General features: G+C 44.6%; 1 protein-coding gene across 1 annotated transcript; it reads right to left on the reverse strand.

Annotated features, from left to right (window-relative positions):
• Positions 1-16568: 16568 nt before the first annotated feature.
• On the reverse strand, positions 16569-54535 carry LOC144102511 (putative sodium-dependent multivitamin transporter). The gene is made up of 12 exons (XM_077635768.1): positions 54308-54535; positions 52571-52633; positions 51753-51804; positions 44699-44786; positions 40687-40816; positions 39428-39516; positions 36062-36171; positions 34362-34429; positions 31102-31188; positions 27075-27262; positions 19080-19180; positions 16569-16594 (listed from the first exon to the last, which is right to left on the reverse strand). The coding sequence occupies exons 1-12, from the start codon at positions 54533-54535 to the stop codon at positions 16569-16571; spliced, it is 1230 nt and encodes a 409-aa protein (XP_077491894.1).
• Between the last annotated feature and the right edge of the window lie 17554 nt (positions 54536-72089).

Genomic DNA, 72089 nt, shown 5'->3' on the forward strand with positions numbered 1-72089 from the left:
CGGGCATGGAACAAGTCTAAGGGATTTGGTTGAGATAAGAATCACCGCCGCAAAGTAACAAAGAACTGAAATTGTCATTGGTGTTAATGAATTCAGTTAGATAGATAGATAGATAGATAGATAGATAGATAGATAGATAGATAGATAGATAGATAGATAGATAGATAGATAGATAGATAGATAGATAGATAGATAGATAGATAGATAGATAGATAGATAGATAGATAGATAGATAGATAGATAGATAGATAGATAGATAGATAGATAGATAGATAGATAGATAGATAGATAGATAGATAGATAGATAGATAGATAGATAGATAGATAGATAGATAGATAGATAGATAGATAGATAGATAGATAGATAGATAGATAGATAGATAGATAGATAGATAGATAGATAGATAGATAGATAGATAGATAGAACTTTTATTCATGTCAATTGCCAGACAACATAAATCAGGCCTACCAAAGCCTCAAAGGGCTTGAGTGGCAGCGCCTGGCAGACAGCGAACGTTGGCAAAACAAAGGAAAATAGAGACGTTGCAATGAACTTTGCAAAAAAGAAAAAGGTCACCAAACATAGTGAAACAAATATATAACTATTACAACATCAAGAGAGATTACAGTAATTTGAAATTAATACAGTAAGTAGATGAAATAACTACGGGGCAGGAAGCAGCGCGGAGACATGCCGCAAAGTTTTTTTCAGGGTGTATTTAGTTTTCATGCGGAGTACAGTAGGTGGCAAGCTATTGAAACAGGCAGGCACATAGTAATGGCGTGTGCGCTTTCCGTACCGGGTTGAGGACCGAGGAATGCAATAGCGGTATTTTGGTCTTAAATCCCGAGCAGGAACATATGGAACGGTGAACTGACTGTACCAGAAGTGTTTTAGCACAATAGTTTCTGTTAATAAAGAGTTAAAACTTGGAAGCTTTAGTCTTCTAAAAATATCAATGTCATTACCAATGGACAGGTCGTAATCAATATTCTTTAGAAGCAAACGCAAAAGCAAATTCACCCTGTGTTGCCAGCGAACCGTGCAATGACCATAAACAGTAATTCCGTACCTAAGTACACTATAGGCTAGAGCATGTGCAACACATTTACGGACAGAAAAAGGCATAAAATATCTGATGTTATACAGGACAAACGATACAGCACGAAGCCTTTGGCAAACAAAAGAAAGGTGCGAGTTCCAAGAGATATCGCTGTCGAAGATCAGGCCAAGATATTTGACCGAATGCGCATATTTTACTGGCACACAGTTGCAATTAAAACAAGAGGAAGTATGCAAATAAACAGGGTCAGTCAATTCAACTTGTTTTAATGGGTTATGAAAACAGATCAGTTTTGTTTTAGAAGTATTAACATTAATAAGATTAAACTTAAACCAGTCCATGACTTTAATAGCTGCTGTCTGTAGTGCTGTAACAGCATCAGTGTATTTCTTTGCACATGCAACAATAACAGTGTCATCAGCATACTGAAACAGCGAAGGTGGCACACTGGTAGCAAGGTCGTTAACGTATAGATTGAATAATAAAGGACTCAATATAGAACCCTGCGGGACTCCAGAGGTAATTGCCGTGAAATCGCTATGGAATCTTGAAATCGACACATATTGGCGCCTATCTTGTAAAAAGTTAGTAAGCAGTTCTAAAAACGAACCTCGAAATCCCAGCGCAGAAAGTTTATCAAGCAAAAGAACGTGGCAGATGCTATCAAAAGCCTTGCTTACGTCCAGAAAAAGAGAACATGCGACTTGATTCTTATCAAAAGCTGAATTTAGCACGTCAGAGAATTCTTCAAGAAGAACCGTTGTTCCTTTTCCTGCTATAAAGCCGTACTGACAAGGCGATAGAACACTGTGCGTATTCAAACAATTCATCATGGTGAGTAATAGATGCTTCTCAAAAATTTGGCCAATGCATGGTAGAATAGAGATAGGTCGGTAATTACTCATAATGTTTCTGGAGCCACCCTTGTACAAAGGTATAACTTTAGCAGTTTTCATTGAAGCAGGTATTATACCAGTAGAAATGATAGTGTTAAGGATAACTAGTAGAACACCTTTAATCACTTCAAAGTTTCTGCACAATTCAGAAATCGTGAGGCCGTCATGACCAGGAGATTTGCTACGTTTAAGACTGAAAAGTATACACCTTAAATCACTTTCAGTAAAATCAGGAAGGAAAGCAGATTCCATCACACTGAGAGGCATAGGACAGTCGGTAGGAGGGGTTCGATATGCACCAGAGACCAGAGAAAAAAAATTGTTGAAGTCATTCGCAATGCTCTGTCCATCTTTATGAAAATGCGAGATGAAATATGTATCATTGTAGATAGCAGCGCTCCCTCCTTTCAGACTATTCACCAATGACCATGTTTTCTTGCTGTTAAAACGTGCGTCATTAAACTGAGACCTAAAGTGGTTGCGCTTGGCCAGACGGATCATGGCATTCACACGGTTTCGTTCACGTTTAAACTGCAGTCGTAGCTGAGAACAGTTTGGGGCACGTCTTGATCGAGCCCAGAGCAGATCCTTCTCTTTAATGGCTTCCAGTATTGCGGAAGACATCCACTTATTGTCTAAATTTTGTTGTTTAACTGTCACCATGCGGGAAGATTCTGCTTTGTGTGAACGAAAAACATCGACGAACCTGTCATATAAGTCCGCAGGGGACACACTGTGTATAAAAGAATCCCAATCATGCTTGGCTATTCTTTCATCAAGACGCTTATAATCAAGTACTGATACCTTTTGCTGGCTGTGCGTAGATGCAGGATGGCTGGAACTATCTGTTAACGAGCAGCAAATGAAATAGTGGTCTGCAAGCTTGACCTCAACCACAGCAGACCGCACCGACAGGTTTTGAGAACGCACGTTGATGTGGTCGATGCAAGACGCGACAAGCTGCCCAGCTAAGTATTCCTCACGTGTAGGGCTGTGGATTGTAGTCGCTAGTCCCCACTTTGATAAAATGTCCAGATAATCTGCGACCGTTGACACAGTGGGGCGTAGAATATCGATATTCATATCACCGATAATGCACACGTGTTCTTCGCGGGAGAACGATGATATTGCAAAATCAAGCTCAGACCGTTACAACACGGAGGGCGGTAAATTGTGAGAAGAACCAGCGACAACCAAGGTGTACTTAGGCGGAGCGCAACTACTTCTGCTTGAGTGAAAGGAACACTAATTTCAGAAACGGACCAAGAATCCTTAACAAAAACTGCGATTCCTCCTCCCATTCTTTGTAAACGAGTGTAAGAATATAACTGGTAGCCTGGCAGCGAGAAATGTAGTAACACGTCTGACGAAGCGTTCACTTCCGTGAGAGCAACGACGTCAAAACTTGAGTGAAAAGGGTGAGTTAACGCACAAAAATGGTCCCAGTGTTTCCGTATACTGCGAATATTAACATGAGTAAACTGAAATGAATTGCCTGTTTGATACTGAAAAAACTTCCGGACTTCAGAAAAATCGGAACACTTCACGAAACCTGTATCAGACATGGTTATGTTAGTTTCTCAAGATCCGAAGACTTGTTGATGCGAATGAGAGGTGCGCCTTCGGACCGCTTTGCAAGGACCTTCCCATTTTTGGTCCAGACGAACTCAAAACCCTTTTGTTTGCCCCGAAACCTTGCTAGTCGGAACAGCTCGCGATTAACCCGAGACAGGTTATCGTTAAAAAACAGCCGAGGAGACTGGTCGTCTTGCACCAAATCAGGAAGGCCCTTCCGAGCTCCGAGCCATTTCTGCTTAACAGAAACCGACTGAGTCTGTACTAGGATCGGTGGGATATAGTCGCCTCTGGACGGCAGCCGATGGACTGCCGATATATCTGCTTGTTGAAAATCGGTAAGGTTTAGTTTGCCTGCTAAGGTACTTAAGAAAGTGTGCAAGTTTTCATCAGATTTGACTGGAAGGCCGTGAATCTCGAAGTTACATCGTCTGCTGTATTGTTCGAGATCATTTATCTCTCCACTCATCCTGTCAATCACTTCTGTCTGGGAAACTACTGTTGAAGACAGTGATTGAACTTGTGACCGAAGATCTGCAAGCTCAGCCTGATTAGTGGTCACTGTAGCAAGCACAGAGTCATACCGTGACGAAAGGAAGTCAATAGCTGACTGTATGTCCTCGACTGCTGAAGCAACCTTTTCGCTAGTTTCCTTGACCAACAATAGTTCTTCCATTTTCACCATCAGTGCTGATACAGTGGTAGTCAAAGTATCCAGCTTCACATTCAGAGCAGACAGTTGCTGCGAGAACGAACCACCAGAGGGGTTGGATGCTACGTCAGGTTGCGCCACCAAATCATCCTTGCATGAAGGACACTTCCATGTTTCACGTGTTACCGTACTCATCTTCTTGTAGGCGTTATCAGTAACTGACGAGCAGTTTTTCCCCAAGTGAAATTCGCCCTCACAGGCACAGCAAGTCATAAATTTCCCATCTTTCGGTATGGCTTTTGAGCAAGAAGTACACAAAGAAGACATGGTGCAGTTCGTGAACGCAAAGCGCTCATGAAATAAGGGTCCACATGTATTGCAACAGGATACTTTCTTGAGCTAATCGGTACATATTCATCAGACAAGGCCTCAGCGCGACTGGTACAGCGCTGCGTCGGTCTACTTATTTTGATCCTGTCTCACTCGCGTTGTGTCTTTGTCTGACGGAGTCCACATTGTTAACTCATTCCCATCTGCATCAATCGCATTGTTGGTCTGTGAGTATTTCTTTAATTCTTTCTAATATATTTACTGTTGTCTTTCATCTGCCTCTCAGAATTGCGAGTTTCGCCATCGTAGACGGTGTAACAGCCGGAACCAGATAAGATGTAAACGGCGCCTGAGTACTTTTCTTACGGAGGAACGTTTTTTTCACGTTCACCAGCGCATGTCGCAGATTTCTTCTCGGAGCATGACCGACATGGATGTTGAATGTGTGGAGACTGCGTGTCATTGTTTAGCTCATTCCGGAGGCGTGTGGAACATCAGCATGTTTCACAATATGGACCACAAAAAGAAGACTGAACGGGATAACTGCTCTTCCTCAGATGCCGCAAAAGTAGATGGGTTCTCGTCGCGTGAACGGTCTTGCCCTATATATTTAAATGTCACTTGCCCGCTATTCCTGACAACTGCTAAGGTGTTCTGCTCGATTGAACAAAGTCGCCGCGACTATTTCTTTTAAAGAGATAGGATGTAGGTAGTCGTCATTTAAAAAGATTTCCGGTTTGTCCCTAACAAAGTTCTGAGATTGGTCGAGAGGTTCGCAATGTTATGGCACCGCCAAACTTGAAAATCTTAGGACTGAATGAGTACGTTCCACGCGATTATCATATTGGAAGTATACTAACCCGACCCGCTAATCCACCGTAGTACACCAACTAAGCCCAATTAGTTCACCTTAGTTCCACCTATAAGCGCCGTTAAAGCACCTTAACCCGCCACCAAATTCTCACTTATCTACCTTAATCTCCCACTAATCCTCTTTACCCTTTTAACCAAAATTCTTTTTCAGGAAAACGTAGCAAAATCGCAAAATATTTTAAAATAGTCATAATTTTTCGTGTAATTCAGACTCTCAAAATATATTGATTGGTGTTTGTTATAATTAACCCCGAAATTAAAAAGAGGTGCTCTTGGGGGTGGCTGTCTCCCACAGCGTGCCATAACAATTGGTAACCACGTGCAAAAATCAGCCCTTTTAATGCGATTCGATATGCTGTAACACACTGCATAGTGCTTAGACGTCGCTTCATCTTAAAACAAAGAAGGTTTCATCATTAGTAGTTAAAGTGTACTGCCCAGCGCAACTTGAATTCTAGATCGCAGCAAGATGCTGCAGGAACTGCTTCAAGAAGCAGGTCTTCTTCTCGCAACATACCCCCCCCCGCACTCATGTGTGGCGCATTATTAAAAGACTATGTCGTCATGCTTAAAACACGCGTTATTTTCGCGAACAACTAACGCCAATTAGTGTTGAAAATTGCACGCAACTTAACTGGCAATCGTAAGTCATCATTGGCGGTAGGAGCAGGGCAACATCGGGCCAGGAGAGTGCCACTCGTCATTGGCGATACACGTGCGATCTCCCACTGCGCGTATAGCTCGCGGTTTATGAGCTGTAGGTTATTCTATTTCGTGGGGTGTACCTACTTGCAAGCTCTCAGGGGTAATTTAGACTTTTAGGCGAGTGGGCCAACTTTCGAATGCCTCCGTATTTTCTTCATTAGGAATTAAGAAGCCTTTGTGTGGCCGGGTGAACAGAGTGAAAGTTTAAGTATCTTCGATTTGAGACGGTTTTTATAGAGGCTGAACGAAAAGTTTGCGATACAGCCGAAAGCTTGCCGAGAACATTCCGGAACCATGTAAGCAGTTTGGCTAAAAAGTACCAAAGAAAGCGGGACTGGTAAAAGATGCTGAGGGAAGCTGTTTAGAGGAGGATGACGCTGTGTAAGACATCTTTTACGACTGAGTTTTTAGAGGCGGCGATAGTGTAATCACCCAGAATTGAGCAGCAACACAGGACAGCATGACGGAAAGAAGTTTAGCATTGGAGAATCTTAACTGAAGAATGACGGGGCAAAATATTTATGAATTTATAACCGCAGGAATGAAAGAATTCAGATCAAGCTAATAATGAACTTGGCCCCCACAGAAAGGAAATGATAAAAACACAAAAAAACAGACATGAAAGAAGGAAATTCTCGGGGAGTGGCGACAAAGTAGAAGGAATTGATCTTCAAAGGAAAAGGAGATAGAACCAACATAAAATCCTTCAGACCAATTACGATAATTTCTGTTAGGTACAAGCTAGTAATTCAGGCAGCGAAATTAAAAATCCAGACATAGGTAGAAAGCAATAAGTTACTGGGAGAACTTCAGAACGAGTTCAGAAGCGGTAGGCATTTATATGGTCGCTCGTTATTGCTTACCCACTGCAGGGAAATAGCCAGGGCGGAAAATAGGCCTCCGTATTTAGCCATTTCCTGGACGTAAGTAGCGTGCTAGACAACATGAATAGGTAGCTTCTGTGGAGCATACTCTAAGATGAAGGCCTCTCTAATGATGTAATAGAACTGACAAAGCTTAAATCGACTAAAATATTAAGGTTGGATTTGCATGAACGAGGAGTGCGACAAAAGTCGAGGTACAAGCAGGATTGAGGAAGGGTTATCTCAGTGACCGCTGCAGCTCATGATTCGTATGCTAAACACGGAAAGATGGTCAAAAGCCAGTTAGTTAAGTAAATATTTCTCGTACAAATTAGGTGGAATGATCCATGAGCAGCGGCTACAGGGGTTAATGTATGCTAGAGTTATATTAGTAGTAACTGTAAACCAGGAAGATTTAGAAACTCTATATAGTGCTTGTTGAGATAAACTAGACGGTCGAGGCTTTACTTTTGCACTGTTGAGTCAATCTGGTGATATCCAACGATCTCACTTATAAGGTGCGAATACATGTCCATGAGATCACCTGGCTGGCAGATCGCAAAGAACCATATTATCGACACACGTCAGTATCGACAAGCGTATTGTTTTCTTATTTTTGTCTCCAAGACTGGCGTAAGTTCGCGCTATCTATATATCAAATGTACTCGGGGAAGCTGTTGTCGGTCAGGAAACACAGCATGATCCAACTCTAGTTGTGCTCTTTCTTTGATCCACGGAAGTGGATTGATGCTCGAAGGTAGTCTTTGAACTTCTTTCACTATTCTTGTCACTTACGCCTTTATCACTGCACGCACGCTCATTAGGTGGGGGATGTCAACCCCATGGCGGTGGCCGCTGAGCATTTCAGACACATGCTGGGCCCGTTGTTCTCTTGAGAACCCTGTCGGCACGTGGCCGATGGGATAAGGAGAGCCCAAGCCTTATTCTGCGATAGACTGAGACACCCATAACCCCGCAGCCACCGCCGGCGGCGCACTTTGTCACCTGCAACGTGGCACCTTAGCGGGTGGGTCTTGCTGCTTGCCAAGAACATGGAATAGCCAGCTGCGTCCTTCCGCGGTTGGCAGGGTGGCAAATTGCAATTTGGAGCGAGGCAACTCCTCCTTGTCTATGCGAAAGGAAGGAGATATTTCACCTGCAACCTGCCATGCCAAGTTTAATGCCCAACAGATCCAACCGCAACCTCGGTGTGGGTGAATGAAGGAATGAAGTGTATATATATATATATATATATATATATATATATATATATATATATATATATATATATATATATATATATATATATATATATATATATGTGTGTGTGTGTGTGTGTGTGTGTGTGTGTGTGTGTGTGTGTGTGTGTGTGTGTGTGTGTGTGTGTGTGTGTGTGTGTGTGTGTGTGAAAGAGCACGAACAGACTGTTACGGCGAAAGGGTGCAGAGATGGCTAGAGTACATTATGGGGGCACAAAGGGTATGCAGTACTGAGATATATTCGGAAAGGAAAAATTGTGCCAGAGGTTACTTTTGTGATGCGATTTTGTGCCTCAGGGTGGAAGTTCAGTCGAGCCTAAGAGTAAATCAGCGCGCTGTGGGTATATAAGTACTATATAAGTTCGCCGATAGAAATAGTTTACGGATTATGAATACCTTCTTCCAAAAACAAAACAACAGGAAGTGGGCCTAGAAGATCCCCAATGGTGCGGCTGAAAACGATATAGACGCCATACTATGCGCTTACCTTGGCATTGTGCAGGATGTGCAGGTCGTCGAAAAGGTGCGGTATAGCGACCACAGTATTGTAAGGTCTCGAATGAGCCTAAATTTGAAGTCGGAACAGAAGAAACTAGTGAAGCGGAAGGCAACTAACAATTTAGCGGTAAGAGAGAAAGTAGGGGAATTCAAGATTTTGCTGCAGAACAGATATTCGGCTTTAACAGCGGAAGACAATATTAATGTTCAAACAATGAGTGATAATCTCACTGCTATCGTTACGGAGTGCGCCCTAGAAGGGGATGGTAGGATGGTTCGACAGGACGCCGGCAAGCTATCTCAGGAGACGAAAGATCGGATAAAAACGCCAAGGCATGATGGCTAGGCCTAGAGACAAAATAAAACTAGCAGGGCTATCGAAGTTAATAAATAACACGAAGGTAGCCGACATAAGGAAGTTTATATAGGAGATAATCAGCATTTTTTTAAAGGACGGAGGTAGCCTCAAAGCGGCGAAGAGTAAGCTAGATATAGGTAAAAACCAGATGCATAGGTTAAGACACAAGGAGGGCAATGTCGTTAGTAATATGGATAAGATAGTTAAAGTAGCCGAATAGTTCTACAGAAATCTATACAGTAGCCAATGTAATCAGAGCTTTAATGAGAGAGACAGTACCGAACAGCAATGCGTCATCCCGTCAGTAACGAAAGATGTAAAGAAAGCCTTAGGAGCAATACAAAGGGGAAAAGCAGCTGGTGAGGATCAGGTAACAGCAGATCTGTTAAATGACGGAAGGGAGACTGTGCTAGCAAAATTAGCCACCCTGTATACGCAATGCCTCAAGACCTCGACCGTAGCAGAAGATTGGGAGAACGCAATTTTCTTAAGTCATAAGAAAGGAGAAGCCAACGACATGAAAAATTGCTTACCGATCAGCTTACGGACCGTTGCCGAGAAGGTACTTACTAACGCCATTGCTAATAAGGTCGGGGCAAACTTAGACTTCTATAAACCAAATGAACAGGCAGGCTTTCGATAACTACATTCCTCAATAGATTATATTCAGACTATCTATATATAATCCCTATATACAGCCTCCTATATATAGCCCCTGTAACATCTATATGTAGCCTTTATTGATTACAAGAAAGCATTTGATTCGTGAAAACCTCGGCAGTCATGAAGGCATTGCGGAATCAGGGTGTAGAAGAGCCTTATGTGAGAATACTGGAAGAGGTGTATAGCGACTGCACAGCTGCCGTAGTCCTCCATAAAGTCAGCAATAAAATTCCAATATGGAAGGGCATCAGGCAGGCATGTATGATCTCCCCAATGCTGTTCACCGCCTGTTTACTGCAGGTATTCCGTGGCTTGAATTGGGAGCAGTTAGGGATAAGAGTTAACAGAGAATACCTAAATAATCTGCCGGCTCACTGATGACATTGCCTTGCTGAGTCACTCAGGAGATGAATTTAAAAGCATGATCAATGTAGCGCAAAAACGACCAGAACTCAGAGTACAGACACGAACAACGCTGTTTTTGCGCTACATTTTCCACCTTTGAAATGAAGAAACAAGCCCAAGCGCCTACCATTCATGATCAATGAGCTAGACAGGCAGAGCAGGAGGGTGGGTCTAAAAATTAACATGCAGGAAACCAAAGTAATGTTCAACAGTCTAGCAAGAGAGCAACGGTTCATATTTGGTAATGAGCTGCTAAAAGTGGTAAAGATGTCTACCTGGGGCAGGTAGTGACCGCTGATCCGGACCATAAGAGGGGAATAGCTAGAAGGATAAGAACGGGGTGGAGCGCATATGTCAGGTTCTCGCTGGTCATGAATAGCAGTTTACCAATATCCCTCAAGAGCAAAGTGTACAACAGCTGTAGCTTTGCAGTACTCACCTACGGGCATAAACGTGGAGGGTAAAGAAAAGGGTTCAGATAAAGTTAAGGGCAACGCAGCGAGCGATGGAAAGGAAAATGATAGGCGTAATGTTAAGAGAACGGAAGTGGGCAGAGCGCATGAGGGCACAAACGCGGGTTAATGACATCCTAGTCGAAATCAAGAGGTAGAAATGCGCTTGGGCAGGGCATTGTATGCGAATACAAGATAACCGCTCGTCCTCAGGAGTAACGGAGTGGATTCCAAGAGAAGGCAAGCGTAGCAGGGGGCGGTAGAAATTTAGGCGGGCGGATGAGATTAAGATGTCTGCGGGCTTAAGGTAGGTGCCGCTGGCAAAGGATTTTGTTAATGGAGAGAGATGAGAGAGGATTTTGATGTTCGGTGGCCGTAGTCAGGCTGATGATGATGATTATGCATCAAAGCAGGTCGGTAACTTAAGGATACGACTTCGGGATTAAAATTGGTCAGAATTGAAGGCAGTAGAATTTCTCGTGAAAGAAAAATGGCGAATTTGTAGATATTACCGGTATCTTTGACAGATATTAGTTTAAGAAATGTAAAAAAAGGAAATAAGTATGGTGGCACCTGTCACCACCCCGTTTCAAAGCGGATGCTTCAACATACATACACACATACATACATACATGCATACATACATACATACATACATACATACATACATACATACATACATACATACATACATACATACATACATACATACATACATACATACATACATACATACATACATACATACATACATACATACATACATACATACATACATACATACATACATACATACATACGTACGTACGTACATACATTCTGCTGGTGACAAAAGTTTCCGCGACGCTAGTTCTAGGAAAAACGTTTCAGCTCCACCTTGCTACCCAGTCGCCTAACAATGGGAAGAGAGGACGGAGCATTTAGGCCTTCAACGCCTTCATGCAATATCAGGCGACTGGGTGGCGAAGTGTAGCTAGAATAAGCAAAGCATTTCTCCCAGAACTCACGTCCTGGAAACTTTTGTCCCCAGTGGTATTCCATACATACATTCATACATGCGTACCTACATACATACGTACGTACATACATACATACATACATACATGCATACATACATACATACAAACATGATATATACACGCATACAAGCATATGCATGCTTAAATACATACGTAAATGATACATACATACATACATTCATGCATAAATACATACATATACATATACATGCGTGCATATGTATGCACATACATGCAAACTTACGTTCATACATACGACATACCTGCATGCATATGTGCATAAGTGCCGCCGTGGTGGCTCAGTGGTTATGGTGCTTGGCTGCTGACCTTAAAGACGTGGGTTCCATCCCGGCCGTGGCGGTCGAATTTTGATGGAGGCGAAATTTAATGTGCCCGTGCACTGTGCGATGACAGTGCACGTTAAAGAACTCCATGGTGATGAAATTATCCGCAGTCCTCCACTCCAGCGTCCTTGATAGCCTGAGTTGCTAGGGGACATTAAACCCCGTAAAACCGAGTACATACATACATACATACATACATACATACATACATACATACATACATACATACATACATACATACATACATACATACATACATACATACATACATACATACATACATACATACATACATACATACATACATACATACATACATACATACATACATACATACATGGATAGGTCAGAGATAATCGAAGACGGTGGCCATCTTACTGAGCCGAAGGGTGCCGACGTCCTCAGGCGTGGTACATTGCTTTATTGCGGCGGGTTGAGTGCCCGAAGCTTGAAGTGCACGATGCCACTCTGCTCGAGAGCAGCGCACCACACTGCGTATATGGAGGATAAAGTTACGACTATATATTTTTCAGCAAACTTTTATGACGGCCAGCAGGACGTGCATACGCGCTAAGTACGTCTTTTCCAACAAATTATGGATCTAATTTTACAGCCGGTACTTCTTCATCCGGCAAAGCACCATTGCATGCACTCAACCGATTGATGTTCGTTAATTTTCCGCTCGGACGCCAGAGAGCTTTCGCGTCTCGAAATTATTCAATTGAAGAAATTGCGGCTGCGAATAGAGCCCAGAAGTTGTTCATGAGCATAACGCCGACGACACTCAGCAACGCCGACGACACTCAGCCACCGCAAACACGGACCCAGTTTTATTCTGTTACAATATTTACACCTCTATTATTACGAAAAAAAACTGGGCAGCGTCATACGAAAGATAACCTCCAATGGCGCGCAGATTTAGATTAGGTGCTGCACTGAAGCTTCTTGTCGCCTTTCTGTTGAATGAGTGCTCTGGTTTCTGTGTGCGCAGCCATTTCAATGCGGAAGGCCTTGCATTCGTCGCCGTCGAGCTTCGCCGGTGTCGACTCCCATCCGTTTCTTGCTTCGGGTTCTTCAAGCTGTTGGTGAACAAGGTAAAAAAGTATCTTAAATGTCGCGGGGATGGAGTGTAGAGTCAGTCGAAGTAGGTATCGCGAATAAGCCATTCGCAGGCACTACATGGAATTCTGTAACATTCGCTGGCGACCCACTAGTATGCCTTCATACTGCCTTTTGTCAGTGCTCACATATTTTTTACGCGCGGTAGAAAGAATAGATGACCAAGACGTGCTACTTCACCAAACCAGAGGAAAGCATTGGACACTTTGTTTTTGCTCTGGTGCAAAATCGGCGATAACTAAGTGGAAGATTGCACTGTCTGGAACCTACGAAACAGAATATGGGCAACAAAATCTGCGCCACGACTTCCAATATCACTGAAACGCATTTTCCGTGCAACGAGTGTAAAAAATAAAAAGTTAGCGTATTCAATAATTTCAGAACTAAGCTATTTTGGGCTCAATTAACATTTTATCATCTTACAGCGCTTTCTATTCTTGTATTTTTTCTCCTTAACTTCAATTTCTTTTGTTAACAATTTGTTATTTTTATTTTTATGTCAACTTCTATTTCATCTGTTAACAATTTTTACCTTTATTTTATGTTGAAACTGTTTGCGTTAGATTTTCTTTTTCTCGCGGTTTGTGTATTTTTTGGTGCCTTCGCTCACCGCTAAAATTTCTGTCCTTTGTAATGAGTTGGATTGAAATAAAGCTGCTTAAATGCAACGGTTATTCCTAGTCCAACGTTACAACCCCAATTATAAGCGTCCATGGCAAAATTAATTTTTAAAAGGAATTAAATTACATCAATAATTCCTTCCTTACGAATAAGGCATGTGTAAATAAATTACATTGAAAATTTCTTGTCCAAAAAGCAATGAGATTACAATTACTTCAGAAGCGTAATGCGATTACTTTTCACTTAACTTGCTCAAGCTCTCAGCAATGAAATTGCTGTTACCTAAATGCTGGAATTTAATTACCGTTGTGTCTGAAAAGCGGCGCATTACTGTCATGGGCTCTAGAAAAAACTCGGCCTCCCCAAATTCTTCAATCGAACTCTTCCATGTGATATTGATTATTTGCTCTCTTCTGGAACCAAAAAGTGCTTGCAAGCATTTTTTAGCACTTGATGTCAGCAAAAACTGCACCAATCTTTTTGTCATTTGAAGCATACAGGCTCATCAAAAGCTGTTGATATTTCATGAAGAGAAAGCGCGGACGATTTTTCTTGTACTTCAGAGACAGTACATCTATAGAGTCGTTTTCAGAAATATACAGTCCCAGGGGTTTTTTCCAAACCGCTTACGGAGTTCTTTAAGCAGATTTGACAGTCCTAAGCTTAGGAGGGGTGAGGATTTAAGTTCATACCGCCTTCGTGAAATTAGGGCCCCTTATTATGTAAGCAAAGCCGCGTAGCAGAGCTCAGAAGCAGACCCCTTGGGCTGTATAGTTTTGACAAACACTTTGCCCATCAAAAGAGGCTGTGTTATATTCCATCTGACAATCAGCGCCTTTTGCCGGTGTGGACAGGGCACATTATTTGTATTTATTTTTTCGGTCCAAAGTAATCTCTGTCATTGCCTTTAACAGCAACGATGCGCCACGGCTACTACAGAGAAAATAACAACGCTTAAATAAAGTGGGACATAATAACGAGGACAGTGAAAATAAGAACGCTTAAACTGTGAGATTTATCCTGATGGTCTGTGATGGGCTCAACAATCCAACGACAGCACCGAACGCACGAATGACACTGCATGCAAGCCAATCATTGCAATTATCGAATTAGGAGGCGGGGGGGGGGTTACTACAGTCGAGTCATGGTGTCGGCACTCGCGGTCATCGCTACCAAGAACAAGGCCTTTCAGCTCCCCAGCCAGTTACTCCTAGTTACTCCTGCGTGACACGCTCAGAAATTCATAGAGGTTCTTTGGCGGCGCCACCTGTCGTGATGAGCCCTCAGTGTGGAACCTCTGCATCCGAGAAGGCGACCTGGTGACGAGACTAATAAAGGCGACGACACCGGAGAATTCTCGGAACCTGCTTGGTGGTCGTGGAAGGATATAATGAAGACATTTATAACCTCGATAATTGATGGGGTCTCCTCATACTAAAATTTCTAATACGTGGGACCAGCGGCTGCGATGGCGATAACGGTCAGCGGAAGATTTCCGGGAACTAGGCAGCCGCACGACCTCACAGGTGCGTGTCGTGGAAGGTAGCTGTGCGGTAATATATTGTGTCACGTTGTAATTGGCCGATTACTCGTAGGGCAAGGGGGAATACTCTTTGTATATGGAGGAGGGGGGGGAAGGACGCTTGGTGCCGCCCTGGAGTGCGAACCTCGGATCAGATCGATGTTCGTTATTTTGTAAGGCTTTTTAATCGAGTGGTTCTAATGATCGAAGGAGACGACCTTTGCGTTTGAAGAGATGACAATGTAATAAATGTAATGCACGAAAGGCTTGTTCTTCTAGCGAATCTTCAAGGTACCGTTTGTCACATTGAAGATACCGGCGCAAGTTGGAGTATGGCGAGCGAAGGCGAAGAAGGTTTGACGTGATAGCATTAGGGGTCCCACCCAGAGGACAACCCGCCGTCGTCGTTGTCAGCCCGCAGTCAAAGCACTGCGTGCTGACTATCATGTGTTATGCGCGAACAGCTCCTGCAGCAGAGGTGTCTTTCCCGTGTGACTTCAAATCATCATATATTTGTTCTCGGAAATGGCAGGGGTTCAACAGCGCTATGATAACTTGTGCTAAAAAATACAAGTTCAGAAGGAATTGTTTCTTTCGGAAACATTTGTGCTAATACAGTGATCCTCTATCCTGAGGCCAGAGATGCTTTTGCAAAAGTGTCGAACGGTAGTAAGCCGGGTTGGGTCTCATGTGATTTCGCACCACCAATAAAAAGCTTGCCATATATTCTTAAGTGAGGAGTAGGGAGCCAATCTCAATTATTGTTGCATAGGATTTCTATTTATAACGTCATTCTTCGGTAACCGATAAACGCTCTGTGAGATGCAACGTCTGTCTCGGGAGAAGCGCGGTCGACTGGGAGTGTAAAAGCGACTTCTAAGCTGTGCAAGCCTGTGCAATGGAAAGCGTTGCGACAACTCAACTGTTTGTGTTTAATCGGCAGTCTTCACAGACTGAGAACGCAGCACGACCCGCTGCCGCGACTGAATTGCAGCCGTTGGACCTCGTGCGGCGGCGAGCTTATCCTGCAGAAGATGCGCTCCTCGCCGCGAGTGGCGCGCCCGTCGGCGCCGCAGTTACGTTCGGCCGTTGCCTACAAGATTGACATTGCTTGAATCATGCAACTTTGCTAAGGGAGTGATGCAAACGATTCGTCGACATAAACAATGGAACCAGTTGTTTTATTTCTGTCTCCATGAAGACTTCGGATATATTTTTTTGTCGTGGTTTTTCTCTCGATAAGAACGGCAGATTAGGATCAAACTGTGGTGCCACACTCTGAACAATCCTCAGAATTTGCACCATATGCTCGGCGGTTTGCGACATTCCGTAATAAAATACCACATGCGCCTACTGGGTATCCTTGATTTCAATTTCTGTGAACAAAATAAAGCCAGAATAGTCCACATTAGTTGATGAAGACAAGATGTAGTTAAATTATAACAGGAATCGTCATCCTCAGTGAACACAATGCGTGGGTAAACATGGGTCTTTATATTCAAACCTTTCACATGAACCAATCTGTCTTTAGTCTTACGAAGCCGTGAAAAGCACAGGTTCAACTAAGGGGACGCACTACAGAATGCGAAAAATGCAACGAATGCGCAAATGCGGGTAGTACACACCGAAAAATAAAACTCAAAATGCAGTATGCGAGTGAAGATACGGGCCATTAGAAGGAACACGTAACCTGCTGTATAACTATTGCGCCAAACGAATACACACTACTTTGATACTTCAGCTAATTGGTGGTGCAGTTGTGCAAGCGGCCAAAGGGAGCCCACTTTTTCTGTCAGGTCGTAGCGCCGCGTACCGACGATGATGAGACAAACCTATACTCACGTTCAGTAATTGCCGAAAAAACTTGAAGCGATTCCAAAGGTTCAGGAACACGGGGCTAGTAAGATGCGTGTTCTTTCTCGCCGTCTGGACGCCGCCTAAAACAAAGTTGTTTTTACAGACAAACCAGGCCGAATTATTTTTAACACTCGGACGTCAACGTGAACTCACCCCTTTTGTCCCCTCAATTCTGAATGCATGTACACCCTGGGCAACCAAAATATGGATAAGCACTTACTCACTTCTGATACTGGTTATTTTCCGAACCATACAGTTCTCCTGCAATTCAGAATAACGTCGGAACGCTAACCAGAGTAATGTTAAGTTGCGTCTGAATTACGCACGTAATCAAACTTCTTTTTTAATGAAGATTCTCTAGCGCTTTGGAAAATTACCGCATAAAAATTCGCCTCAGAGATTTCTTGAAGCTTCAATGAAGCGCAAATGTGAGCTGATTTGTTCTATCACGTGAAAGTACTTGAATTCTCACACTGGAACATTTATAAGCAAACTGGCTCTCTCGTGGATCCCGTATGTTAGAAGGGTGTGAGAAGGGCAGTAGAACTGTCGCTACTCCTTCATTAAACCCCGTATATACTACAGGAGCAACAAAACTCATGAGCTGCCTTACACATAAAGTTGTCCCATATTTTCTTGAGGAATTTTTCTTCGACCAAAACATCCGCTTCCAAGGAAACAACCTGGGTTTTCTTAGCTTCTGCAAGTCGGCAGTTACTTACATGGAAAATATTACGTCTTCCTCAAAATTCGCGCATTGGTCATTGATTAATGACCGTTTGATTGAGTACGAGCGTGCGTAGCAATACAAAAATGTCTCCCTATAAAATAAAAAAACTATAAAAAACAACTAAGTTTGAAGCACGAGTAATTGATGCTCAAGCCCTGCAAAGCCATGCGAAATTCGCAGCTGCATTCTGATGTCTTTTACAGCATCGCTTTCGATGCTGTCGAAAAAAGAGCTCTTCTAACTCAAAAAGCCTGTTTTTCAAAATTGTGGAAAGACTTTGGGCAAATACCCTGCATATGCGCCTGAGCAGTCAAGTCATCATTGTCTCAGTGTCTTTTCTGTGCTGACATGATGAAACACTATCTACGCTATCCAGAGAGCAGCAAGTCTTGTTATACGTGGCGCCACTTTCTTTGCTGAGCACTCTATGCTTTCGTTTCCTTTGTTACTAAGGGCTGAAATGCAAGTGAATGCTTAAATTTTGCCGCTCGACATGCGCTATTGTTGCGTTCATTTTTACGCATGGACAGAATTCTTATTATGCGCGAATTACTGTTCCCTGCTAGCGATGGAAACACAGGGCACTTTATGCAGCTGGTAAAACCCACGGTAAGTGGAAAGCCGCATTAACGACACAGCGTAAGACGAGAAAGTACACGTAAAGGCTCGTAATGCAGTAATCCGAATCGTTTTGGTGCTAATTGAAACCTCTGGGAAAACAGTTCGGCTGTTGTGCATCCCCTTCAAGACCATGTCTCATGTTGCTTCTGAGTGTAAAACAACTTGTACAAGAATGTATACATGCACACATTCTCATACATTTATTAAAAAACGTCCGCACACATCTACAAGAAAGAATCACGAGATCACAGAATGAGACTCAGTAAATTATAAGACGCGAGGAAGGTCAGTGATGGTGTTGTTCTAATGGAATAAAGATTTAAAACAATCATTCCCTGTGGCGTTGACGACTGTAGCCCGTTTTCGGACTCGTAGTTGCTTTGTCCGATTACAAGAATGTTTCGCGCTTTGTTATTCTCCGTTATACAGCCGGGGTCATCTTTCATACATTGCTGCAAAAATTGGCACCGTTATGCCTCTCTTTACACTCTTTTTATTGTCTTTGGGACGCCTTAGATCATTTCCTGCCTTGTCTAGAGTCAAGAGGGTTAATACAGTTGACAGCCATGCGCCAGGGACAAAGATTATTACAGTCTATCAATGAGTCAGTCCTGCAGTGGGCCTAGCAGGCATGTGTGGATGACCGTACTCACCTGTAGCAAGGCTTAGAGCAGTTCCCAAGATCACCGTCAGAACTGTCCCGATGGAGGAAACCCAGAAGAACGACAGGCGGTACAGAGGAAACACGTATGGGCTGCAAATGAAGATATAAGAACGGAAAATTGACTGTATGAACCGAGTCATGCTCCTAAAGGTGTGGCAACAGGCAGAAAAAGAGGGCGATTTATCGAAGAAGCAGAAATGTTACCCATCATCGTGACCCTCGGAGAAAGTTTTTTATTTGCGGGGGGGGGGGGGGGGCTATAGGGTGGTCGTGCGAGCCATTAATCCTTAGATCTTTTCTCTGCTACGAGCAATGCCCACTTTCCAATATGGCAGCGCCCTTCTCTTTTCGAAAGCTCTATAAATCGTCAACATGCTAGTGTTCATTAGAGAAGAATGTAGAAAGATGACTAACAGAAATTAGTGGAGAAACAGCGCTGCAAACATCGACACAAAAAGAAGTTAGATGAAGACAAGCGCAATCCGTCCTTGTGTTTCCAGTAGGCTCTTTCTCCATTGACAAATGGTCAACAACATCCTCCAGCTGCATCATTATGAATGGTTTAGTTTATGGGGGTTTAACGCCCCAAAGCGACTCAGGCTATGAAAGACGCCGTAGTGAAGGGCTCCGGGAATTTCGACCACCTGGGGTTCTTTAACGTGCACTGACATCGCACAGTGCACGGGCCTCTAGAATTTCGCCTCCATCGAAATTCGACCGCCGCGGCCAGGATCGAACCGACGTCTTTCGGGCCAGCAGCCGAGCGCCATAACCACTCAGCTACCGTGGCGGCTCCACATCATTATGAATACCAGATTTCATTGTGTATGTATGTATGTATGTATGTATGTATGTATGTATGTATGTATGTATGTATGTATGTATGTATGTATGTATGTATGTATGTATGTATGTATGTATGTATGTATGTATGTATGTATGTATGTATGTATGTATGTATGTATGTATGTATGTATGTATGTATGTATGTATGTATGTATGTATGTATGTATGTATGTATGCATGTATGTATGTATGTATGCATGTATGTATGTATGTATGTATGTATGTATGTATGTATGTATGTATGTATGTATGTATGTATGTATGTATGTATGTATGTATGTATGTATGTATGTATGTATGTATGTATGTATGTATGTATGTATGTATGTATGTATGTATGTATGTATGTATGTATGCACGTATGTATGTATGTATGTTGGGTTGTAGGGCACAGGCAACTAAGGTCATCATGCTTCAAGTATGCATGTATGAAAGAACGGACGGATGGCTGGATGGATGGATGGATGGATGGATGGATGGATGGATGGATGGATGGATGGATGGATGGATGGATGGATGAATGTATGGATGGATGGATGGGTGGGTGGATGGATAGATGGACGGATGCCTTACTACTAACGGTTTTTTACTGAGCTCTAGCATACACTCACGTTACCTAAGGCGGGCCGAGTTCCTTGCTCCATGGATTTGGGCAGACTTTTCATGCGAAAGATCATTTACTTAGTCCATGATTCGGCTGCGATGCTGTTTAGCTGGTACGCCAAAATTATGTCTAGGGCTCTGTCACTCTTCGTTATTAAGATAATTTGGATGCTGTATTTAAACACACACACTCACACACTGACACACCATTGTCCGCCGCTACCTGGTTGCTGATTGTGACTAAGCACTAAGGGGCGAGAAAATGGCTTATTTTATCATTTAAAGAAAATTTCGTTTTTTAAAATTTTTATTTGATACTCTAACTCCCAGCAGGGACTGTAACTGGAAGGGCTCTGAATGATACAGTTGTAGTGCACATGTTGGTAAGTAAACAATTTGAAGAATAACATATTGCAAAAATAGTTACAAAATCGGTTTAAGAATTCAAGTTGAGGTACAAATAATAGGCGGCAAACATGATGACAAGCATACCAAAAAAGGAAGTTGGCGGCAGTTAGTGTTGTATTTTCAGTCTAGGCACAAACAAAACGGTAAAAATAAACAGGACAGAAAAGTGTGGAAAATGAGAATAACTACTGGGAAACAAACAGGTGATCTATAACCAGGGCACTGAACGCATCTAATGAAGAGCTGTTAGTAATATCTATGTTTAGATTGTTCCATACTCGTGCAGCTCGAGGAAAAAATGAGTATTTGAATATGTCAGTACCGAATGGAAACTCGTTAAATTTGTGTGTGAGGTTGGGGCGGGTCGATATAGTTTTTGTGGTCGTTATGTATTTTGTAGCGGGCACTTTTAGTTGGTTGTGTATTAGCTGATACATAATTTTAAGTCTTGCGAATTTTGCTCTGTTCTCCATGGTTAGGAGTTCTGCAAGTTTTATTAATTGTGTTGGTAAGTCTGTAAGGGAGTGTTTATTATATACACAACTTAGTGCCTTTCTCTGCACCCCTTGAAGTTTTTTAATGAGCTTGTTAGTAAAGGGAAACGAAACTGTGTTGCCGTATTCTAGAATTGGTCTGACAATAGTTTTTTTTGCTAGTAATTTTGTTTCAGAGGGTTCTAGTTTAAGGCGTCTGTTAATGAAGTCAGTCATATACAAGCGCAGAACAAACAGGGACAAAGAAGGATGGGACACCACAAGCACTTACTTCCAACTAAAGATTTACTGACAAACAAGCACATTTCATACAACCTTGCTGCATGACGTCAAACTGACAGCACTGCCGACATCAAGTGGCCGCACCCAAAAACATTCTTTCTTTTTAGTGTGCAATACAGATGGTGCGCTGACTTGTTTGAGTGCATTAGATGTGATGATATTAACGTGCGAATCCCATATGAAATCAGAGGTTAGTGTCACACCAAGATATTTATTCTCAAGGACAGATGCAAGATGAATATTATTAAGTGTGTACTGAAAAGCTGATGTGTGTTTTTTCCTAGTTATAGATAAAAGAACAGATTTATTTAAATTGATGTCCGTCTGCCAGTCCTGACACCACTGGTACACTGCTGTTAAGGCGTTATTTAAAACTATATGGTCATCAAAAGAGTTAATTTCCTTGTAAAGGACGCAGTCATCTGCGAAAAGTTTAATATTCTGTAAAACACAAGCAGGTAGGTCATTTATAAATATTAGGAACTGTACTGGTGCTAGGACACTTCCTTGGGGTACTCCCGATGTAACTTTAGTTGTCGCTGATTTCTCATCATTAATTTCAACAAATTGCATGCGATTACTAAGATACTCTTTAATACAGTTTAGAATAGGGCCAATCCCTAAAATAAGTTGAAGTTTTGCAACAAGTGTAGTATGCGACACACGGTCAAATGCTTTCGAGAAGTCCAAAAATATACGGTCGATTTGTTTCTGGTTATTAATGCTCGTGGATATGTCATGTGTTAATTCAATTAGTTGAGTAACAGTAGAAAGGCCCTTACGAAAGCCGCGCTGACACGGGTTTAAAATGTCATTTCCTTGAAGATAAGCGTTTATGTGTTTTAAAACAAGAGAGAGAGAGAGAGAGAATGAAAAGGAAACGCAGGGAGGTTAACCAGATGTGAGTCTCCGGTTTGCTACCCTTCACTGGGGATGGGGGATAGGGGTTAGAAAGATGACAGAGAGGAAAACTAAAAAAAAATATGTTCTAATAACTTGCATACCCTGCTCGTTAGTGATATAGGTCTGAAGTTCGAAGGGTCGGATTTATTTCCTGATTTGTGTATCGGTGTTATCTTGGCGGTTTTCCAATCGCTAGGGAGGGTGCAAGTGGATAATGATTTGTTAAAAAGTAGTACCAGGAATTTGGCTATCCACTCGGCATATCTATGTAGGAATATGTTAGAGATGTTATCAGGCCCTGTTGCTTTCTTAGTGCCCAGATTTAGTAAAAGGTTTAACACTCCTGGTTCAGTTACCGTTAGGAGTTCGATTGTCACGCCTGCGCTAGAGTTAGTTCCTGGTAGCTCTCCGTTATCCGTTGTGAAGATGGAGCAGAAACAGTTATTTAAAGCAGATGCTGCATTTCTGTTATCCTCCGGCGATGCCTGTCTTTCACCTTGTTTTTTAGGGTTTATATAACGCCAGAATGTTTGGGGAGAATTTTTTAGAAATTTAGGAAGTGTTTATGTAAAATAATATGTCTTGGATCTCTTCATTTCTGATTTCAGATCATCAACAGCGGAAATAAGTTTTAGAACTGTTCGTTGTGACGGATGGTCTTTCTGTCTCTTTCTGAGTCGTCGAACATTTTTTTTTGCGTGGATTACGGTTCGAGTTATCCAGGGGTTATGTTTGTGGGTCCTTTTTGTTTTTAATGGTACGTAGTTAGTGACAAAGTATGACACAACTGTTTTAAATTTAGGCCATAGGGATTCGATGTTTGTGTATGTATCGTGTGCGAGTTGATGGAAGGATGAGAGTTCGAGTGATAGTGTATCAATGATGCCTGTATCATCGGCTCTGCTGTAATCTTTATACATTATTGTTGATCGTGAAGAATAACAGCTTTGGCTTCTTCACGGTATGATCTTTATGCCCCTGGTGCGAAGCGACTTTATGCTATTTCTTTTTAGCGCTGTATTTTTTTAGAACATAAAGTGTCTATTTTTTGAAAACGTGGCACCCGAGTGAGTTGTCACTAATACCATCGCTGAATTTTTTACGTTTATTTCGCCAAGAGATATGTAGGCAAGCGAGCCTTAAGTTGGTATTTTATGTACATGAATCATTTCAACGATAGCGCATCACATACTGGAATTGAGATCAAGAAAGGCCTTTGATATAAAGGCAGCTACATGGTGCAGCACACATAGAGCATGTAAAATAACGCATTATAAAAAAGTTGTGCATAAATTTACAATATGTACCTAATATATACTTTTAAAATAGACCCGATAAATAGTTTTGTTTGCAACCCTTTCCCCGTCTTCCTACTCACCGAACTGCCGTCACCGCTAAGTGTCAGAATAATGTGAGCACAACTAGAATTTGGCATCGGCTTAGTTCGGCTATGTCAGAATATACGTAGCGAGAGTACGTTTCCCTGGCTGAACTTGTTGTGGTCACTTTATGTTTATGAATGAGAGACATTGGGTATACACATCTTTTATTCAATTTGCTTGACAGAGACGAAGATTGCCCGATGATCTGTGAGGTTGCATGCACCGGTCTCAATTTTATCGATACGGTACTTCGATTTGGTAGAGCTTCTTTAGCATGCAAGCTATATTGTAGTTCCCCATTGTGTAGTCTGGACGTGAGGGTCCGAAGCTGAACTGAAGTCAAACTTTTCTTTCATACACTGACTAAGAGAGTCCTGTTTCTTGATGAAATCACCCAAAGTCTCACACAACTGTAAAACCATGCCGTAGGCTGGTACACACGTGGCAACCACATCAATTGTCTGGTGGACAGATGTTCCCGGTGCCACGTAGACACTTTGGATGATAATGACGCTGTCCAGAACCCGAACACAGCAGGCTTTACCATTATTCACCGCGATCGAAGGGAGATGACTGACAGCGGCAATATGTTTTTTCACGTAGTCACAGACTCCAGTGTTCTTATTTGGTTCAAATCAACTGCCAGGCGACAACCTCAGGATCGGAAGATTTAATCTTCTCTTGTCTATAACGCCGTTTAGCAGCGGCTGGACTCTGCTTCTCTGCATGCATGTAAAACTTTGTGATACAGACGCCCACTACATCTCCACCTTTTATACGCAATGCTGCGCCTGCCACGCGGGATTCGGGTGATAGAGCGGCGTGCGGCGAAGCTGCAACGAAGAACGCGGCGGAGCTGTGGGGTCTCTCTGGTTACCATGGTATCGGCTCATGTGCACAACTGCTCATCTGCGTGACGTCATGCTCGGCTTTGACGGCGGAGCGGCCGCGGCGACGGCGAAGCGCACGCCGCACTTTGCTCCTCTTCGGTTGCCATGGCAACGGCGCATGCGCACAACTTTCCTCTCCCATGTATCGAAAAATTCTCGACTGATAGCCCAGTGTAGCTCCCCCTACAAACAACCATATATGAGGTTTATTCTTGATACTCCATCTCTGCTTTGAGTTAACCTTCTGGGATTCATGCAGCCGACGAATAGTTTTGCTATTTGGTTTGCTAAATTTCTCATTTTCATTTGTTGTAATTTGCATCTAGATAATTAGCACTGTTATGATAAAAGTGCTTTTTAACAAACTGTTTTACGGCATGGCATTGCTGATTTGATTATTTTGCATTTAGACCCTCTGCTAGACATAATGGCTATGGGTCCAAACAGCTCTGCGTTTGTTCGTTTTTCAAGATAAAAGTGTCAGCACTCGGCTTTATCGTTTAGTTTGCGACGCGAGACGCGACCACATTTATCGGGACCCGTGTGTCAGTGCACGTTAAAAAACCCCAGGTGGTCGAAATTACCGGAGTCCTCCAGTACGGCGCCGCTCAAACCTTAGCCGCCTTGAGACGTTATGCCCCATAAACCATAAACCGAACCACTTTTATCGCGAATGATCGCAGACACGCGTAACTGCTTGCACACTCTCCCGGATTGTTGTCTCTTTTAATGGCTTATCGCGCAGGTTCCTAGCCAGCTTTAAATCGAGCGTGGCCGAGCACGCTTGTTGCTACCACCGCCGGCGGACTGCTGAGTAATCTGTGGGCTCCTAATAAACAATTTGAATTGAATTCTACGCCGCTCTCCTCGTATATTATTTAATATATTTGTCGCCCTCACGTGACATCTGGCGGTGGTTCTGGGAAACCATTAAATGTTCCGAGCACCTCTTTTGAGCCGTGACAGCCCCTCTTCGGTTGATACTGAAGAACCTGTCACCAGTGCGTCAAGCCAGCTGGAGATTTCCATGGCTGATACCTGAACTCGGGCTACTGGCGGGTCCCACTAGACACAGGGAAGAAGGTTCGCCAGTCGCGGCAATCTTCTTTTCCCCTGCTTCTTCGTTTATTCAATTTTCGGTTCTCGGCTTTTCCAACCCAAGGAGCGTTTCTAGCATCTCGACTCGCGATAGGAGTTTCGCATTCTTGCCCTCCATCCTACACATACATGAAATCCCCGTCTTGAGCCTCTCCACGGTAGCAAGCGTTGTTTCTTATAGCTTCACCATGTTTTCGCAATCCGCATACTTTAATTGATTCTTTGAGATGGAGGCTCCACTACACTATCGTAACACAAAAATCTTTCCAGTCGAATTCCGTGTTTCAGTTCTCTCTTTAGAAGTCTTTTCCCTGCGTCGGAAGCGAAGCAGCGCCATCCATCGGCGAGAGGATAAAACTTCGCTGCCGGCGTTACGCGTGTGTCGACAGCGGAAGGCTTGCCAACATCTGCCGGTCTAAAGACCGGGATACCTCCTAGGTCCTTGCACAGTATTGAACTGCATTCACAGTTTTGTTTCAAACGTTGTTACATGCTAGCTTATCACAGTGCTAAGCACATCAACTTCACTCTGCATTGATGTCCTATCATGACCTTTATCTCCGGCGTTACAGCCATGCAAGTACTGTTTTCATAAATTATGTTCCTGGTGTATTTGCATACCGTGTTGTCTAGCAAAGAGTGAGCCTTTTGTCCGATGGCTTTCGTGATCTAACTTCCAAATGTCATCACATTTTCTCTTTAAAGATTGTGGTTAAAAAGGCCCCAAGGTTTTGGTGGATGTAACGAATAATGCATCGCTGATATGGGCAAGGCATGGGCTCATGGCACACCCATAATACCGGTTATTGCTCTAACAAAGAGGGGAAGATTAGGAACTTGGGAGCAAACGCTTTCTTCAACTAAAGCTTCAGTATAGGGGGTCCACAGCATGCCGGTAACCGGCGCATCTTCTTGACCAAGTGACTTAGGATCAGTTTTTAACTTTTAGAGAACAAGCATCTCTCACTACAATATGCTCCTTCAAAAGGCGGGAAATTGAAGATCAGCAACCTATGGTCTGTTTCCCATACTTGCGTAAGGAGCACGTGCTACACCTCTAGCCCTAAGAAAATCTTACCTGCCACTGAGTAGCGGGTCGATTGGATATGTAGTAGCACCGGCTACTGCACCAGTGCCGTTGATCTGCGGCGGACATCTCTCCAGCGTTCCGGTAACCACAGGTGGTGGGGGAACTGCCGAAAGCCCCCTGCCCACCGCGTGCCACAGCTGGAGTGCGCAGACCAACAGGCCAGCCCACGCAGCGCCCTGCACACAAATGAGTTGCAGACGCGGCAAAGGTATACCCTCTAAGTGGGGTTCCGTCGTTTGCAGAGCAACTACGACCGTTATCTGCCGGAAACGAAGCTTGGCCAGTGGAAAAACTTACTGCGGGACAAAACCGCCCGGTGCAGACTTCAAGGACTAAACGTTCAGGCAAGGGTACGAACCGTGGGTTTGGGTTTGGTTTATGGGGGTTTAGCTTCCTAAAGCGGCTCAGGCTATGAGGGACGACGTAGAGGAGGGCTCTGGATAATTTCGAGAACCTGCAGTTCTTTGCCTGACACTGAGATCGCGCAGTGAACAGGTTTCTAGAATTTCGCCTCCACCGAATTGCGACCGCCGCGGCCAAGATAGAACCATAGTTTTCCGGGTCAGCAGCCGAGCACCATAACCACTCAGCCCCCGCGGCGGCTGTACGAATGGTGGGATGAACATTTTCAATCCCCGCCGTAATGTCCGCTGTAAGCCACTAACTTTTATATTTGGAGTCTGATTCTAAAAGCTGTCTATCATCTATAGTCCATTTCGCGTTCATTTGGTCCTTTGTTACTGGTCACTAAGATGTACCCACGGCCGTCAAGCGCCTGTGACAAGCGACCCGGCAATTGGGCGTTCGGCGAGTGGACCTCACCATTGGCAGCATACTGCAGGCAAAGGCAGCGAATAGTGATGTCCGGTCGTCGACACACAATGGCGGGTTTGCTCAGAGGCTTGAAAGCCGCGAGTATATCTTAGTGAGCACTGACAGAGGACCAAACGGACAGGAAATCGGCATTGTAAAATTAACATTTTAAAGCTGCTGCTCCTGCTGCTCAATAAATTGTGACCTTTTACCACAGCGGTGGCCTAGTGGTTTGGCATCCGCCTCGCATATGGGAGGTGCGGGGTTCGATCCTGAGTGCCGCCGGGTACCCAACGGTGACAAATTGGGTACTAGCTTCGCCCTGGCCCGGTGCTCGGCTTATTTAGGGTGAAATGCTTGGGAAATGGGTCATTGACCCCACCTTGAGCAAACGAATATACCTTCTGCCATGACCCTCTTTGGCCTTAGATGCCCTTGTGCCATGAAAATCACTACCATCATCATCATCATCATCATCATCATCATCCTCAAATTGTGACCTGCAATCGAAGTCCACAAAAGTGCGCAACAAATAAAAAAATAATGAGTTGAGGTTGTTCATACACAAAAACACCATCGCTATCCGTGCGGAGGCAGACTACTGCTTCAAGAAAACCTTTGTGGCATCGGAGTTATCGGCAGACGAGAATGCGGCGGTATGCACACTACGCCTTTCGAAGCATGTATGAGCATGAGCTGAGTAATGCGCAAAAATAATACGCCATTTCATTTTGTTTCCTTTGCAGCAAGTATACGGTTACATATCTGTTGGGCAGCACACGGACGGTCGTCGTCGTGGCGCATGTACTCGACTGCGCCGTGCTAAACGAGTGCAGTTATTATACCGCTGGCTTAATCGGAAAGACCCCACACACCCGCGGCAGAAGCAGCAAGGAAGAAAAATCGCGTTGATACGCCGCCGAAAGGCAGCGAGCGAAGTTTGCCGCGATTAATGCCCAGCCGGCCGCGAAGCACTGCGTGTCAATACACACATGCCTCAATTATCATTGCGCAAAGAACGACGTTATACGCGCTTCTTTCGTGCTTTAAGACTTAGCAGAAACCTTGCTGCTGGAGTGTATAACAATAAAACGGCAACACATTTCGTGAATAATAGCAATACGTTATATAAATCGTGACTGGTCTTTTTCATCCTGTACTATGTTTGGATGCAACCCATGTATAAGGATGGCTGAAGCAGTTTCAGCGGTTGTGTAGTATATAGCACGCCCTACTTCCAACCTAGGACGCTGAGGTTTTGATCCCACCGCCGACGCGCAATTTTTTCTTCTTTAAACTGTTGCTCTCTTAGGATAGAAGGTTACACTCTTGCGTCCCTCCCTCCGGACGAACAGTTGAGCCCTCGGGATGACTGGTGGGAGTCGTGTCAATACCGTCAGTTCGCCTCTCTTCATTCCTCAAACCGGTACGGAAAGCGCAGACGTCAATAATACGCACCTGCCTGTTTCTGTAGTTAGCCATCTCTGTATTCTGCATGAAAAATAAATATAACCTGAAAAAAACTTTGCGGCATGTCTCTTCGTTGCTTCTTGCCCCATAATTATTTCATCTAATGTTACTGTCTTATTATCAAACTGCTGTCATCTCTCTTGATGATGTAATAAGCTATGTCTCTATGTTTGTCTCTGTGTGTTGTAAGGTTTGTTTTTCGTTGTCAAGTTCATCGCAAATTCTATATCTTTGCCGATGTTCGCTGTCTGCCAGGCGCTGCCACTCAAGCCCTTTGAGGTTTTGGCAGGCCTGTTTCATGCTTTATGACAATCGACATGAATAAAAGTGCTAACATCTAATTAGTCTCGAGAAAGACTGCGTTGCGGCGACGAAGTTCTCCGAGAGGACCTACTTTTGCTCCAAAAGGAGTACAAAGCGCTTAGAGTTCTGAGACTGCAAACATTTTACGTCTAGTTTGACGCCACTCACTATTATTTAGCGCCGGAAGGCAGAGAGTGAGGTGGGCATAGGACATAAAGAAGTTCACGGGGATAGGGCTGGTGCAGCTTAGGCCTAGGAGGATTAATCTTAGGCTAGTTATGATTATCTCGACTTAGGTATTCTAGGGGTGTGCGAATAGTACTTTTTCCAAACCGAATCGAATGCGAATAGTCCTGCTGAAAAGCGAATCGAATACGAGTAGAATATTTTGAGGGTAATTCGCTAGGTGTGCGAATATTCAATGAGCAATCGTAAGGGATAGCGAAGGACTGCTTTCGCAGTTATAGCTGTATATGTTAAAAGACGCAACACTGATCTCCATTTGGAGGGTCGCAACATGAAATAAGTGCATTAACTTTATCATTGTCACGCTATTCTTATAGAAAAAGTGCATTTTGCTCTTTATGAGAAAGATGATAAACTAGCGCCACATCTCCGTGCATGAGACGAGCGAGAGCTTACGCGTGAGGCATGGCCTCCGAGGTCAGGGATAAAGGCCTGCTTCGCTGAACCTGCCTCCGCGTTGCCGCGTCGTCTAATCTCTGAGGCCATATATGAGGATTACGAAAACCGCCACGAGAATGAACCGCACCGTGGCGCTGAACCCCCCGTCCCGCGCATACCGTTCGCGGCAGCACGGTAACACGGTGTGTATGGTCCTTGTCTTTGGAGTAATCACAGAAGAAAATTACAGCAGGCCTTATTCGAACTTCGCACCATTTATTCGAAGAGTATTGGAAAAATTGGCGGCATATTCTATTTTTTCAACTAATATGAGCGTACACTATTTCGTTCGAATAATCGAATATGAGGATATTCGTTTCGGTATTCGAAATTTCCAAATTTTGGCACACCCATCGTTATTTTGCAGTTATTTCAGCAACCACTACGAACGGGCTCTACTCGCACGGACGCAAACTCAGTTTAAACAGGCCGACACAGTCTTAAGCTCATATGAAATCCAGGTTCTCAAGAGTTCTTACGGACTGAACGTCACACAGAATAACAAAACATGATTACCTTCAGCGCCTACCCCCCCCCCCCCCCCCCCCCATGTCTGTCCGGCACAAATATTCCTAGATTTACACCCTCCCGGAAAACCTGGACGCATCAGCGCCTTGCCCGAGGAAGCCCCATTGATGCCAACCTATCGACAGAGGGCCTCCAAAAAATCTAGAATGATAGCACAGCCTTGGCAGGCCGGGTGGGTGCGCAAGTATTATAAAGAAAATGATTTGGCAAATCAAACCTTTGCATTGACCCACGGGGATGAGACACCAAGGAGGATGAGACCGATGAACGGACCTGAGGCCGACGAGTAGAGTGACAGAAACAGCTGCGAAGGAACAGTACATAGCCTTGAGAAGAAATGCCGTTATTGTTCGCATTCTGCGTGCTCATCACTACCTCTTCACGCGACAATAGCGTAGGCGTATACAAGGTGTTTCAACCTCAGACTTTACACAGTTTTTAAAGATAGGCTTGTTTAGTTAAAAGAGCACTTGTTTTGCGACTGAATTCTCAAGGCTGAAGTAAATCAGAAAACAGCTATGACGTGCTAACTAGTAGACTGCTTAACTAATTCTGAAAAATTAACTTCCTAACTATTACTGTTAGGCGCCTTAATTATATAGATGTGTGTAGTCCACCGTAAGTAACATTAATATCACTTTTTAGAATTTCGAAATGGCGGGCAGCTTGGCGCTGTGGTCGAACAAATCTTGGCTATATCGACGAGTTACTGCACTGGAAAGGTTGCTTCGCCTACATGCTTCTAGAAAACGCATGTATTTTGGCGCTACATAGCCAGAATTTGCTGGGCCACAAATCCCAGAGGAACCGCGTTTTCGAAATTCCAAGAACTGATATGAATATTACTTACGGTAGGCTACACAACTCAAAATAATTAGGCAGCCCAACAGAGATAGTTAAAGGTTAACCATTCAACATTAATTAACTAGCCTGACAGTTAGCAGGTCTTAGCTGTATTTTGATGCACTAAACTGCTTACCATGGTATACAAAAAATTGATGTTATAAATAAAAAACCTATTTTTAAAAATTGGGTAAAATATTAGGTGAAACGCCCTGTATATCTCAGTCGGATTCCAGAAAAAAACTTTCCCGAGCAAAATGCTCCGAAAAAAAAATATCCTTGGAAAAAACTTGCCCATTTTCCAAGTAGGAGAAAATTTCCAAAAACAAATGTCACCTAAAGTCCCGTCGCAACCTATGATACGAGTATCCGCCTCGCATGCGGGAGGTGGAGGGCCAGAACCCGAGTGCTGCTGGATACTCGCCGGTTTTCTAGTGGGCACAACCTTTCCCCTTACCCTGTTCTCCGCTTATCTTACGTTATGTGCAGTACCGGTATGAAGTGCGCTATTAACTTGGTACTTCTCCCCGCTGTAGCTGTGCTCGACGTAAAGGCTGCAAAAGTGTTTCAATTGTGGACCTTTCTCCAAGAGACTAATGCAAGAAGGTGCTCGAGAAGTACTAGGCTGTTTTAATACTGGATATTTTTCTGGTACCTGCACGCTAGTAAACAGAGCTAAAACATAGTAGCTTTCCGGTGAACGATTCTCGCTTAACCTCCTGCGTATGGAGCGTCCACTCGACCACTCTTAATGCAGGACGCAGGACCAGCATTCGTGCAGCAATGTACGCTACAGTGATTCCACCCATTGGCATGGAAGTGACTGAACAGAGAACTTATTCCGGACGTTCACTACCCCCCCCCCCCCCCTCGGTTGTGTAGCGACAAACGTAATGGCTGTCATTGAGTACCATGAGAGCTCCCGAACTAAGCTGAGATCAGTGTCACAATCACTCTTGAAGTTTTTTGGAGGACATTGGCCTGGCGAAACAGTGGTAGGGACACATTCACTTAAATCAGTGACTCACGCAGAGGATTGACCGACGAGGCACTTTAATACCGCCTGTACATTCACACCACCACCACCACCCACCGTGGGGCGTACATAGAAAAAAAAATGACGGCGGAAAGAGAGTGGTCGAGGGCAAGTGTGTCTCTGGATCGTTCGGCGCTTAAGCGAATCACCGCCGGAAGTGATCTGTGATGTAGCTTTTCTTGGCAAGTCCTCTACTACATGACCATATTGCGATCTGGTACTGAAAAAGTTCATGCTTAAATCTATTCTCAAAGCCAAGGAAGAGTCGAATTCGCTTTTAATTTTAATTGCCAATAAATGTTTCTTCTATTACTACTCGAATAACAAGGGCAAATGTTTTCCAAGGGTGTCACGAAGAATTCATTCTATTCTTAGTTTTTCACTTTGATAAATTTTTTTTCCTAATGTGCGCTTCCTCATGAGATTTTTTCTTTTCCTTCGGCGGCAATTACGGCAGCGCGCACGTCCAACATACAAACAAACAAACGCAGAGCCATACTTCCGACGCTCTTCCTAACTGTTATACAAGGTGTTTAACCGAAGACATTAGCCGATTTTTAAAAATAAGATTTTTGATGGTTTATGGGAGCTTAACGTTCCGAAGCAACTCTGGCTATGAGAGACAACGAGGGAGTTAGAAGAGCGCTTTTTTCGGCATCGCATTGTCAGCAGCGTATTACATCAGGATACAGCTAAGAGGTGCCAACTAGAAGGCTGGTTAACTAATATTGAACAGTTAACTTTTCAGCTATTACTGTTATGCTCCTTAATCATTAAGAGGCGCGTAGCCTACTGTAATATTCATATCAGTTTCTAGAATCTTGAAAAAGCGGTGACCCTCGGCGCTGTGCCCAAACAAATTTTGGCTATTTCGACGAGTTATGTGCACTGGAGAAGCTTCTTTGCCTGGAAAATTCTCTAAAGCGCATGTATTGTGGCGCAAAGTACGCAAAATTTGTTAGGCCACAGCGCCGATGGTAACCGAGTTTTCTAAATTCTAAGAACGAATATGCATATTACTTATGGTGTGCTAAAATGAATAATTAATCAGCCTAACAGCAACAGTTCAAAAGTTAACTAGACGCTAGTTAGCACGCCTTAGCTGATTCTGATGTGTTGCACCGCTGGCAATGCTATGCCGAAAAAAAAAACGCGCTTCTAGCTCAAAAGGCCTATTTTTAAAAACCGTGTAAAGTCTTGGGTGAAACACCCTTTATAAATCCCGGGTGTTTAAGGGAAGGCCACCACAAAATTTAAAACAGTAAGGTTTTTCAAATGAACAGACATTTTTTTTCGGCATAGTAATACCAGTGTTGACGGAAGTCAGTAAGCAGGCTAATTAACTGAATGTTAATAGTTAACTTTTGAACTAATACCCACAGCCGCCCGAATGCAATGAGAGATTGGTAGCTGACTGTTAGTAATCGCAATGCTAGTTTTTAAGAATTTTAATATTTCAAAACCGCGACTGCCCTTGCCGCTGCTGCTCAGCATGGCGACGTGGCGGCGTGGCCTCCTGTTAGTCACTCACATCAGATTCTATAATACACTTTTAATAAAAAATAAACTGCAAATAGGTTACACAAGTCAGTACGTACCCTAGCAGCCGTTCCCATATATGGTACTGCGATGGCAAAGAGAGTCATTATGATGCCACTTGCTACCGCTGAAAATAATTTGCGTGCGTTAATCCTCTTCTGTCGCATGTGTTCTTCTCGTTACTTCGCACCTCATAGTTCACTAATTTCAAACTTGCAGTTTTTTTCAATGAACAAAGCCCCCGAGGGATAGAAAGTAGCTAACGTTACATGAAGTTATCATGAAATACTAACCTACAACAAGGTGCCGCTTCATTGTGGTTGTCCTGTAAGATACCAAGATTTTAATGTTGGGCTACGTTAGCTATTACAGCTTCGGATCATGCCTTAGACCCGTTTAATATGTTGCGGCTAGAACAATAATTGCCGGCCTAGTCGGTGACGCCGCAGTGCGATTTTCGGTCAGCGCTTTCACATGCAACGCGTACCCAGCGAATTCATTCCGAGCGACACGCAAGGTTGCTTGAAGTTCGCATAGGCAACCCATGATTAAAGGCGACAGAAACGCTACACGGAATGTGTGTATGTTATATTACCAGCGTACTTTTGATTCAAGGCAATATTTCGTATGTTTTGACTGGAGTAAAAAGTTTTGCTTCTTTCGCGACAACAGCTTCCACGTGACCCCACTTCGCACGTCATCTCGGCGCTCCCCATTGGTCAGTCGCAAAGCGACCACACCGACGCTGCGAGTGAATTCCAACCGGACGGAACTCGATCGCAGCCGTCTACGGCTAGGCCGACAGCTCCCCCTAGTTGCAGACCGACAGAATTCGCAGCGTCCCAGGCGAAACTCGCATACATGTGAAACGGGTCTCACTCACCAGCTACAGTGTCTAAATAAGCCTGTTTGGGTATACGAGTTAGGTCGTTGTTATTCGCCGGTATGTTTCGTCAACATCTCAAGGAAGGTGATTATAAAAGACAACCTAGAAAAATTTACAACTGGCAACACATTTCTGATCTTCAGGACACTCGAAATGCTAAAGTGAGCAGACAGCATGGCTTCGTTCTTACTTGTATAGTGGAGAAATTCTGCATACCCCGCAGCTCTAAATCAATGTAAGGTAAGGACCACCCTTCTGCTCGCGTTCCGAGAAATTTTGGTATTCAGGGAAGCGTAAAGTCTTCACCGTAGCAGTAAAAGACACACTATTTAGCCCAGTTACATTTGGCAAAGGTGTACACTTTAAGCAGGGAGGAGTTAAAAGGTAGTAAGCTGTCCGCTAACACACTTCCCTTTATAACCGGAATGCACTAGAAGACAGCTCCTTCCCTTTTCACTGCCACAAATGCGTGTTCTTGTTTAGAGTACGTGTTACTTACACAAAAATCTAAGCAACGTCGATTACCGTGCAGCAAATATCACTGCATTCTCGGATAGCAAGTTGGGACGTTTATGGAGACGACTGCACAGCGCTAATAGACAGGGCGGAAGAGAACACAGACGTATGAGAGAAGAACACAGACACAGCGGCGCATGTCTCTTTATTCTTCTCTTCCAATCTGTCTGTTAGCGGCGTTCGGTCATTTCCATCAACATGCACCAACCAGCCCGACTAAACACTATTCATGGGAAATTTTGCCACAGGAGCGCAACCAGAAAGTCGCTTTACCTGGCAGCCGTTTTTTGTGCTTATTGAACAGCATGCCATTACTTCGTGCCACGCAAATAAAGCAGCAGACAACATGACATTCACCTAAGAGGCGCGTCACGGTGACGGTTGACCGTTCGGTCATCGTGACGTATGGTGACACTACGTCGACGTAGAAGATGGCCGCATGAGAGTTGACGATCGAAGAGACAGTGCTGCAGAAAGCGACAAAGAACGGCTTTAATGCTCACTACTATCGTCCTCCCAACCACCAGCACAGCTACGTCTGTGATTCACGTCATCTCGAGATTATCGCCTACTGTACACGACATGGTGCAGACAGTACCCAATATAATTTTTCAATGTGAATTTATCCACAAAAATTTTGAAAACTAGTATTATGGGGGTCATTTTCAAGCTTGTTCGCTTTCTGACTCTTTCATGAAAGATTTTTGTCTGAAATGCGGTCAATACACTTCTGGCTGCGAGTTTTAATATTCATTTCTTACAAAATAAGTGAGAAGTTAGCATACAGACATATTTGATTTTAATAGAGGAGAAACAGTAATTCGTACGAGGGGAAAACATATGAAAAACAAATCGATGCTGTTAGATTGAACAACGTTTCTAGAGGTTAGATTTCTAGATTATGTAGTTCGGGCTCTCTATCATTTCCTTGTTAGAAACAGTGAGCACGCACGCGTCAATTGTTTGTATAGACAAAGTAAAGGCAATGATCACGTGGACACTTTAGCAGCAGCCTTCGGACGCGTCGACATAGTCGCCATATATCGCTCAGCAGCCACGCGTGATCCCAGTTTTCTGCGTGCTTTTTTGCACAGCTTTTTTTTGTTCTAGGTGAGTACATCCAGCACACATGGTCTTCTTCAGAAAAGGTTAGTAACAAGTACAAAAAGGGCTCTTACCCTTTGACTCTAACCATTCAAAACTAGTCAATAGAGGTATTGCTAAGGCTTGTTTCCAGAACGCTGTGAAAAAAAGTTGCTGCCACAGCGTGTCAACCAGTGTCACTACGCAAGCCAAACGCCTGTCGGATGCAGGTTTCCCAGCAGAAATGTTGAGAGCGGTCGCTGAATCCGTATCGAATGAGATGAACGGCAGGTCAAGAAGAGAAACGATGATTCTACTGACAAAACAAAAAAAATCAAGTCATGCCTTATTTGCGCAAAGTGGCGTACAATGTTAAGAAAGTCGCCTAGCGCCAAGGGGTCAATTTGATTATTTCGGCTCCCGTCAAACTTTCAGGTCGTTGTGCACGAATTATTCCTGGCGCAAACAAGAAGCGTTGCACGATCAAACATAGAACCATGTACGCAAAGTGCCGGACCGTTGTGATTTATAAGATTCCGCTGACCTGTGGAAACTTTTACATAGGTTTGACTGGTGACTGTGTGAACGAGAGGATGCGCAAGCACAAAACAAAAGTTGGCGCTGGTGAAGATGGCACTCTTGCTTGGCACTGTAGTAGATGTCCTGGCAAATGTTCCCCACGTTTCTCTAATGTAACCATTCTGACCTATGGAAAAACACGGAAGGCACGCGAAATCTTGGAGGCCTTTCAAATAGCGAAACATGGCGATGCTTGCGTCAGTTCACCATCGATAGCGCTGACGATAAAAGAACTTGACAATAAAAGAACTTGATAGCGCTGACGATCAAAGAACTTGCGCAGCCCCAGTCTCGGTGACCAACTCTGGGCCGTCCAGCAGGCCCGCGAGGTGACGGCGAGGCAACACCTCGACGTCCCCACGTAGGAGACCTAAGGCCCGGTCGGCGAAAGCTCTGCAGGACTTTTGAATAAAGTTGTTACCAACCAAATTTGAAAAACCATGTTTGAGCGTCTGTCCTGCCTTGGCGCATGCGTTGAGGTTACTCGGTGGTATGTACTCAATAAAGAAATCAGTTGTTAGTCTAGCCGTTTCCCTGTGTTGTTCTCTCCTTGTGTGTTCGTCTTTTCTGGCTGGTTACTTTTCCTTTAACATGCCATACCAACAGGCCCACCATTCTGCCCTGCTTCAGTACTCCAACGTACGTCAAAGAGAGCGGCGGAAGGAACTTCACAGGGAGGCTGGAAGGGCTACTGCGACTTGATTGCGGGTGACCTGCTGGAACATCGGCACAGAGGGTAAGCAGCGTCGGGAGTGTGGTGGACCAGAAAGAGTTGACGCGAAACTTCTTCCCGAACTAACTGCTTGATCTGTGGCAGCAGTGGCGGCTGTGCGGAGTCAAAAGTCAAAACCATAAGAGGCTTTGGGCGCCAGAGCTGAGAACGAGTGATAATTCGGTGCTTGTATAATTTGTGGCAGCTCTGGCATTCGGTGATGACCTCGGCGATGGTTGTTGGATTTTTGGCCAGAAGGATATGGAACGCATCGTCTTCAATGCATTTTAGAATGCCGTCGGGCACTTAAACCCCCATGCGATTACTCAGGTCCGCGTCTTCGATACAACTGTTGAAATTTTCACTAGACAGCTGCGCCCGGCCGAAAAAAAATGAATGTGGATATGCACAGCTAATCCAGGGTATACAAAGCGAAAGCTGTCGGCGTTCATAGTATTCATTGGCGTTGCCGTTGACAAGTTCTAGACGCCGATGATTCTGAGGAAAGAAAGGGCGCATTACTGGCTCCCTGGGTCAGTTAGTAGATGAGACCTAAATAATCTGCGATTCGCTGATGGCACTGCGTTGCTGAGCCACTCAGGAGAGGAATTGCAAAGCATGATCAACAAGTTAGGCAGGAAGAGCAGAACGGTGGGTGCAAAATTAACATGCAGAAAACCAAAGTAATGTTCAACACTCTAGCAAGGGAACAGCAGTTCACAATTGGAAGTGAGGTGCTGGAAGGGGTAAATGAATATGTCTACTTAGGGCAGGTAGTGACAGCTGATACGGATCATGAGAATGGGGTGGAGGGCATATTAAAGGCTCTCTCAGATAATGAATGGCAGTTTACCGATATCCCTCAAGAGAAACTGTGCAACATCTGTATCTTACCGGTAGTCACCTACGGGGCAGAAACATGGAAGGTAACGAAAAGGGTTCCGCTTAAGTTAAGGACAACGCAGCGAGTCATGGAAAGAAAAATGATTGGTGTAACGTTAAGAGACCGGAAGTAGGCAGAGTGAGTGAGGGAATATACGCGGGTTAATGACATCCCAGTCGAAATCAAGAGGAAGAAATGGGCTTGGGCAGGGCATGTAATGCTAAGGGAAAATAACCGCTGGTCTTTAAGGGGAACGGAGTGGATTCCAAGAGGAAGCAAGCGTAGCAGGGAGTGGCAGAATGTTATGTGGGCGGATGAGATTAAGAAGTTCGCAGGCATAGGATGGGCGCAGGTGGCAAAGGAAAGGGTTAATTTTAGAGACCTGGGAGAGACCTTTGCCCTGCAGTGGGCGTAGTCAGGCTGATGATGATGATGTGGTGCAAGATGGCCTAGCATTTCATCTCACCTTGTAGAGGCGCCAAGAAGCCCTGCCAAGAAAAGCCCTCGCAGCATCGTAACTTCGGCAAGCCTTTCCTTCACGAAGTACGGAACGATCTGTAATGAAAGGATGTTGTGTAATAATAGAAGTAGTAAACTTATTGATATAATTGTGTAGGCGGTCATGTAGGGTCATGACTTCCTCTGCCCAACCTACGAGAAGGGCTTCAGCCTTCTTGTCAGGTTTGATGACTACATCGTTCCATTCTTCTCGTGAGACAGCTGCTAACAATTTCAGATGTTTTGCAATTTTGACCGTGAATGGAAATTGGAGTGGGTGGGTGGGAGAGCAAAAGAAACTTAGAACAGATCAGGACGCGTGGAAGAAAACAAAACCTTTTCCACGTGTTTCTCCAGGGCGCACCTCGTTGTACCATAAATAGATTTCTATAAATAAATTTCCGGATTCCAAGCCCATCTATCACTCAAGACTCATTGTCTCGACATTGACGTAGAAGAAGTGAGCTTTTCACCCCAGCACAAAATAAGGAGGGCCTCAGTGAAATAAACGACGGTTTGGTAATACGATTTTATTAGTTTTGGAGTTCCGTAAACTATATACATATATGTCCAGTATTTTTATTCACTTCAATTGATATTATTTATTGCTTCATTTGTAAAAAAATATGAAGCACAAAGAAATTCTTTGTGTTGTGTAGTGGGAGTCTCTCGTCACTGTCTAAATGCTAAGCTGCGCTTGAGTACGGGCGTAACGGCGACAGCTGTTCCGATCTTGGAGACATTCAGATATTTGGCGGTCGAAAACAAAGAGACCCACTGCGTAAGCAAGCCTAGCAGGCTATCTATTTCTCAGAGTATGTAGTACGTGTCAGTTCCTAAGAATGCGAAATGCTTCAGTTACAAACCCGACATAACTGACACGTCATACTCACATTTATGGGGAACGTCCCGTAGGAGGTCCTTGCAGTGGTTGAACGCGTCATTGGCAACGAGAATTGATAGGTACATACTTTCAGTGCGGCGTTTGATATTTACACACGTACTGGACGTGGTTTGGTGGCCTCTTGCAAAAGCTTTTTGACTATCCTTGTACAGTCCACCCTTGTCTGAGAACTTATACAACAAGACTAAAATAATCTTCCTTTGGCACCTGGCTTGTAGAATTCTATAATTGATACAAATAAAAAATCATGGCATCAAGCTAGTCATCTTCTTTTAGGCTTAGCCACGCTGAAGGCTGCAAGAGAAGAAACGGTCGAAAATCACCTGGTCGTAGCTATTGATGGCACCCGACAGGACAAGGTCGCAGTCCCTGTACCAGTATATGAGGAATAGAGCTGCAACATCTCCAAACAGGAAGAAGGACACAACGATAAAACCGCCTGTGACCGCCATTCTGCAATGAAAAGTACGAATGAGAATTTTCAGTTTATTTTCAGTTTCTTTTCAGTTTCTTCACGTCAATGCGGATGACAACGCGGGCCGCAGGGAGCATATTTATGTCGGCCACAGAGCAGAGCGCTTCTTGAACTGCAACGAGCTCCGCACAAAAGGACGAAGGGGGTTCCGTAAGCTGAAACCAAGAGGTTTGATTCAGGGCAGGTCTGCACTGGCAGTAGATAGCTGTTGTTGCTTTGCAGTCTTGTATGCTTGCGTCTACGTAGACAACAATGGATCCTTCAGGCAGGCAAGCATCTTGGTCCTCAAATTTCTGGCGAAGCAATGATGCCGAATGAGCAGATGTTGGCCGGCGATTATCTGTTGGCTTGTTGTCGCTGAGCTGTACAAACTTCCATGGAGGAAGAACTGGCGTTGGCGGCTGAAGAATGGAGTGTGACGTTGCATAAGTCCTCTGTGCATGCGTGGAGTGCGATAGACTGGCCTTAAAGCTGCGCGCTTCGCGGCGCTGCTGCACCAGCTCATCAATGGTATTGAGCTGCGCATTCTCCTGTAAAGCTATGACCGGTGCGATGAGTGGAAGGCACGTAATGGTCCTCATAGCCTCTCGGTTCACGGCTTCAAGGTGATCCCATTGGGCTCTTGTAAGATGTTGAAACTGGGCTTGGTAAACCATACGTGGCTGCAGAACTGCCCTCACCAATTGCCGTGCAACGAGCGAGCCTGCGCCACCACTTTTAGGGGCAATTCTTCTAATCAAACCCAAAGTCTGAATAGCTTGCCTTTTTGCCTGAGAAAGCCATGCAGTCGCTGTTCCTGATTGGTGAATCATTAATAAAATATTTTTACACTCGGACTTTCCTGTAGTGGGGTTCCTGATAGACAAAGAAGGATTGGACTTGCAGCAAGTTTGCGGCGTCCCCAGCGGTTGGCGACTGACGTGTATGTTGTTTTATGCACGGATAGCTGAAGTCCGATGGATGATGCGTAATTACAGGTAACATCCAAGGCATATTGAAAGGCAGCCTCCCGAGTACGGAGATCTTGGTGAGTACTCCACACCGTGATGTCAGCGTACTGAAGAAATTTTATGTCACGGATGTCATGTAAGCGCCAAGCCAGCGGGATGAAAGCAATAATAAATAATGTCGGCGACAATACTGATCCCTGGGGCACGCCGCAGAGAGGAACAAATGATCCGACCGCTTCGCCGCTGAGGCGTATTGCAAATTTTCTGCCTTCCAAAAATGATTGGACAAAAGTACGCACTCTCTGAGGGAGATAAAGCATGTCAATGGAGTTCAGAGCACAATTAAAGCGAGAGAAAAAGCCAGCTGTGGCTGCTGTCGCTCGTTTTTGCCATATTCACTCGTCACTTCCGGTTAAACTCCCTGCCTTTCCTCTTCCTCCTCCTCCTACTCCTCGCCACTGGGTGCTTCCATATATAAGAAAGCGAAAAAAGCTGCAGACGTTTTGTGATTTTAGATGCTTTGTATCCATAATGTGGAGGGCAGCAAATTAAGCAGATTTACATTTAGCCTAAGATTTGGTTTCCTAGGTGTGTCGACTTGTAGATGAACTTTTGATTTTCAGACACATTTCGACATGCGCTCTTGGCGAAGCAGACTTCTGTCCCTTTTCGCGAAAAAAGAAACCAGGATGGGCAAGTGATTTAGAACGTTAGGAACTTTGTGTGCGCCGAGTCGAGACTGTCATCCGATTGCTTTCATGACCTGGACAGCGAGCCTATGGTTACCGCTAGCCTATTCTCGAGATTCTTGGAATTGTCTTGTATATGTGTTCTATTATGTTTTTTTTGCTTCGGACAACCCTCGCCTTCTTCTTTCGCTGTTCAGTGAAGGATGGCTTATACGAACCTGCAATTGAAATAACTATTTCTCAAACTGCCAAAGTTCTGTATAAAGTTCTGAGGACGCAGCTTGGAAAGCTTATGTTCTTTGCCTTCGAGAGGTACAGAACCTCCTTACCTTCATTTCCGATAGAATGACGAATCCTGTGGAGCTTGGAGCGGAGACCTCAGTGTGCGGAGTAACTCTTTGTACCGTGCCCATGACACATGGGTCACCGGTTACCAATAGGTAAAGCGTGATATTTCAAAGCTGCCCTTGCATTTGACCTTTTAAGCCGTCAGTTGTATAGTTTACGTCAACTTCATTTGTAAGTGACTAGCAATTTCGCTACAGAGCGGTCAGTTTTGTGCCCGGCTGTGATGAGTGCGGTGCGCAAGTTTTCTTCAGTGCTCTAGGTAGAACACTCCTTCCCATAATTCACAAGAACTTCCTGTGCACCTGATGCGGATTGAAAAGCTGCTGATTTCAATTCGACGCCGACAGAATGAATGACCAGGTTTGTTATTAATGTTGTCGGCAAGTTCCTCCTCCTGCATGCAAGTTCCTCCTCGAGCATTCACAGCATGCACAGAAAGTAATTTTTCATTAATTAGTATTTTATTTTTTCTTCGTTGCTTTGCTGGGCTTCGAGTAAAGGTGGCGCAATTTTGCACAACAGGAAAGCACAAGTTGTGATCAACTGTTCCTTCGGAAGGAAAAGGGCTTGATTTCATCTGCGGCAAAAGGATTTTGTAGCCATTTGCTTCTTTCGCAACAAACTGAAATCAACGAAACAATCATATCCTTCAGCGACCCCGAGTTTCCCGTTACGTAGTGCTGTGAAGTTGTTTTCCAGTGGTTGCGTCATTGTATCCTTCAATGTGCGGAGCCAGTTCGATGTTGAGTGCCGCACATTCGTCCTCGTCATGGTGCTCCGGCAAAGTTTTTCTTCCGTTTCTTATTTTAGGTTCGCCAAGCTGTTTCAGGAGCACAAAGAGAAGATGTATGCTGATGAGGTAGACGGTAATTACCACAAATAAGCTTATGGCTAAATGGCATTTTTCTGGGCCACTTGGTATGAATCCATGATTTGGGCCAGCAGTGTGTTCCGTGTTCCACGTGTCTCTCTTCGTTTGTGTCCCAAAGTTCATGCTGGCCCAAATCATGGAAGCTTATGGCGCAGCGGCGCGATGGTTATAAATAACGAACTAGGAAATCGCGTCGTCGCAGTATATGAAAACTTTCGGTGTCTGAAATTCATGCATTTATTTTTTTGGCATTTAAAGCTTTTAAAAGGCTCATGTTTAAATAAAGTATTCCCTTTGCGGTTAGGACGCTGTAATGTATCGATGCAGGTCAACTTCAGCTTGTTTTCAGCTTCATGGAACAGAGTATACCCAGAAGTTTGATAAAAAAAATCAAGATTTAGTTTTTGCGCCATTTGAAATTCCCGCTTCTTTCAAGCTAAAATTTCTTCTGACTTGCGCGCGAACACTGCGTCCCGCTGCTTTGGTGGCTAGACAACGGCTATAGCGGCGCCACTTTTTTGATGACCAGATGTCTGCCTTAGTGCCGGTCGCCGACGGACACGTACGAACCAGTGAAACCATGACACGTTCTCCGCGGAACACGTGGTAAAAATTCAAACGCAAAAAGCTGCTCTGAAATATTGTGACAAAGTAGAAGAAGACGGACTGTGCAGTGGCGCGGGTAGGAGTGCCCACGCGAGGCCTTCGGCCATCAAAATTTATTCTTCAGCCATCTGTCATCTCACCTCACTCATCATCTTGCCTTGATGTAACATTTGTTGGAGGTGCTGGGTCCCCTTCATCGTCATCTTGGTCCCGGAGCTTCGGCGTCCTGCACCTGCCGTGGTCATCGGCCGTGTGTACCTGGTCCGCTCCGCCCGGCTGTGTCCCAGCCCGCCAGACCAGAACCGACTTCGCCGCTCACCCCAGCCCCGTCCACCACCCGGACCGCAAAACGCGACGAACTGACGATGTTGCCGCGACCAGAATGGCCCGACCGACCTGAGACTCTGCCCACACTTTAGGACACCGCCCTCCTGCCCCTGCCGTTCGGTGCTTCCAAGGACCTCGGCCGTGGGCTCCTGGCAACCTGCGGGCCAGCCCGCAGGTTGCCAGGACTTATTCATGGACCAAGACTCATTCGTCGATCATTTCATCGTGGTGGCGAGCCCTTCACCTCGTTCTTCTGCATTCAACCATTTTTGAAGCCCATCGTCATCTACAGCATTTCATCTTCACTGCCGCTCTTCTCGTTCGCGATTGGGACGATCCCTCGGCGGCCCCGGGTAGTGTGACGAAGAAGACGAGCTGTGCAGTGGCGCGGGCAGGAGTTCTCGCACCAACCCGCACGCCATTAAAATCTTTCTTTAGACATCTGTCATCTCATGTCATTCATCGGCTTGCCGTTGCGTAACAGTATGGTGGCCGTACCTTTACATAATAAAAACGAAACAGCTCCACGGCATCGCTTTTTTCAACCTGGTGGGCCGATACCTTATCTATTTTGCAGTGTAGCAGCAGTGCTGAAAAAGCACAGCTGTGGCAAAAAAGAGATGTTCATATAGCAAGATGATACAGGAACCTGGATTCACCTGGAGCGCTTTTTGAAGGAACTTATAGCGCTTCCACAGGTTCAAAAACACGAGGCTAGTGAGGTGGGTGTTTCTACGGGCACTCCGAATACCAGCTATATAAAATGCAGCTATGATTATTTCGAAAAATCGTTCAACATCAGTCATTTTCTATCATGTACATTGTACAGGCTCCTTTATAATTCTCTTATTATCTAAGAACGAAATGTTCTATAAGTTTTACAGATAACAAGCCGCACCTTCTGTTGTGCGTTTTATCCCATTGCCTAATGTCACACCTGCAATGCTTTACATTTCCGATATTTTTCCGTTTTCTCACTTCTGATACCATGCGAGCACCGAGATCGTACGCTCAGGAGAAATATGTGATGTAAGTGGCCTTCGATAGCAAGGAAATATTCACGTATACACCTTGACCCCAGAATTTGGCATTAAGATGAATGTTGCTGCCTTTTCACTTAAAAGTCTCCCATGCATGGCATGTTTTGAAAGTTGCTTTCGCAGTACTGCGGTGGTGCAAAGTACAAAGAGAAAGAAAACAAGGCTGCTTCGAGTATCCGCATTTACTCTTAACGAGAAATGCAGCACAAGGTACTTTTTGCATCGCACGCGAACCGGTTACTTGCCGCAAGTTCCGGCGTCACGATGATCGGCCCGTCACTTCTGCAGAATTAAAACTTTCATATACGAAGCGGATACTCCATCGTTTGTAGCGGAGAGGCACAGACTGCGCTGGAGCACGGCGCGTTGTGTCAACCGCATTCGCACGCTGCATCATCATCATCATCATCAACATCATCATCATCATCACCAGCCTGACTACACCTACTGAAGGGCAAAGGCCTCTCTCTCCATTTAACTTTTTCTCTCGCCAGCCGCGGCCATCTTATCCCCGCAAAATAAGGCCACCTAACCTTCTTCCTCCCCTTGCTGCGCGTACCTTCTCTTGGAATCCACTCCGCTACCCTTAAGGAGCAGGGCATTTCTTCTTCTTCATTTCGACTAGGATTTCATTAATACGCGTTTGTTCACCCCCCCCCCACCCCCACTCTGCCCACTTCCGGTCTTTTATCGTTGCACCTGTCATTTTTCTCTCCATAGCTCTGCGTTTTCCTTAACTTGAGCTGAAGCCCTTTCGTTAGCCTCCACGCTTCTGCCCTTAGGTGAGTACCGGTAAGATACAGCTGTGGTATACTTTTTCTATGATCGCACGTTGCGATCATAGGCATTCCTGTCATAGCGGTTCCTGTTTGGTCATCTCTGAACTTTTGCGTGGTGCGACCAAAATTCTAGGAATGGAGCACTGGCTACAAGATAATGGGCAGAGCGAGTTCCTAATATCAAGGTCATCCTCGCCAGCCTTCTTAACGTTGAGCTTACAAATATACTCAATGGGGCCGGCGTTAGGGAACCAGGCAACTTCGAAATATAGAAAAATTCGCTACATGGGGTACATTATCCCAGAGTTCATTGTATTTCCCTGGGTAATGAGATTTGTGAGAAAATGTGGTTTCTTCTCGGTCTGCCTGGAAAACTTACACAGGAATCAGTAAGGCATGCCGGTTACAAAATGGAAAAATTCTCAGATGCAATCCTAAATGCCTCAAAAATGCGCAGAGCGCGATTCCATACACCCAGGACCATTCCCTAAGAACAAAGCTGCATGCTTTATGTTGCAATGAAACCTTTCCAAAGGTACAAAAGTCTGTCTCGCTGCATAGCAAAAACCACTTTGCCATGGACGCGCGGTACTTACTGGAGGTACAAGTTCGGTGCAACGCTGAAGACCAGTTTTGAGCGTTATGCCGCGCTTGAATTTCACGACCAGAAACTTCGCACAGCCGCGTCTAACCTTTCCTTCACAATTCCCGTCATGCAGTGGCTTGGAATAGGTGCGCATAGCCCCTTATCGCGACAGCAACACACAGCATCAAGTGGCAGGAAAGGTGCACGGCATTATTTTGACTAATGTCTCTAGCGCTGAACCTGATTCTCGCCCCAGAGCCGATCGGGCCGCCATAGAGGAGATTTGTCTTTTTTTTTGCAGAGATACGATTTTTCATAGTTCGTGGAAATACCTTCCAAAAACTGGAACGGCTCCGAAACGAATAAACAATTTCATGATACATTTTGAAATGAAAATTCATAACCTAGACTTTCTGTGAGACGCTCTATAGTTTTCCAGGAGAAATTGCGGCCTCTATGCAATGCACGAAAACCTGTTTACGTTGAGTAAACACTTCTGAGCATGAATATTTTTATTTGCTCTTTGCGCAGACGAACAACACGGTTTAAGTTGCATCTCTAGTTAAAATGAGGTGGGACAATCCTATAAACAATTACCTCTCAGACGCAAGCTGTGCGTTAAAGTTGACCATTCGATAAAGTGAGTTTATTTCAATTATTTTTATCAGTGCCTTCTAGTCCAAACTATGGTCCCATCTTATGTTGTGTTGTGCTTTAGGCGTTTTACGTTTCGCGTCATCTGCAGAGAACTGAGTGACACCGCCGCACCGCACCATACACTTGTAGCACCAGTAAACACCTAAGCGACAAACAGCACAAGATAATCTGAAGGCAGCAAGGAATACGCGAATGGAGGATTCTCGTATTGTATTGAAGTGAAAGCATAATTTATAACCTTTGCCACAAAAAGTAAATTCGCTGGCAGTCTTGAAACGTAATTCCTGGCGGTACAGTTGTAAAAATCGTTATTTTTACAATGACTGGAAGAAATGACGATGATCTTCATTTTACTGGCTTGAGGGAAGCTTGTTCAAAGAGCAGCATGATGTGTTTTTGGTCTGCGTGTAGTGGGGTCACATGCTCATTTTTTCAAGTTTTTAACCCTGGGGACGTTTCATTAACTTACTCTTTCTCTCACACCAATAGAAAGCAGACGCCCACACAACAGCACAAACGATCCAACCCCGCACATCCTGGCCAAGCCACTGCTGTGGCTAAAGGTAGAGAAATAGTTTTAGGATGACAAAGTCTAAGGGCATCGACATCAGGCATACTTGTGGCAGCTTCGCTGTCCAAGAGCTAATTAAAGAAGGTCCGGGGAAAGATTCATGCCAAGGGGCGACAAAGAGGGAGAGAGCAGGGACGATTGTCTGCGACACGAACTGATTTCCATTATCATCTGCTTTCGTCTATTCATTCCCATTCAACCCGGAATATTTTCCACTGTCGTTTTAACCTTCCACTTAACAACGAGTATGGTAAAGTAACTACTGTCTACGTCACTGCTATAATTCGGAATCAAGTTCCTGAAATCACCATCTAAATGAAAAAATTTCTGCCGAAACAATCAACATTCGATGCCGTATAACGCACTGCTTTGCTTGCTTGCAGATCACTATTTGTTTCTGTAACTATTTGGTTTCCAGCATAATTCGCCTATCTGCATTTAGCTACTGCATAACTTTGTTGTACATGAACTTGATGTATAGTACTGGGTTGTCTCGCTATAAGGAGGAGGAGAGAGAAGAGGAAAGGCAGGGAGGTTAACCGGAAGAATAATCGGTTCGCTACCCTACACGGGGGGGAAAGAGGTGAGGGGTCTCGCTTAATGCTTTTGCGTTTCCTGTATGGGCCTAACTTTAGCCGAGAAGGCCTAGAGCCCAGATTATTCGCATGCATCTTTTTTTACTATTCACGTGAATAAAATTGGCTTGACTTGATTCTTGTGCGAAGTTATATAAGTTAAGTCAAGGGGCGCCTGCACTGTAGAACTTTGAGGAAAGCCCGTCGCTTTTGCAAGCGCATTGAGAGCGTGGTTGCGGCCGTAATGTAGAGCACTCAGATAGAGCCTGCTTTTCCCCAGGGGCCAGAGTAGTGCCTATGTTATCCTGTTCACGTGCATACTGAATGCGAACGGTCAACGCACGGTATTTTTCTTCTGCCGACTGGCGCACATTCCAGTCTAGATAGTGTGCGCGCCGTCGGCAAACTTGCCAGTCCTACAACCTCATAGAGCCGACGCTTAGCCTTAGCTTGCCGAAAATATCACCACCACTCCGCCAGCTGTGCTCATGTGCGGAGTGACGTCATAGCCCGCAGCTGGTGTGCGCGCCGCGTGCCTCGCCGCTGCGCTGAAGGCGGAGCAGACGCTGCCCTCCTCGTCCGTGGGCGCATGCGCGAAGTGACGTCACACCACGCAGCTACATCACGATAGCATTTCGAGCCTTCAAGCGACTGATAAGGCTGCAGCGTCAGCTTACCGCCACGCTGTAGCGCACAGACATCAAAGGTCACACAAGAATGAAGAATTGTCTTTAATAGAAGAGAAAGTAATTGCCGGGCCGGTTTTGAGACGCTAAACACAGCACAAGCTTTGGCAGCTTTTGAAAATTCAGGCTCATGCCGGATCCTCACAAGTTCAGCAGCTGTCGCCGTGTGGTCTTAAGTTGCATCATAGTTTCCTGCTATACTGCCTAATTTGGCAGTCGTGCTAATTATATATTACAATCAGTTTTGCTAAATATAATATTACGACGTGGAGCAAGATTTATGTTTGCATATTTCAGAATTTATCAGTAAGCCTATCTATCACTAAACAAGTAAAGTCGAGGATACGAACAAAAGGAGGAGAAAAAGAAGCGTTAGTCAGACCGAATGCGTCCACATCAAAGGTTAATATTATCATTTTGCTTTAGCATATATAGTTGTCCTTTCCTTCACCACAATCAATATAAAACAAAACGAATCGTGAGTACATTCCTGTCAGCAAACTACAGTCTAATCCCAATGTGATGGCGACAACGATTTCGAAGACGGCGACCCAGAAGGACAGTCGGTAGAGTGGGAAGACGCACGGGCTGAGAAATAAAAAAATATACAGCACATACACGTGCCCTTTGCCTTAATATGTACCTGGAAGGAACCAACACTGCTGCAGGAAAACTATACGGTTACGATGCCTTGGCAGAGTTTAAATGTTACGTTTTCGGTCGTGCCTAGGTTACGAGATGGTTTATATTTACAAACTTCGGGCTGCACTATTAAGCGGCTATTAAGCGGCTAGTTGCTGAAAAAAAAGCATACATGTGCCAGTGATACTTTCAGTCCAAATCTTCCAGATGCAGGGGCACGAAGGTTCACATAAGACCAGTAGTTCCGTTAACTGACTAGTGTATTGCAGCGATAGCTACACTGCGCCAGCCACTTCACGAGGTCAGCGTGGCTGCGTACTGAGCCGTGGCACCACCACTCCGCCAGTTGTACGCATGCGCGGAGTGACGTCATAGCCCGCAGCTGGTGTGCGCGCCGCTTACCCTCGCTGCTGCACCGACGGCGGAGCAGACGCCGCCCGCCTCGTCAGTTGTGCGCATGCGCAGAGGGACGTCAGACCACGCAGCTGGTGTGCGACATCAGCGAGTTCCTGCGTGATGGCATGCCGGATCTCAGCGCTGAGGGCGGACGGTGACTGGTGTTGGCGAGATAGGAGCGAGAGCGGCCGGAAGACCTCGTCCCGCACGAAGCCTTTGAATTCTCCGCAAGTGTGCTCTTTAGAACGGCCCAAGTGGAAATGTCGGCCTCGTGGTTGGGAACCAGAGGTCCACGACATCGCTGAGGTAGAAGATGACATTGGTAAGGTTGACGCGGTCGTCCCAGTTGTTATGACGGTTCACCCGTTCGTACGATTCCAGCCAATCTTTCACATCCTGGTCGCTGTGGCCGCTGAAAACAGCGGGGTCCCGCTGCCGGATGGCACCGGAGCAGGTGACTGGCTGCGACGGGGCGGCGGGTTTTTGACTGGCCTTGGTCTTTGACATCGGGATGGTGCGGCTGCGAAGGTCCACGGTGATGGGGAAAAGGGAACGGAGCAACCTCCACCAAATGTAGAGCGGTTTTTGGCACGTTGGAAGCGCCGGCGACGAAGACCTTAGCGCACGTAACCTACGAGCCAGCGAGGCGAGAGACTGGGACACAAGCGGCAGCGTTCCCTAACGAGAAACCGACGGGATTCTTCTCCCTTTTCTTCTTTACCTCAGTATACGAGGGCGCAAGCACTTTGTCGTCGTTAGCGTCGGTGCTGGATCATCTTCTTCGGCCAGTGTATGGTTGACAGGGCCCTTGTCAGCCAGTGAGCGTCTGCCTTCAGCCCTGCTATCCGAGACCAATTGTGTCTGAAAGAATGTTGCAGATAAAATAAATGTATTCAAACTACGTGAAACAACGAGGACAGGGGAAGTATCGCACACCCACAAAGTGTTACTGCATAGGATGAAGAAAGCGATTATCTCACAAGCAAAACTTAGCATGGGAGAGTATAGAATCGGCAGGGGGAGTGAACTAAGGCAGTTTGCGATGAGAGGGCAGAAGCATGCAGTTGGCGCTGTACAGGCTTAACTGAAAATAACTTCTGATATTGTATTGCACTGGAAGCAGGTGGGCTGACATTCTTTACCACCATCAATACTAACAGAAAGAAATTGATGGCAGTGAGTGATACCTACTTGCTGAGATTCCAACGGCTGCGCTGTAGACGCCCCTGGCACGTAGTGTTTGCTCGCATTCGAAAGCATTCCGAATAATATAGGTGTGTTCTGGATGCATGCCCAACGTTGGTCATTTCACAAGAAGCATTTATTTTATTTATTTCACTTTGATATGAAAACCCCGCTGCAGATTAAAAATTCGGAAAATAAAACAGCCTACCTAGGTGGCTTAGTGCCCATGGCGTGTTTGGTTGCAAAACTGAAGGTTGCTGAATGAAATCTCGTCCTTGTCAGTATCATATCGATGGACGAGAAATCCAAACACGATAGGGCGTAGTGCAATTTAGGAGCCCCATAAAGACCTCGTGCAGTCAAAATTATTCCGAAGGCCTCGGATGCGGTGGCTGTCATGTAAGTTAAACACGTTAAGTGCTCTGTTCCATTTATAATAATGATAAATCTTGTCTCAAAATACCCTTAAGAAAAATATATCTGCCTTTCTTACTGTGCGGCCTGTAATTTGCTCAGTAAAAAACGAAACTCCTGGGAGTTGTTATTGGCGGAAAGACCTCATTACCGGGCTTCCACAACTTTATTTCGCGTAGCAGCCCTAAAGCTGATTCTTTTTCTGTCTACTTGCAGAGAGCGTTATTAATTTTAGTTTATTTCGCTGACTCTACCTGACACAGAATAGCGGTTGTGGCAAAATATCAGCCCGTAGTAACAGTCCTCAAAATAAAATTTCCGGCACTTAGTGAAAGAATCCTAAACTAATTTGATGTACAGAACTACAAAACTTGCGTTCCATACAGAAAAACTTTCCGTTCCTCACCCACGCTGATGAAGTAGACGACGCAAGAAGTGATGCCGACCTTGTCGTCGAAGCGCAAGCGCAGGAACTCCATGACATGACAAAAAAAAAAACGCCAGTGAACTGAAGCAAGGGGGCATTCCGATACACTCGCTTAAGGCGTGAACGCCAAGGGTTCCTCTAAAATTGTCTTTCCATTTATCTGAAAACGTTTGCATTCCATTCGAAAGCGTGGAGCAATGAAAAGGTTTTGCTTGCAATTAGCGCACCAGTTCAATACTCCCTTTCAAATCGTTCACCTACCATTGCGGCGGTTAAGGCAACAATCCTTGTAGGAAGGCTTCTACATAATTGTGCACCTTTTCTGGAGTGAACTGCACATACTAAAAAACAAAGTTCACGACCACAGGTGCACATGTCTAGTGAAGAATTAATACGCACATGTCCGCGCACATGCCATTCTGTAGCCTAAGGTCAAAACAGGGCCCTCTGAAGCAAGCAAGCTGCAACGCACCTTGTCAACGTAGACGCCTTGCTCTCAGATACTTCGAGGACGCAGTGACACCTCCTCTATTTCAGTTCACATTCGTACTTGCCAGTGTTACCTGGCGCGCTCTCAGAGAATTCTGGAGGGGAATACTGTCTTTCGAAAAGGCGAGATCGATTCTCACGGAGAACATATTATGAAACTTCCAAACTTTATTGTTTTAGACCACGTGATGCATTGATCATTTCAGGTTAGTACGTTTGCGGCCAAAAGCACGTTTTATTATTATTATCGTATTAAACTATCGCACAGTCTTGAGCAGACAAGGGAAGAAAATAGTGGGGCTCGTTATTACATACCTGAAGGAAGCAAACAGTTACTGAAACCAAGGAGCCTAGAATGTGTCCTTTTTTCAATTTCTTGCAGTGATCAGTGGTAGATTGACATCACAAATATTTTATCAGTTAAAGATAATTGATTACCAAAGAAGAAAAACAACTATACGCTGCCGGTTGGATCCGACCCCACATCTGAATTTGGCGTCCGGTGCTCTACCTACTGAGCAGCGGCGCGACGGCTGTCCAATCTTCTGCTTTCGGGGGTATTTATGTGCAGTGTAACTGAACCTTGAGAGTGTTCACCAGGGCCACCTTTGTCCATAGTGGTGGACGTAGCACGTCCTATATGAGCGCGAGTGCCACATCAAACGGGATCTAACGGTGAGGGCAAAAGGTGTACGAGAACCCTCTCTTGAAGCCTCTCTTGAGAATTCTTTAGCTTCTTTAAAATCTTTGTAGATGAACGTGGTTGATTCAATGAATTCAGTTTTTAGCGAATAAGCGGGTCCAGTCCTTATACAAAAAGGGCGCCTTTGTCGTCGCGCCGTTAGCATTCTCGGGTAGGTGTAATAGCAGAGAAGAGTCATCCTCTTACCTCACCACACTTACCCACCGTCTGCAACTCTCTTTTGACACCAACCTTACAAACATTTCATTGGGCAGTCTATAGCTGCCCATAGACGGTTGTCTATTGCGTCTATAGACTTTCTCTAGACTAATCCTATAGACTAGTATATAGCAATACAAATCCTATAGACAGTGTATAGACAGTCTGTATATTTATGGCTATGCAATTTTAGTGGACTTTCGTGCATAGACTATGAATAGAAAAAAAATATCTGTAGGAAGAGAATAGAGTCTATGAGATGTCTATAGACACTCTATAGACCATTTTAGCAAGGTCACAGATGCTCTTATGTAATACCCAAATACTCACCTGGAAGGCAGACGCTGCTCGCAGCTCGTACAGCACAGGCAAAAACACTCTCGAAGTAACGACCGCCGCCAACGGCGTCAAGAGAAGCGTCCAGAGCAAATGAAATCCGTAGGCGTAGATGTGTTCCTGGTAGGCCACCACATTCACCTCATTCTCGGCAGGAGCAAAAACGGAGATGGTGAGGGCTGCCTCAGAAAGGCTGCGGCCACCCAGGAATGTCTCCAGCATGACAACGTCGCTTGCACACCCATCAGCCAACTACACGAGTCGCCAATGACTTACCCTAATGTTTTCAAGCACTCATCATCTGAAGCAAGAAAAATACGCAGTTCCGCAGAAAGCATGATAAAGCTGTGCGAAAAAAAGGTATTGAGTTCTTTCCATACACGTAAGCACTGTAAGCGGGCTTCTTCAGGACCCTTGGTGCATTCACACACGGAAAAGCAAACAGTGTCCTTGGAGTGCGGTGAATTGTGCGCAGTAACGGTCCTTGTCGTGTGACTAGAATGCACGAAGAGGCGTCAGCCTAATGTCGCCACAGACGTTAACGCCAACCCCAAAGAAACCAATTCTTTTGAAATGTCGAAAGTTTCAATTGAGTTTTGCCGGAACCGTCTTCACTCCCCGCGAGTGCAAGTGCGTGCTAGTGCGTTGCGTGTGTCGCCATGAAGCAGTGATGCGTGATCCTGGTCTACGAAACTTACGCTATGTCGATGTACCCTAATACGTAACGAAATAATGGCGCAGATCAAGTGACAGGACAGCAGGAGAGTACAAACACACACAAGCGCCATGTACTCACCTGCTGTCCTGTCACTTGATCTGCGCCATTATTCCGTTCAGCTTGTCTGACCAACTTGCCCATTCCTTTACGCACCCTAGTGCGGGCACGCTGAATGGAAGCACCCAGCACGCTTTCGCGCAAAACAAAACTTTGAACTTAAACTCTTATGACCAAGCTAAACCAAGAAACAAGCGGGATGATTTGAAGATCGCCGAATTTTTTTTAAAACACTGGGCAGACAGACGTCAAGCTGTGATGTGCGAACGTTTTCAAAATATTTGGGGGCAAAAGCATTGTTACACGTGAGATGCCTTTTCTGAGCTTCGAATAATTTTAATCAAGTGGCCCTATGCCCTGAAGAATATTTGTAGGCGTGCAACGTGTCGTAGCTACTACGATAGCAAGGCGGGCGAGTTGGTGATACATATTTGAAAAATTACAGCGCGGAAAACGGGGACTTTAAGAGTAGAAAACACAGGACAAGCGCTGATGTTTTTTTTTTCGCCCTCAGAGCAAGGTAAAAATTTTTTCTCATGCTTAATGCCACAAGACGCTACAGATTTGTTAGGATTGCGAGCCTTATTTTCAACAAATGAACAAATTTTATTCAGCTTATTTGGTGTCGAAAAAAATATATCAACTTCATACTTATGGGCCACATTTTTAAGACCATGAGACAGGCGGTGTACATAGGGAACGACTGCGAACTTTTTCCGCTTCTGTTCATTCTGTGAAGGTAGCAGCAAAGCCGAGGTTTTCAGCTTTTTAACCATTTTATTGCAACCAAAAGTGATGAGCTCATCTGGATAACCTGCATCCCTAAGCCTTTTAGCCTGACCATCGAAGCTTTGCTTAATATAAGCATGGTGACGGGATTATGACAACGCCCATGACAAAGATGAAACAACAATTCCGCTTTTTACTACATTTGAATGATGCGAATTATAATTCAGCAACGGTTTCTCGCCTCGTGGTGAGTACTTCCAACTCATGTGTCCTTCCTCTATAATCAAACACAAATATGAAAACTTTATCCAGTTAATAACCAGAACCTCAGTGGTGAACTGCAAACCACACGCATTGGCTTGTAATACTTTTAACACACCGGACATGTGTCCAAGGAGTTCTATTTTTTCAACAAGAACCAAAAAAATCATCCACGTATCTGAAAATACGTGACGTCTTCTCAACGAAACCTTTCTGAATATCTCGATCCACGAATGACAGAAAAATATCACTAAGAGCAGGCGCTTTTCTAGCAGTATGGATTACGAAGCATCTTCACAAAACCGCAGTTACTACGCGATACATGAATTTAACGATACAGTAATGGGATCACCTTCTCATTCAAATAAGCCTCTTTCTATGTTTTGTTTAAACTCACAGTCTTCGAAACAAAGGAGATGCCGTTGGCGCTTATCTGAACTTACTTCACCATAAGTTTGATGTTCTAGCATTTACAGAAACCTGGTTCACTGATTCCTCTGACGTTGCTCAATTTGAAGACTATTCTCATGTGTCTTTGTTCAGAGACAACAAAAAAGGGGGCGGTGTCTCTCTGTATTTTCGTGATGGCGTATCACACGCCTCCCTAGAGTCGTTTTCCGTTGTTCATTGTGATTTTGAGGTACTTGTTGCCGAATCTTGTGGTGTTATTATAATTCTTGTCTATAGACCCCCGTCTGGTAAAGTTTAACGCTTTTTTTCCTACCTTGACAGTGTACTTCACTCGTTTACAGGACATAGCCAATCTGTTGTCGTGCTGGGTGATTTTAACACAGATATATTGACTGAGAATGCAGTTTCTAAGAGTTTTATTGGTATGATGTCTTCCTACAGCTGTGCAAATGTTATAAACCTGCCAACAAGAATTACCACAAGTACCACAACTGCTCTCGATTTATGTTTCACTGATTTCTTACCAAATGATGTACAGTCGGGTGTGATGGCCTGCGATGTTAGCGACCATCTTCCATTTTTTGTCTTTTTGCCCCATTCGAGGAAAACTTTTTCTAATAGCGCAGCTAACACTTTCTATCGGAAAGTTAATGACGAAACTATAAATTGCTTTCGACGCATGATTTCAGAGGTGGACTGGTCACTCGTTTTTAATGAAGAAGATCCTAGTCGCTGTTACGATGTCTTTGAAAAAAAATTCAAGATGCCTATTATGAAGCCTTTCCTCTAGTCCGCCGCTCTAGGTACAAAAAGTCTAAGAAACCGTGGGTTACGAAAGAGCTGTACAAAAGAATAAGGCAGAAACACAATCTCTTTGCTGATTTTTTGAAGCACAAGGACATCAATATACTAAACTTGCATAAAGCTGTAAGGAATAAGCTCAACACTGATCTAAAAACCGCAAAACAGGAATATTACGCAAAAGCGTTCGCTAATGAACTTGCCCCTAATCAGATATGAAGGTCATACAACAATTTAGTATCAAAACGAACCGAGCCAACTCCAGTAGAGATTGTGGTAGATGGCGTTCCACCCAGAGGTCGTCCCTTATCAGACATGTTTAACGAACACTTCCTGACGGTTGGTGAAAATCAGTCTGCGCAAACAACATGCACTGATCCAATGTCATATCTTAAAGGCATACCCAGGCCTTCGATATTTCTTTCCCCAACAAACAACTACAGCCGAAATCTCTTCGTATATAATACGTCTAAAAAATAACTGCTCCGTTGGAGCTGATAACATCAAAGGTGAGGTAGTGAAAGCCGTATCTGACATTATCGCACCTTTGTTGTCTTATATATGCAACCTTATGCTCAAAGAAGGCAGGTTTCCAGATAAATTAAAGATAGCAAGAGTTTGTGTGGTACATAAGACAGGAAGCTATAATGATCCTAACAATTATCGCCCAATATCCGTTTTACCTGTCTTTTCAAAAATTGCCGAACAAGTCATCAATACCCGCCTTACTTCGTACTTCATTAAGACCGGAGCTATTGCGAAAGAACAATATGGCTCTCAGAAAGGGAAATCTACGGAAAAAGCTTTACTTCACATAAAGGATAAAATAATTAACAATATAGAAAACAGAATTTTTACACTTGGACTATTCTTAGACTTTAGAAAAGCCTTCGACTCGGTCTGTCACAAAATTTTACTGCGCAAATTACAATTCTATGGGATACGAGGTTCCGCACTTAATCTTATTCAGAGCTACTTATCATCCAGAGTACAATTCACAATGATTAACGACATACCTTCAAGCCACGGCCTTATACGCACTGGTGTGCCACAGGGCTCAATACTGGGTCCTATTCTATTCCTAGATCACATAAATGACATTGTTAATATTCTTCCTTCCTCCGAAATAGTTTTATATGCTGACGACACAAATATTTTCTTTCATGACGCGAGTTTACAAGCAATAGAATGTAGAGCTAATCTCTGGTTAGAAAACCTTACATTATGGTTGAGGGCCAACAGGTTAGAACTAAACATCACGAAGACGAAGTATGTAATATTCAGAGCTAAAAATAAAGTCATAGATAATGAGCCAAACATATTATACAATTCGAATGTTTTACAACGAGTACAGTCAATAAAATTCCTTGGAGTTATATTTAATGAACACCTGTTGCGGACAGACCATATTAATCAAGCAAGAAAAAAAATTTCGCGATGAGTGGGCCTTCTGAATAAACTTAGACTTCTATTGCCAGTATGGCTCAAAAAGCAACTTTATTTCAGTTTAATTCATTCACATCTTCACTATTGTTTACTGATATGGGGAGACTCAACACAGACTAATTTAAATGCTTTGTTTTTACTACAGAAAAAGGCCATACGAGCAATTGCTAATCTAGGCTACTTGGATAGCACTAACTTGTGGTGGAACAGCTTGGGGTTACTGACAATTTTTCAATTAAAAACTCTTCGGCTAGCACTTGAAACATATAACAGATTTCATCTTGAAACTAATTTTTGTGCAACACCAGAACTACCGCAAAACCCATATCCCCTTCGACACATGACAATAAGAGCACCAAAATCAAGAACAAATTACGGATTCCAAACGATTAGATATCAGATGACTACCTTTTTGAATGAAAACAGAAATTTTCATGACCTCCTCCATCAATGCAGAACTCAAAAAATATACAAGAGAAAAGTGATTGCACTGTTGACTTCATGACTAACCGGTACATCCTGTGACATATTATAAATTGATAACAGTCAACATGATTGTATATATATATTTTTTTCCTTTTTATAATTCCCTGTAACCCAACAGCACGCATCTTAACAACTTCGAAGATACCTTAACATTGTTGTACAGTTTTTCCTTTGTTTTTCTTTTAACATGCCAGCAAGTGTAATGGCGACCGCTACATTTATTGTATTTGTTTATTTTGTGTGTGTATGTGCCGAGTGCAGTTTGCTTACCCCCAGGGAGGAAGGCCCTCGTCAGGCACCACGCCTTTTGGCCTCCTTCCTGAAGTGTATGAAACACACTTCAAATAAATAAAATACTTTTCAAACTTTTCAAACTCTACAACTTATACACACGCCCGCTTTTTGGGTATAGAGCGCACCTTCCCATTCAATGAAGGTAGACTTGACATAAAAAAAAACAAGAGCTCAAGGAACCCAGCTACCGAAATGCCACATCCTTCCACAAATTGTTCTTCATCATTGTCCGAAGTAATGTAATTAAAAACAGCCGTCATCAGTTCCTTGTGCGGAAGAGAGTAGAACAGATCTACCACATCAATGCTAAAAGCTGTACACAAACCTGGGTTTTGCTGCTGTAAAAATTTAACGACACACTCAGAGTTACGAATCAGGAAAGGATCGTTAACAGATAATGCTGCCAAATGCTTTTGTAAAAAGCCGGAAACTTTATGTTGCCAGGTGTTCTTCTCTGTCACAATGGCCCAGAACGGTATTGCCGTTTTATGTGTCTTAGCAGAGAAGAAAATTTTAAAACAGTTGCTTTTTGTCTTATTCACACTGCCTTTCAGACGTTCCTGATTCAAATTATCAACCAATTGCATAGCCATGCCTTTTACCTTATTTGTGTTTGCCGAGACCGGACGAAAGTTCTTCTGAATGGCTAACATCGCCTTATCCGAAAACAACGTTTCCGGTAAGACGACAAAACAACCCTCTTTGTCAGCAGTTACCAATCGCAAATTATTCGAAACAAGGAAGTTAATCAGTGACCCAAATCCCTTCCCACGTTTAGCCGCCGTAGAAGTCCTGGCTAAAACAGCTGTGCACTCCTCAACGCACTTGGGACGATGCTCATCCGGTACAAGGCGAGAAATCGAACGCGGCAGGGTCAACTTTTCTTCCTTACGTAGGTGCGGCTAAACGCAGAACTTCGGGCCCATCCGAAGAAGGTTCTCATGCGATTTTGGTAATGGCGTATCACCAAGTATAATCACTTGTCCTGTGTTTTCTACCCTTAATGTCCCCGTTTTCCGCGCGGCAATTTTTCAAATAAGTAGCTACTATTTGTTGCCGATTCTCAGAATGCTTCCCGGCCGGAGACAAGCGGAATATTTCTATTGATTTCATGCAGTTCTACCACAGACTGCCAAGAAACTATAATAGTGTAACTGCCGTGTCCCCGCGTGTTCTTTTTGTTTAACCTTTCTTTGTCAACGATCAGTAATGTTTGTTGAGTGCATTTGTTGCACTCAAATTATGGAGGCGTGCGCTTTGTCACCGCATATAAAAGCGTTCATTGCTTTGCACAGAACGATCTGAGTATGTTTGGCTACCGCCTTCGTTAGCCTTTTTTTTCATTCAATGGATACTTCGGATCCTGATGGTGATGATGAAAACATTTTAATTTTTGCTAGTATTGGTGGTTGGTTCCTTATTACGGGAGACCACTGGACCTTGCAGCCGCTGTTGCCCTTTCGGTCAGCTCCTGCTGAACGGGTGTGAGCTGGATAGAATTTTGTCCCAAAGCTCAATCGCCGGCTCTTTTATCCCTCCTATTTCTGTGTTGTTTCGCCAGGCCTATATAATGTGGTATATGTCGTCTATATACCACAGTATGCGCATTGTGCTTTATAGCCTTCTGGGTACACTGCGTAAAGTCTTTTCGTGCTTGAGTATGTGTTCGTTTTTATTCTCCTCAGAGTCAATTCGTGTCCCTTGTGGAGTTCTACATCCCGTGGCGCGTATTCCCGTCTGTCTAGCCTATGGATCTGATATTGATGTTTGCGACAGTCAGCTCAAGGATTTTGGCCCGTGCGACTTCATAAAATCTGTTTCCGTTAACCCCACCTTGACGATGTTGCCGTTTCTCCGTTTTCTGATTATTAGGAGTTCTGATTTATTCGGGCGCATATTACGCTCCCTCGGTCGGTGTTGCATTTCTCATTTTTGCCGCGTTCATCTGTATTCGGATCAACGTGCATTGCCTGTGTGATTTCAAGAAAGAGAATGAGTCATTTTATTTTGAGTTTTTTAGCAAAATTCGAAGCTTTCACTGAAGTTCTATGGTCAACGACACGGTTGCTATTCGCCTGTGCGGCGGCTGAGCGCACATCGATTTAAAGAATGGAGAAATTTTATGTCTGTTTACGCGCCTTTTGATGAAGATTTTAATACGCGGTCTTTTTGAACTCAATCATTCAGTTTGCGATATTTGGGGGAGTTCAAACCTTGCAGCCAAATAATAAAATCTGGCTGTGTCGAAAGGGTCCATAACGTGATACGCGCTGACTGCTAGACAATTTACTTCAAGAGAGCATTCAAGGGTGTGAACATGAGGGGATCGTAACACAGGGAAAGCATGAAGCGCGTCAAACCGACTCAGGCTGTTAGGGACGTCGTAGTGGAGGGCTCCGGATAATTTCAACCACCTGGGGCTCTTTAACTTGACCTGATTTCGCAAGCACACGGGCCTCGTGGCCGTGCGACCACCACGGCCACTCCGAAACCAGCGTTTTTCCGGTCAGCAACCGAACACCAGAACCACTGAGTCACCGCGGCGGCTGTGTGTTCGAAGGCATGTGGCAGTTTTGTAAATATGAATGCTTATGACTTAGTCTGTGACAATTTATTCCTTCATAGGCATCTCTTAGTGAAAAACTCATGTAAGATTTTATCGTTGCAGTATTACAAGATTTAATCTAATTATCAGTATTTCTCCGCTGAGCTTATCGCAAGTGCACCAGTGCCAAATAGTTGAAAGGGTGCAGGAACAAATTTTTTTGGCGTCTGTTTTTCTACCTTCAAAGAGGCCTATGGGTCTAGTCATCATGAAAAATGGCTTTAAAAGACAGTGCGTGCGTGAAAAGTTAATTACGCACAATGTTGTACATCCAGTTGCTGTTCCTGTCGACGCCAGCGAAGTGCAGGATGATGTCACGGTCTAACGGCTAACCAGTAGGCTACTACATTCCTAATGACGTCGGCATCACCGCCAAGCACTGGTTGTTTACAGGTGGGTTCGGTGACTTCACAATATTTGGGGCAGGTGCATCTTGACTGCACTGAATGCGGGTGGAAATGCTCAGCGGCTCCTTGGACACCATTGAGAATCCTAATATATTAAACTCAACGCCCCCCACAAAAACTTGCTAGAACGTGCCTTACGCCAATAGAACAAGTCATATGATTTGTTTGTGCTTCATATCTTTTCTACGTGCCCGTTTAGTGGATGTACGAGTGTACATCTAACATCCATGTGCAGCTTGTATGCGTAGCGATTTTGCCGTTTGGCGAAGTGAGCACCTGTGTTGTTGTGTAGGCACTATAGTTTCGGGCCAGAAGATGCATGGTTTCAATGCTAGGTTGGACAATAGTATCTTTTCTGCAGCACTGTCACCCATGAGATATATTGGCGGTGGTTTAGCTCTGGTTAGACCTGGAGGGACGCGATAGCTAAAGCTGGCCGAGTGGAAATTAGTCACGTGACCAACCACGTGACAAACAACGTGATCAGCCACGGAGCCGCGCCGCCGGCAGCTGCTCCGCACCACGTGACCAACCACGTCACAGCGTGGTGGCGCAGCCTGGGCTGAGTCGTTTAAGCTGAGTCATAGCTGAGTTATAGCTGAGCCATAGCTGAGTCATTTAAGAAAGACGATGGAGTAACCACCCCAAATGAGGGCGCAACACAGGACAACACAATAGAAAACAGCGTGGAACTGACGAATCTCAACTGGAAAAAGGCGGAAGAAAATATTCCTAGATGTACGTCCGCAGGGATCGACGAAATTCCAATCGAGCTAATTAATGAACTTGGTCCAAGAGGCAAGGAAACGCTGATATGAATATTGGAGGCACTCATAAAAAATCAGCAAATTCCGCACAGCTGGAAACAGTGTACAATGAATTTAATTTATAATGGGAAAGGCAATAAGACGAACATAAAATCCTTCCGACCGATTACGATAACATCACTTACATACAGGCTGGCGATGCAGGCGGTGAAAATAAAACTGCAGTCATGGTTAAAAAGTAATAGAATACTCGGAGAATTACAGAACGGGTTCAGAAGTGGCAGGACCTTAGATGATTGCCTGTTCGTGCTTACCCAGATCATAGATATAGCTAAGGCGGAAAACAGACCTCTGTATTTAGCCTTCCTGGACATAAGCGGTGGATACGAACACGTGAACAGAAAAATCCTGTGGAACATATTAAAAGGTGAAGGTGTCGGTCATGAGGTAATTAATTTTCTACCAGAAATATATTGAGAAAATAAAGTTGAAATTACATGGGAGGGAATTAAGAGTACAACAGCTGTCCACGTACACAAAGGATTAAGGCAAGGTTGTCCTCTATCAACTCTGCTATTCATGCTTTATATGATAAGTATGGAAAGAAGGCTACAAGGAAGCAATCTAGGTTATGATCTGTCGTACACATTAGGCGGAAAGGTTGCTGAGCAACGACTACCGGGTTTAATGTATGTGGACGATATTGTACTGTTAGCTGATAGCCAGGAAGATTTGCAAACTTTTGTGAATTGCTGTGGAGACGAAAGAGACAGTCTAGGTTTCTGTTTTAGCGCAACTAAGTCAGGTGTGATGGTTTTCAACTGTACAACTGATCAGGAGCTTACAATACAAGGCCATGAAATTCCCCGAGCGGCCGAATACAAATATCTCCGGGTATGGGTAAACAAAGGGCATGTGTACACAGAAAAGCACGAACAGTCTCTCATAGCAAAAGGGCGAAGAGATGCCGGGATAATGAAAAATGGATATTGTGGGGGTACAACAGGTATGAGTTCCTCAGAGGTATTTGGAAAGGAATAATGGTGCCGGGGCTAACTTTCGGGAATGCGGTTCTATGCTTAAGGGCTGAAGATCAGTCGCGATTTGAAGTAAATCAGAGAACTGTTGGAAGATTAGTACTAGGTGCCGACGGGAAAACCACAAACGAGGCAGTACATGGGGATATGGGCTGGACAACGTTTGAAGCACGGGAAGCTCAGAGTAAAGTACTATACGAAGAACGCCTGAGGAAATTGGACGATAAAAGGTAGCAGCTAAGATATTTAAATACCTGCACAGAAAGGGCGTTGACACAGAGTGGCGGAAACGAACTAGAAAGCTGGCCAATAAATTTGCCAGAGACGAGGAAAGAGAATGAGCATTAAACGACAGGTTAAAAACGTCGAAGGTAAAAATTGTATAGAATCACTGAAAAAGAAGCATAGTGTAGAATTATATCGATGCTGGAAAAGGTAGATTAGGAATGAAACGTTTTATGATAACTCAAGAGGCAGTGCCCTCCTCTTTGAAGCTAGTTCAGGGTGTCTTAGAACGCGCAGCTACAAAAAGAAATTTAACGAAGGAGATGACACGTGTGCTGTGTGTGGTAAATCGGTAGAAACAAGAGAACACCTCGTTCTAAAATGTGATGGTACCCATCTGTCACAAAATTTGGCGCATTTCTGAAAAAAAAACCCGGCGCTGTGTCACAAAATTCGGCGCATTTTCGAAAAAAAAACCGGCGCTGCGCCTAAGCAATCGCGCCGGCTCGCTGTAAAGTAAAACAAAAAACAGCGGGAAAGAATCCCCGGAGAGCGCGTAAACCGTGCGTGGGCTTTCCACTCAGCTCACCGGCGGAGCGCCAAAGTAAACATAGACAAGCGCGGCGTCGATTTTTCTGGAATGTCGGAGAAGTTTTTGCTCGTTGTCGACGGAAAGGGGGTACCCTTGGCTGCGCCAAAGTGATGCCATCTCCCCTTCGCTGCTGCACCGATGACTCATCGTGCCGCGAATGACCTAGATTGTTGTAGAAGGTGGCTTCCGCGCTCGACCAATGGGGTCGCGCGCCCGGCTCAAGAAGTAGAAGGATTTTGTGCAGTTGAAGCTGAGTGCATATACGCTCCTGCCTTGGCGCGAAGAACAAACAGACGCGTACTGCGCTTATAAATGAGGGGCTTGAACCGCTGTCTGTTAGCCCGAGCCGCCGTTTAAGCTTCCGAGAAGCGCGCCCGCTCGACTCCCGGGAGAACACCACTCGCCCAGCCACGGACTAGCGTGGCAACGTGCGCCAGTCTGCGCATCGGCCCCGTCGTGCTCCTCAGGGCGTCGGACTGTCGCAGTGCCCGGTGAACAAATTGTGTTTTATTTGATGGTCTCTCTCTGTGTTAGAGCACTTTAGGTGCAAAGATTCTGTTGAATTATTATCTTTCTCTGTTGATACTTTGCACGAGTGCATTGTATTTGTAAATCACTTTGTATATGCTCGTACGAGTGATAGTGAAATCCTCCGTATCGTCTCTCAGCTGTATAAACTTTGTTTTGTTTTGTGAACCTTTTGGCACCGACCCATTCTCTGGCTTGCGACCGGTGAAAGCTGGGCACCAAACGACCAACCCCTTTGTCACTTGGTAGCTGGTCTCCGGCTGAGCTTGCCACACTGAGTCGAGGGAATCTCCTTTGTGACCAAGACCGCTACCCCCACACGCTCTAAGGGTGTCTGGGAGCGCACGCTAAAGTGCGCGAAGTGGCGACACCATCCCGATGTCGAAGCAGGCAGAGTCACTCTTCCTGGGGTCTTAGGGTTTATAGATAACAATAGTCATGCAAATAAATCAGCGGAGGAAAATAGCAAAAAGCGATTGGAGGATTGGTGGATCAAAAGCAGAAAGGTGACATAAGTTTTAAAGTGTAGGAAGACGTATTTTAAAGAAAATTGCAAATTTTAATAACAACTTATAGAAGAGTTAAACAAAAATAAAGGAAAAAAACTGAGCATGGTGGCAACTTCCATTGCCCCGTTTCAAAGCGGACGCTCCTGCCTTCCATCCATCCATCGGTGGCGCCGCCACGCTGAAGGCTCCAAATGCTACCGTAAAGTAGCTGTCGCTACAAAACTCTGCCTCATACAAAACATTCTTGTTAATGAGTGGAGGGCTGCACGATATTGCCTGGGTATCAGCTTCCAGAATATTGCAAATCTGGTCACTTTTAGCCAACACGCTAGATTGCACGCAGAGTTTAGGAATCAGTATTTGTCATGATCAATTACGCATTTCACACTCTAACTTATAAACGCAAAGTAATAAGAGCTACGGTAAAGTCCTTGAAGAAAACTGCGTCATAAACTTATGATACATACGTGACGTCATCGGCGAACCACAGAAAAGGCCAGCTGGGCAACCATGTACCGCAGTGCGGTGAGAACTCCGAACACTGCACAGTCTGCGGCATTCAGACCATTGGCCGAGGAAGACATCTTACAGGTTTTTTTCTAGATATAGCACTCGTCTACGTGACTTACTGATGCAGTGGTAATGTAAATTTTGGTACAACATATTGCTTTCTTTCGCCAATACTTTTTATCCTGCTTGTTGTCGGCGTAATTTCTGGGTCCCCCAAGTAGGAAAACACCAGGAGCTTTTCAAGCTTCCATATTGCAGGCTGTCGAAATCTATAGCGCTCTTCAGGGCGCAAGTATTTTTCTGCTTACATATACCTTATGTGGTAGCGTCCTTGCAGTGGCTGTAGGCGCTTGGTTTCGTGACTTTTTTTTTCAACTCTTCTTCTGCACTATGTTGACCTTCCTAGCCTACACTGCCATCGATAATTTGGAGAATCCCTCACGCTTCGTAGCTCATGCTGAGAACGGAGGGAGCAGCGGCTGACTTGATTACGGTAAAATGCCGTCCCCTTAAAAGGATGCAGGACAGCAGACTGAAGTGCCGGAGCAGTGCTCGGCGCAAAGTGGCGTTAACACTCAGGCGGTAGAGCAGCATTATTATCCGCCAATTAGGAAAGACCGACCATGTGGCAAAGTCAGCTTTCGCGTTTTCCGGGTAGCTGCGCACAATCAAGCTTTAAGCTAATGCGCGCAGGTCTCATGCAGATGTAGCGCACGTGTCACCGCAAGTGGCTTGTTGTCGTTGGAGCAAGCTTAATGAAGCCTTTAGCCGCTATTACTTTTTTTTTCATTGAGACGCAAAACTGATAAGTGCGCATTACGCGCGAAATAACAGCTGCTTCATAATTGTTAAGCACACTGCTATTTCCGTGAGATGCATCCGTATGGGTCCATAGCAAGACGCAGCATTGCAGACAGTCGGGTATGAAGAATAATACGAGAAGATACCCAGAAACTAGGAAATTAAAGAGTGCTTTTTGGGCGCCTTCATTTTAATTCTTTTTATTTGTTATCGATGGTGAGGTAGAGCAAGCTTGTTCTTCCGGACTGCGTCGGTCCTGATCACTGAAATGGCAACACTCACATTAACCATCGGCATTAACCACCGCCATGGCGGAACGTGGGCGTCACAAGCCGCATTTATGGTAACGGCCATGTTTCATGCACCACGTCCCCAGTCCGGAGCAGACGTTGAGCACATGGCACCCTCGAGATGGCAAGTTGCCCCTGGCTTGCCAAGGGGCCGTGTGAATAGTACAGTGAATAGTGCGAATAGTACAGTGTGAATAGTGAGGAGACACTAGCCAAACCAGTGGACTACGGTCCACTGCTAGCGCAGCAAGCACAGTGTTATATAGAAGCGGCACAAGTGGCTTAGGATTGCACAACCAATAAGAAGGTAGGTAAACAAGCATCAAGGTTCTTGGAATAAACCCATGCACTTGAGGCGCCTGTGGCGTTCGCAGTGGCCTGTGTTTTCACAATGTTTCTATAATGTGGTGGGCCCTACACCTCTTCCTTCTAGTAGTAGGCCGCAAAGCTAAAGCGGTCCGGTTGCACAACACGGCTGTCGGTACGAATGCGCATTGTCTCTTCACCGCCTTCAAGCGATAGCTCAGGCTCTCCAGTGACGTTTCGTGAATCAAGCATTTCTGCCACTTGTGCCAGATAGTGGGCGTGGAGGAATGGAGAACCTGATGTCTTTAAAAGAAAAGGCACGCGATAGTTTTCACTGTGCTCTAGAACTGTGCCACGTTTGGTCTCAACAACCAAGCACTTTTGAATCTGAGTGTGGCTCAGTGCAGTGAAACACATGTTTCCTGTCTGTCTGTCTGTTGTTGCCAGGAAGAAAGAAAAGGAAAACGCACAAGCCTGCCCACTGGCCCAAGCCGAGCTACAATCGCTACCGCGTGCAGATAGTAGGAGAGTTGAAAGATGGGTTAGAAAGACAGGATAGTAAAGACGCGCGGTATAAAGAACAAGGCCGATCCCGGAGGCAGTGCAATAGCGGGCCAACCGGTGGTGGAAGTGAAGCAACCTTAAAACTCCCCGCCACATTTCCAAAAATAAGTCCAATCGGGACCCGTAACTGATATCTACGGGGTCCGGACTACACACATGTTTCCTGGATGACCTCGGACCCACTCTTGTCTGCTCACGCTGGTTGAGCTGGTAGGGTTCATCTCAACTTGCGATCTCTGTCGTTCTCGATAGCGCGGACGGGACTGCTTCTCTGTTCTTAGAACTGAGAATTCCAAGTTGCAGAAACCTGTTTCTCCTGGTGTGTCCTCCTCGCTGGATGTTTTACCTTTCTAAGTTTGCCTTTTAACGTGCAAATCATCATTTGCACATCGCCGTCTGACTGAGCATAGGTAGGGGTTTCCGTGAATTGTTAAAACCCAAACGACACAGGTAACGAGGCAGACTTTCGCCAAGAAAACTGGAGATAATCGCAAGACCCGCATATGCTGAGGAATCGTGAACGCATTCTGCCCATCTTAGCGTTAACTTTCAAGCGTTCGTCGTGTGTGCCTTCACGCCCTTCTTTTTCCTTTCGTAAGCGCTAAAGAAAATACATTTCCAGTGGCCCATACAGGCGCGGACATAAGTAAACAGAGCACGTTATTCCGATTCGAGTGCAACCACGCCTTCTCTACCGGAAATGAATGAATGAATGAATTCTTTATTGAAAGGAAGGGATGGCTCTCAGCCGCTGCTGGGGAAAAAGAAGGTAAGAAGAAACATTCGTTGTCCATCAGAAAGTGCACCAGCGTCCTGTATGAGCTGGTACGAACCACAGCTGGCAATTTCAATTACAGAACGCGTGAAAAATATTAGAAACCAATAGTGTGCTCTGTTTGCATTTGTCAGCACCTGTACTCTGTTTACTAGCCAACAGGCTTTTCAGTACGTCCGTGAATACTTGAGTCGTTTAGCTTATTAGTATCACAACCTCTGAGAACCGGCAAAAGTAATTCCTTGCGGTTACGAAGATGCTACCGTTTAGGTTCAATAGGTCGAGGACAAGAACTTCTAAACAAGGACAGTAGGAGGTGGCAGAAATAGATTGTTTCCCCAGGTTTACGCAGGTAGAGACACACTTTTCAGAACTGGTGATAATAATTGGTTTTTGGGGAAGCAAATGGAGCAGTATCTGTCTCAAATATATTTGAACAGCTGAACCGCGCCGTAAGGGAAGGGATAAAGGAGGAAGTGAAAGAAGAAAGGACGCAAGAGGTGCCGTAGTGGAGGGCTCCGGAATAATTTCGACCAACTGAGGATCTTTAACGTGCACTGACATCGCACAGCACACGGGAGCCTTAGCGTTTTGCCTCCTTATTATCCTGTCTACTATAGACATAGCAGTGTGAACCTTAGGAGTAAAACCCCTCGTCCGCAAGCATTGTACAGATGGCTTTCATTGGGAAGAAATAAGAAGCCATGTGCCTTTGACAGTATTGCTATCGGACACAGGAAATGCACCTTTCAGTAGAAAGTAATCGCCTACATGAAAACGCAGATTTCACTTCTTCGACCAACTGTGCTGGCATAAAGAGACGGGCATGCTGGTCTCATAATCTACCAGTGCGAAAAAACGAAGGCGAAGAGTAGAGGCGTAACGCAACACAGCAGCAGAGCGACGCTCATATTTTCTAGTGCAATGCTTTTCTATCATTACATCTGTTCACAAGCAAAGCTTCCTTAGCGAAGGCCGCTACTTCTGAAGAAAAAATTGCTGTGTGATCATTAGATGCTCCTTGGCAATGGTTTGCAACTAACACATGTGCGGAGTAGAGCTGAAATTTGGGCGATTTCGTATGCATTCGTTGCAGGGGAACAACGCAACAGCTGCGTGTATGGTCCATGCCTCACCGCTGTTCCGCTGTTCGCCTAGAACGCATGTGCTGTAGCTATCGGCTTTTTGTACTGCACCTTTGCTTCCCAGGATGTTGAACGTCAAGTTTGACGTTGTGAAACAGCGACACACGAGGAAAGTGATGAGCTTTTCCTGGGAGTGTCATTTATATAACGGTAATATCAACGGTTCGAGAGAGCTGCGCTCAGGCCGCCCTTTCGTCTGATTTTGCGATGTTTGTGTGACGGTCGTCGGCTTTGACACAGACAAAGTGGCGGTCCGCAGAGTGAGATATGTGGCCCAATTGGAACTCTAGAACAAATTCTTCTCTAATAGCCTTCACATGAAGGTGAGAGGACGGCTACCACTTTAAAATGGAGGCGCTTACTATGATACCAAAGTCAATTAAATGTGTACCAAGTTCTTCGCTCTGCCTCTTACTGCAGCGCCATGCATCAAGCTTCCCTTACCTTTGTCCAAGCATTGATCTTTTGGAATAGCTATACTTTGATCATGACTTGAAATGTTTTCACTATAAACTTAAGAAGGCCCATTTTTATTTTTATTAATCTTCTCTTTTGTGACTACGTTTCTCAATCTTTCTCTTGCGCCTTTTTTGCCCGTGTCTCTGTCCTGTGTGCAGAGTAGCTGGCAGGCAGTTAAGCACGCCGGCTGAAATTTTTTTTTATTCAACCGCTTTCTCCCTCTCTTGGTCTTTCGGATTCAGTCACTCATTTAATAAACCTGTGATAGGCGTGCGCGGATTGAGACTGTGACATTCTGCGAGTTGTTTTAGAGCAATGCTCAAAAGCGCTATGCAACAGTACTAGCTACGGGAGCGCATGTACAATGTATTTCGTTGTATGAAGGCTTCGTGTCTTGGAGTTAATGTGTCTCAAACACCACTTATTCGTTCTAAAACTTGCTGCTGACCTTTCTGAGGAGGTGGCGCTTGTCTTGGTAAAAGAGTAATAAATAACTGCTGCAATAAATTTAGAAGAAAAAAATTGTCTTCGTCGCGTGCACATGCCCCTCCGGAGGGTGCGGGTACAACACGGATAAAAGAGGACCGGATGATGAACATGGCGGCCGGGCCAGCAATGCTTCACATCGGGAACAGCGCCTGCAGTGGTGGTGGTAAATATTTGACCAACATTCATCGAATTGCCGACCGCGCTGATTTCTTGTTTTTGCCCTCTTGGAATCGTATCGAATGATAACAAATATTATTTTCTTGTAGTGTCGGCGCAGAAGTTTCCTGCTTTGATAGCAAAATCGCGCCGCGAACAGGAAACGCTGTCACATGTTTCTAGCAAAGGTATTGGCTGTCGCCGCACAGATAGGGCGCATATAGGGGTCATTTATGCAGTTAGGGCAGGAGCTCTACATACCTGAGTGCTTGCCTGCGCAATTTGTGCTTTGGTCTCAAGCCTGTGCAGAAGCTGCGCCATTAAGCAGTTTTTTATACCCTTGTGGACGTGTAGCTTGTCCAGTCTACACTTTCGAAGTACCCGCATTTCCGCCAAATGTGACTTAGC

This window comes from Amblyomma americanum, chromosome 8, assembly GCF_052857255.1.
Source record: "Amblyomma americanum isolate KBUSLIRL-KWMA chromosome 8, ASM5285725v1, whole genome shotgun sequence".
Taxonomy (NCBI): Eukaryota; Metazoa; Arthropoda; class Arachnida; order Ixodida; family Ixodidae; genus Amblyomma; species Amblyomma americanum.

Coding starts and splice junctions, on each gene's coding strand:
- LOC144102511 (XM_077635768.1), bottom strand. CDS start 54,535: ATGCTGGAGACATTCCTGGGTGGCCGCAGCCTTTCTGAGGCAGCCCTC. Junction 51,805..52,570: donor GCGTCGTCTACTTCATCAGC/GTGGGTGAGGAA, acceptor TTCGAATGCGAG/CAAACACTACGTGCCAGGGG. Junction 36,172..39,427: donor CTTCTTGGCGCCTCTACAAG/GTGAGATGAAAT, acceptor CGCTTTCTGCAG/CACTGTCTCTTCGATCGTCA.